Source organism: Sciurus vulgaris (genome assembly GCF_902686455.1).
Source record: "Sciurus vulgaris genome assembly, chromosome: 3".
NCBI lineage: Eukaryota > Metazoa > Chordata > Mammalia > Rodentia > Sciuridae > Sciurus > Sciurus vulgaris.
The window spans coordinates 136,920,403-136,992,491 of NC_136463.1; the positions used below are offsets into that span (position 1 = coordinate 136,920,403).

At 36.2% G+C, this 72,089-nt stretch overlaps 1 protein-coding gene and 1 pseudogene across 2 annotated transcripts; one reads left to right on the forward strand and one right to left on the reverse strand.

Annotated features, from left to right (window-relative positions):
* Window positions 1-15,447: 15,447 nt before the first annotated feature.
* On the forward strand, window positions 15,448-17,340 carry LOC306655962 (ras GTPase-activating protein-binding protein 1-like; annotated as a pseudogene). The gene has a single exon. The product of its transcript is annotated as a ras GTPase-activating protein-binding protein 1-like (transcript).
* Window positions 17,341-37,134: 19,794 nt separating this feature from the next.
* On the reverse strand, window positions 37,135-39,438 carry LOC306658484 (protein phosphatase 1G-like). Its single transcript, XM_079135518.1, has 2 exons — window positions 39,304-39,438; window positions 37,135-39,092 (listed from the first exon to the last, which is right to left on the reverse strand). The coding sequence occupies exons 1-2, from the start codon at window positions 39,421-39,423 to the stop codon at window positions 37,542-37,544; spliced, it is 1,671 nt and encodes a 556-aa protein (XP_078991644.1). The 5' UTR covers window positions 39,424-39,438; the 3' UTR covers window positions 37,135-37,541.
* Between the last annotated feature and the right edge of the window lie 32,651 nt (window positions 39,439-72,089).

The following is a 72,089-nucleotide window of genomic DNA, read 5'->3' on the forward strand; positions in this document are numbered from 1 at the left end:
ATAGCTGATTGAAACCTGTGAGGTCACAATAGCAGGAAAAAAATAACATAAGAGAACCTTACTCTTTATCCCTCTTGTCAGCCTTCTCATGCAAAGCCAGGATCATGGAACGAGATAAAAGAAGAATTTCTTAGCTCATATGCCAAACATTGCTAAATGTTCTTTTTTCACTTAATTTTATTAATGTTTTGAGGTGTCAAAAGAAAAAAGATGTGGTGGCACACATCTGTAATCCCTGCTACTGGGGAGGCTGAGATAGGAGGATTGTGTTTGAAGCCAGCCTAGGCAATTAGTGAAACTGTCTGAAATAAAGTGGACTGGGGATGTATTTCAGTGGTAGAGTGCTTGTCTAGTATGTGTGAGGCCCTGGGTTTGATCCCCCATTCCCTACACTCCCCAGCAAACCACACACAAAAGAAAGAGAAAAAAAAAAAAAAAGATTTTGCAGTAAGGTATGAATACTATCTGGCTTTAATGTAATGAGTGTTCCCAGTTATAATACCTGTTACATGTAAAGTACCCTAAGACTCCATCTCAGTTATTGTCTCTATATTCTCCCTTGGTGATATTTGTCCTTGAATTCAAATGTTACTTACTGTATGATTTTTAAACCCATATTTTTTAATTGTTATTTTTAGATATACATGACTAAAGTAGAGTGTAATTTGACATATTATACATACATGGAGTATAATTTCCCATTCTTGAAGTTGTACATGATGTGGAGTTAGGCTGGTCAGGTATCCATATATGGACACAGGAAAGTTAAGTTCGATTCATTCTACTGTCTTTCCCATTCTCATTCCCCTCCCTTCTATTCATTCCCCTTTGACTAATCCAATGAACTTCATTGTGTGTTAGCACATTGTGTGTTAGCATCCACGTATCAGAGAGAACATTTGCCTTTGGTTTTTTGGGATTGGCTTATTTCACTTAGCATGATATTCTCCAGTTTCATCCAGTTACCGGCAAATGCCATGATTTTGTTCTTCTTTACGGCTGAATAATATTCCATTGTGTATATATACCACAGTTTCTTTATCCATTCATCTATTGAAGGGCACCTAGGTTAGCTCCATAGCTTAGCTATTGTGAATTGAGTTGCTATAAACATTGACGTGGCTGTGTCACTATAGTATGCTGATTTTAAGTTCTTTGGGTATATAATGAGGATTGGGATAGCTGGGTCAAATGGTAGTTCCATTTCAAGTTTACTGAGGAATCTCCATACTGCTTTCCAGAGTGGTTGCACCAGTTTGCAGTCCCACCAGCAATGTATGAGTGAACCTTTTCCCCAACATTTATTGTTACTCGTATTCTTGATAATTGCCATTCTGACTGCAGTGAGATGGAATCTCAGTGTAGTTTTAATTTGCATTTCTATAATTGCTAGAGATGTTAAACATTTTTTCATACATTTGTTGACCATTTGTATCTCTTCTTCTGTGAAATGCCTGTTCAGTTCCTTTGCCCATTTATTGATTGGGTTATATTTGTTTTTTTGTTGTTAAATTTTTTCCAGTTCTTCATATATCCTGGAGATTAATGCTCTACCTGAGGTGCAGGTGGTAAAGATTTTCTCCCATTCTGTAGGCTCTCTAGTCACATTCTTGATTGTTTCCTTTCTGGGAAGAAGCTTTTTAGTTTGACACTACCCAATTTATTGATTCTTGATTTCACTTCTTGTGCTTTCAGGGTCTTGTTGAGGAAGTCAGTTTCTAAGTTGACATAATGGGAATTTGGGCCTACATTTTCTTCTAGTAGGTGCAGGGTCTCTGGTCTAATGCCTAGGTTGTTGATCCAAATTTGCAGGATGAGAGATAGGGATTCAGTCTCATTCTGGCACATATGGATTTCCTGTTTTCCCAGCACCATTTGTTGAAGAGGTTATCTTTTCTCCAATGCATGTTTATGACACCTTTGTCTAGTATGAGATAACTGTATTTATGTGTGTTTGTCTCTGTGTCTTCTGTTCTGTTCCATTGGTCTTCATGTCTGTTTTGGTGCTAATATCTGGTCAGTTTTGTAACTGTAGCTCTACTATAATTTAAGTTCTGGTACTGTGATGCCTCCTTTTTCACTTTTCTCATTAAGGATTGCTTTGGCTATTCTGGGCCTATTAATTTTCCAAATGAATTTCATGACTGCTTTTTCTATTTCTATGAAGAACGTCATTGAAATTTTAATAGGAATTGCATTAAATCTGCATAGTGCTTTTGTTAGTATGGACATTTTAACAATATTAATTCTGACTAAGAACGTGGAGTTCCTTCCACCTTCTGAGGTCTTTTTCAATTTCTTTCTTCAGTTAAAATCCATATTTTTAATCTTTCAATTCTAGACATACTTATTCAATTACTATCGTTTTCAAGCCTTGTTTTAATGCTTGTGTGTGTGTGTGTGTGTGTGTGTGTACTTCACAAACTTGACAAACAAGTATATGTATACTCACAAACTTAGCATTTGACATTGTGTGTATCCTATCCAACTAAATATACAATCAGAGAGGTAATTCAAGTTTATAGTCCAGAGAGATAGTAGAAACTATTTCTGCAAAAAAAAAAAAAAAAAAAAAAAAAGAAGAAAAAGGATCTGTTATTTCCCTCAGTGCATTTACTATTGATAATCTTAACTCCTACAGTCAATAGCTGTTTTGATATCAATTGATCCCCATCCTGTGTGTTTCCACTGCCTGATAGCTGGACGAACTCAGTTCATGACTCCCACCTCCATTGATAATCCAAAGAGCAAAGGCATCACCTGCTTGGACTGAATAAATGACCAGAGCTATTTTAGTAGCAACCTTTAAATTCTGCAGACCTGTGAGTTTGACCCAAACAAAGAAACTGTGGGAGACATTGGGGTCAGGGCCTATAGACTGTATGTCCACTGAATATCCAAGCACCAGCCTCTAAACTCTCTCTCATCTTTGAATTCTTGGTTTGAAGCAGAAAAAGACAAAAGGATGAATAATGTCTGAATCCACAATATACTGGAATACATTTCTGCCAAATCTGTAGTATTTATGCTATAATAGGTATCCTTTGGTATATAGCTATTTAAGAAAAACCCTTAGAATGGTCTAAATGGGTAAGGGGTTGATCATATAATTAATATTTGGACTTAACACTTTAGCTGCCTGACTGTGAACTAAAACAATATGACTTGGTAACTGAATAATGCAACATTGTGTATCATCTTAGATTCCTGTTCTACATACCCCTCAGTCTCCCATATCCTATCTAATAGATCGCTGACTTTAAATGATTTATTCTTAACATATTTGCAATGTTCCCCCAACATTTTCCATTTTAATCTTTCTAATTTTTGTTTTCCTTGACTTAATACCATTTTTTTCTTCTATTATTTCATTAATTTTCTATTTGGTCTTCCTGTCTCCAGTATGACCTTTTTTTCCAATGAGATTTGTCTGACAATTGACTATCTGACAAATTGGAGAATACTAGAATGTTCATGTACATTTTATTCATTTACTTCTAGATGTCAATTATTCTGTAAATAATTTCTCCTACTGTATATGCATATGTGTGGAACATTTGAAATATCCTGGTTTATATAATACATTAACTTCTATTAAATGTTGGCATATTTGATATTAAATTAAATAAACATTTTACTCTAGATTCTTAACAAAGGCATACATGGTTGAAACCAATATTTTAAAATAAAAAAGACTACTATTTAATTCTACATGCTACTTGGGCATACCTTTGTAAATCTAGTTTCTGTATACATTGTTCAAAATGTAACATTATATATATATTTGAAAATTATATACATTCTCTTATATTCATACCATTAGCTTACAATTCAAGAAGAATGAGATGTACAAGTTAAAATATACCTCAAAAAAATTTCATCTAATAGAACTTTAAAATCTTAAAATTTTCCTTGAATTGAGGATTTCTTTTTAAAATATTTTTTGGGTAAATTATGTAACCTTTAGGTAATCATTTGGTAAAGACACAATTTACATGTAGATTATTGACAGAATGATCTTTCCTACTTGCACACTAACTCTTATTTGAAAACATCAAATAGGGACTCTGTGTAAGGTGTCTTCTCTGTGCTCCTCCAGTTGTTCCATTCTTCACCCAACTCTCTCCTGTTCTCTGCCCTGGGAGGTGACCTGTGTAGACTCTGGGCTCCTGGTTCTGTTAGCTACTGGTTAGATTTGGCTCCAGGAAGCCCCATCATACGATGAGAGGCAGTGAGAGTGAGGTCAGGGTATTATCTCTTAGTTCCTCTTTGTGTATCTTCCCTTTGCATTATTGTTCCTCTCAGTGCTGTCTCTTCTACATCACCCTCTTCTATTGGGTTCTGGTAGATGCTTTTCCCCCTCATCTCTTTGGGCCTCAAAGTTGTAATAACTTTGTGTGAGTAACCCGGTTTCTGCACTATATCCCTTATGGTTTCCTTACATTTACCCACAAATGAATAAATTATCCTACGTTGAGTGTACTATCTCTTTTTGTTGATGGGTTGATGGATAAAGTTGCCCAGTATTCTGGAACCTTTATATTGAATGGACTATATTAACCAGTGAATAACTGTTCTAGCTTGTTAGTTCTTAGTGATTGGTGTGATAAGAAATCACTTTTGGTAATTAAGTAAAATATCAATAACTTGCATGATGTCAAAAGGAAAACAATAAACAAGAATGACTAATAAGCTTTAATAATAAACAAAAACAACAACAAAGCCCAGGCATGATTCTTCAATCTTTCTTTCTTTCTGGCAACCAGGGGAGCCTCGCCACATAATTGCTGTACTCAGGACCTGGTGGAGACTCTGTTATCCTGGGTTTCTAAGGGATTGTGTTCAATTACAGTGCTCTGCTGACCTGTGTTCAATAAGATGAGTAGGAAATAGTCTTCATTACCTTCAGTAACTGTGATTTTTGTGGTTATTATTACCCCTTTATCTATCCTATCTTAAAAAAAAAAAAAGGCTAGAAGAGAACTCTTGATATTTTTCCCCCAAGCCAGATTCTTTCCAGGCATTTCTACCTCCTTGTGTATCGTAAGCACCACCTCATGTTCATAAATTGAGAAGTGTTCTTGATTCTTCTCGTGAGGACCTCACTCCAACCACAGAATTCATTGGCAAGTCTTGTATGGTCTGCAACCAAAATATATCCAAAACATATTTCTGATGCTCTCTGTCCCAATCTTCCACTAGATCAGGGTACCATAATTGCTCTCCCGAAAGTGTTGTAAGTGGTTACTCTGCTTATCCTTTTGCTTCTTATTATCTAATTTTTGCACACAGTCCAAAAGATCTTGTTGAAATATGACTTGGAGTGTTTCCTGCTTAAAACAGTCCAGTAACTTCCCACTGCACTTAGAAATAAGTGCATCTAAAGCAATACTTCACTCACACCTGTCAGGCTCAGTGCCCTCTAGTTTCTTCATAGCACAAAGCTTGAAGTGTAATTATTTTTAATGTTCTTATTTTCTAGTTTATCTTTTGTCTTCCAGTATAAGTTTCATTAGAGCAGATAGTTTTACTATTTTGTTCACCCTGATATTCCAAGTAACTTGAACAGAATTGGAACTCAGTAAATATTTGTGGAAATAGTGAGAAATTATAGGGGAAAATGCTTTAGGGCATGTTTACTAATCATAATGCAGTACTTCTATTTTTCTTTTATTTTTGTTTCTACTTTTTCTTTCAAATTTATAACTCAAAATTGAAGTCTACCACAGTCAGACTCCAGGCCTTAGGAAAGATTTAATGCAACATCACATTAACCAGAAAGGGAGAATAAATGAGGTGAAAATATTTTGTTGTATCATTTTCCCAGTATTGCTTGTAAGAATAGAGTCACCCCATGAAGCTATTCTCATGTCAATTATTGCTGTAAAAATAAAGAGTTCGATTTTAGTCTGTAGATATCTTTAAAGTGGCCAGGAACTCCAAACTTATTGTTTTATTCTCCAAAGTCAGCTAAAAAATCCACACTATCTTTGAAAACCTTGCAGTGATACACAGATGATATTATATAGTTGTTTATTATCACCATGCTGGAGCTGAAAGCAAGGGTGTGAAAACCTTGCACTAGTGCTAGCTTTATAATTGGGGTCCCCTGGACACTGTTTTAGGTCCTGAAGCATAGTGTCTCATTTTTACTCAGGGCATACCTACATTCTTAGAATGCTGCTCCCTTGCTAAAGAAAACTTCATCTTTTTACTGAGTTAAGAATGTTTCAAGTAACTAACAGGATAGTTTACAAAACTATTTGCATCCTTGTGGATTATTTATGTAACATTTTCTTTCATTTACTTTCATATTTGGTCTATTGAAATAACATTCTTTGTGTTATCCACATAAGGTATAATTAAGAACGTTCCTCATCTTGACTGGTATGTTAAACTTTTTACAATATCTTTGGATTTCTCAAAATTCTCCATTGAGATGTGATCATTCTACTTTTCTATGCCATAATACAAGAGAATTTGACTTTCCTTATTAAATTTTGTACATGCCATATAGATTGGGTACATTTTAAGGATAGATGCCACTCACTGGGTTCAATTATGTCTGTTTCATTTCTGATAAAATATGAAATCAACCATTTATCTTGAGGAATGAACCAGTATGGAAACAGATGCCTTAGAAGGCAAAAATGCAGTTATTACCTAAAGAACCCACATTTTGAAACTCTCTTAAGACTTCAGTTTAAATGGACTGTTTTATGTTAAGTTTAAAACTGAGGAGGATTCTTCCAATATCCCTTATCAAACAGACAAATAGACCATTAGAAGTCAGTCATTCACAGTAATTAATTTAGTAACCACTAGTTATAGATGTCTATTAGTAGTGAAGGAATTAGGTTGAATGCAAAGGTTGTGGCCCTTACCATCAACTGCTAACAATTTAGAAATAAAGTAGACAAATTACACATACATACCCTGTTCTATACTTAAATATATACAAATGTCGAGGTGATGTCTGAGAGACAATAGAGTCACAAAAGTAATGTAGTATTTGTAATTATGTATGCATAAATTATTTCTTTACTCCTTAAATTTTATTTCACCCTCTAAAAATAAAGGCAGGCATGCCCAATATTAATTGTGAGTTTACTTTACAAATGGATCTGTCAGAAAAATTACTTTGAATGTTCTCCAACTGCCTTGTTTGGGTGGATTAGTGTATATAAACCCTTGATTTTCCTTAAATTTTATTAGAAATAAATTAATGGCAAATATTTTCTGAGAAAAATAGGACAAATTCAAAAAACTTCCTGAAGTTTTTCTTAAAGGTTTCCTTAAAATTTTTCCTAAAGCTTTCATTTTTTTGAAGTTATATCCCAAACTAGGCATCTTGTCATCTTACCACTTCTCTACCACTCAATGTTTTCTCTCCTAGAATAATCTCCTTAATTAAAATTCTCTCTTGTTAGAACCCTACTCATTTTTTAAGACCAATTCTACTGATCTTTCCTGATTCCTTCAAATAGAAATATTTTCTCTCTCCTTTAAACTCCCATAGAAATTTCTTTTCCTTCTCTTGTAGCTCTTATCAGTTTTGACCCTATGCTGTAGTTTGGGTGTTTATTTATTATCTCTCTGAGAACCTCATGCACACTGCTACATTATTCACAGCATTTAGCACATTATCTTGCGTCCAACAACCGAAGGGATGAAGGAGTGACCTGGCTATAATTGGCAAGTTGCATATGTTGTGTAGGGAGCCTCGATTCAATCTAAAATAATCAAATGATAATGATATCTTAACTATGAAATCTGATTGATTTATTTGAACTTTTATAAATGTATAAATGCATTGAATTTATTTTACAGAAACTTCTAAAACAAATAATTAAATGGTGCCTGGTCACTTGAGTTTTGTGTACTACCTTCTCAGGCATCCTTAAAGTCAACTGAACTAAAAAAAAAGCTTGTAACTTAATGTCAAATCATAGAATCAAATTGAAATATTTTCTTTCGATAGGACATTCCAAGAATTGACAAGAAAACTAGACTTTCTGCAAAATAACCTGCAAGAGTTAATGAATATACTTGGTTGAACCAGACCTTGTCAGTGTAACAAACTAAGTGATAACCAAATTCATTGGTTGGAAAACTGTTTAATGTGTTACACATAAAAAAAGCACGTTATATTTTTAAGATTAAATTGAATAAGATGGGAGTGGAAATGCACTGGATATGGAGAGATGTGTGAGGAGACCAGTACAATAGTACAGATGAGAAGAAATACAGGTCTAGGCTAGTAACCAAGATGACAGATATGAGACTGTAGGTTTCCCTACAAAAAGTCCAGTTCTGTGATGGCATGAACCATATGGTTCTTGTCTATTTATATACAAACACTTCCAAACTTATAGTTCAAATAATTTTTCAGACTGAAAGTATCTTTTGGCAGTTTGGTAATTCAAAAGACTCTCTCAATTTTTTCCTTCACAACTTTCCAGTTTTACTTAATTTGATAACCTCAAGCCAGTAAATAATTTTCATGCTTTGACAAAAAGCATCTAAGAGGATCCATACATATGGAGGGATCTTGAGTCAGAGAACCCGCAAACTTGTCCATGAATCATATGCTATTGAGAATGGGAATAGTATTATGTCTGTCTCTGGAAAAAAGATATGAAAAGAAAAAAGAGTGTAGCAGAAGGAAAATGCACTGTGAGACAGATCTGTCCCTGGAATTAGGCATAGTGCAGTCCACAAGACATATCTACCATTGTAACTGCTTTCCCATTAAACTTGATCAATTCCATCACTTAGTAGACTCCGATGAAAATGAAATATGATTTTTATAAAAGACCTTTACAGCATATCATCCATGCCTCCTTTTATAAACTGTTGGGTCTAACATAACTATTTTATAAAATGAGGACTACTACATCACTTGATGAGATATATTTCTTACTACGTTTCTTAAACTTAATAACAATTCATTTCATAGAATGACACCTTGATTCTCCTGGAAACATTACTTTAGCTAATTCTTATGTCATAGCTGGAATGCTCCCTTTCCCCTGGAGCCTGAGTAACTCTTTTCTGTGAATTTGCCTCCACAGAATGAAGGAGAGTTATGACTCAAACTAACTCCCCAAGCAGACTTCTGCCCAGATGTACTGTACATGATGCCAAAGCCACATGATCATCCTCTGGGTAAGTGCATTTGTATCAGAACAATAACATTGTTCTAATTATTAATTTATTCATTGCCATGCTACCTTATCAAGACAACTAAAGGGAGCATTGAAGCAGAAACAAATGGATTGCAATCTCAAAGAAAGCAGGTCTTTTCACTTATTTCAAAAGCATTAAGCCAACTTGGTTAAATAAATAGTTGTTAGAAAGATTTTTTTACATGGGGAACTGACCTGAAGACTTTTGTACTGAGGAAATCCTGGAGAATATGAAAATTTTTGGAGTTTACGTCTGAGTTTCTGCAAGGTAATGGACTCTTTTGAAACGTTTAGGTTCTTTAGAGACTCCCAGGAACTCACTCTGATAAAGAAGCTTCTGGGTATTCTAATAGCAGGAGGTAAGGCATGAATGCTTCTGAGTTCCATTCCTGTCTGCTTCAAATTACTGTTTAGATGGAATGGGGCAGGGTTTCATAGAACATTCTAATAACTCTGAAATCCAGGAAGCCAACATTACTTATGCCTAAAAATATAGATAGGAATAATTCCAAAGAAGTTAAAGTCAAAAGATCTTAGATTGGAAGAAAAATCCATGTAGGGCCATTTGCTAAAAGATAAGATTTTTCTTTTCAATTCTAGTTAGTTGGCCAAATAAAACATTCTTAATGACAAATTTGTTAATAATTTTATATTCAGTGCTCTCATTGTTTGATAGCAGCTGCCTACCGTGCCATTTTGATGAGTGTGAGGAGTGCAATCATCAGTTGGTGATGTCTGCCATGGACCAAGGACAGAAAAAGAGCAATGCTTTAAATTTAATTACTTGGTATAGATCTTTTACCTGTCTTATTATTCTAAGGCAGAAGTATGTTTCACAGTGGCTTTGTTCTTCAATTTAGTGCATACCTAAGTGAAACTCTGAGAAGTCATCTATAGTTCAATGGATGATATCCATAATAAACCAATAAGTTAATAACTGGTATGAGATAATGGATGTACTACTTTCTTTATCAATTATATAGCCAAACTGAGGAACTATGAAGAGTTTAGGTATATAAATATTTTTCAAAGTAATGATCTATTCCAGGGAAGCATTAAAATTTTTTTCTACAACATAGAAAATAGTAGCACATTAGGTAATTTCTAATTTTAAACTCCTAACATCTATAATCATGAATAAATTATATAGAACATGTAGAATATATTTCTCCCTTCATGCCTGTCTCAAACTTGAATTTATGATAAATGCATGTCTCTATCAAGTTGGAACCATCAAAAGAGACAGTTTAAATGCTAGTAGGAAGTTGGAGAGGAGGGAAAAGAATCACTGCATGGATGAGCACACTAGCTTATATGATAATTATATCTCAGTAATTTCAAATGTTGCTAAATTGAATTTCATATGTCCAGAGAAAAATATTGAACTATGAGCTCATGCAGGTGCTTCCTTATCAGGTCCAGAGATCCTATTTTTCTCTTACACAGAAATATTCAGATAAAAATGTTGATCACAGTTTTTTGGTTATTTTTATCTTGATTAAGCCCATTTCCTTTTCTCTTTGCTGTATCCTGACTTTGCTGAAGGGAATCACTTCACTTATACCCTTAGTTCACGTGGTCTAGGGCAGGGTACATAATCAAGAACCAAATAATCAGTCACAATTATTATCTCAGAGTTCAATATATGGCTTAAACTGGATCTGTGAAAAGGCCCAGCAGCCATGGAATTTTTGATATAACTTAGTAGGAAAAAGATCATCTCACTTTATTGTGGTTTTTAAGTGTACTTTGCTTTCAGCTGTCTTTTGGGTGAAAGCTTGTCTATTAAAAAAGGCAACACAGAAAACAGGGGGACTGAGAGATGGAGACAGAACATAATGGCATTCTTTGAGGAACTGAACTGCCAAATCCTTCAGTCACTCTGCCCAAGTACTTTCATCTCTGTTAACATATTCCTTTTTAATGTAAGACAGCTTGAGTTGACTTTCTGTCGCTTATAATCAAGAGACCTGGTAAATAGGTGTCCAAAGCTCTAAATTCTATCAAATATTGTTATGAACTCATTTGAAACTTTGATTATTAATGTACATGTATTTCTTAGTGTCATACTCCTATTTATAGTATATAGAATATTTCTGTACACACATATTTGTACATGTAAACTTAGAATTATATGAATTTATTTAGATTTATTTTATATATTAAAAGATTATGGTATGTATAATGACTTTTTGGTTATATGGAGAATAATGACATGATTAACTTTAAAGACTATTGTGATAGAAAATATGTTTTGGCACTATTTTGATAATACTATGGCTAGATTCTCATAGTGTCCTAAACCTGTTCTATGGGATTTATCCTCCCATGTAACTTTTAAAAAAATGATCAATATACATTAAAAACCCCAACAAAACTGACAATCAAAATGCAAACTCTATCAGGAAGTGCCAATGATCTCCAATTGTAGGACTTTGGGTAAACGGAATTAGAGCACATAGTCACATTTCATCCTTAAGTCTAACTCTGGGACATGAAAGTAAGTCTATCAGGAAAAAGACATTATTTGAAAAATCAGTTGGTTATGGGGTTTTCCTCCAAGAGTCACCATTTCCTGATGGCCACTCACTGTGCTAGATCTTCTGCTGGTACTGATTCCCAGGCAGATGTGTCTGGTATTCTTAAATATCAATTAACCTATGCTTGTATCTATAGCACTCACTTTGTTATTCAACAGTGACTTGCAAGTCATTTTACCATTTAGTTTTCAAATGTAGCTTATACAATAAAATTGCTGCCAAATTGACAAAATTTTATCACAAGGAAACTCTGGGGTACCATCAGTACTACATGGTGGTTTGTGATCTCAGTCTAGCAATTAACTGTTGAGACTTCCTATGAAACTTGTGGGTCTCCATTCCCTCACTATTGCCCCCCTGTGCCATACCCAACTCCACATTCTCTTGGGAGAGACAAACACAGTGAATCCTCTTAAGAATTTCCTTCTGAGTCATATTGGACTGAATAGATCATGAGAAAAAAATCCAGTGCATTACAAGACTTACAATTAGCATTCTGTGATATGGTTGATCACACCTCTGCAAACTTGAGTACCTATCCTAAGACTTGGAAATTATCCATAGAACTGTTTCTTTATTAGGTAGCATACACTGGTTAAAATTATTATGTATTTGATAATAAAAATGATCATTGATTAAATATTTATTTTGTGTGCAGGACTTGTAAATTCATTGTTTTATTTTTCTTTTGATAACTGGTTAGTTATATATTCTTTCACTTTCCTTTTAGTGGTTCTGACATGAGCTTATTATTATTATTATTTTTTGGCAGTATTGGGGATTGAACCCAGAGCTTTGAGCATGCTAAACAAGCACTCCTAACACCGAGCTACATACCCAGATCTTTTTATTTTTAATTTTGAGACAGGGTCTTGTTAAGTTGCCCAGGATGGCCTTGAACTTGCAATCCTCTTGCCTCATCCTCCTGGGTAGGCGAGGTTTACAGCTGTGTGCAATTGTGCCCAGTCTAACATGAGGAATAATAAATAATAAATCAGGCATTCTTGATTTATTATGGCCTATTGCCAATTAGTAATTTTATCACTTTTCTGATAATATTGGATATTACATTTATATTCAAAGTTCTTTTAGGTTATTACTGCTAAACATTTTAACTTTATGTATACTTTTAATACAAGAAGACACTACTATTATTGTCAAAATTAATATTTATTTGTACTTACCCAGATATTTACCCATTCATTTATACATTGTCTTTCATTTCTCATTTTTTCCAGCACTTGGTAATATTTGTCCTGCTTCCTGAAGATAGTGCTATGTCATTTCTTTTAGCAAAATTCTGACTGGATACAAATTCTTTTGGTTTTTAATTTGTCTGAGTACTGCCTTCATTTCATCTTTATTTTTGATGTATATTTTCATATACAATTAGAGATTGGCATTTATTTTCTTTTGGCATTTAAAGAAGTCTTTTCATTGTTTTGGTTTCTATCATTTCCAATGAATTTTCTTTCAGTTTTATTGTTATTCTTTTGCATTTATACCTATCATATACTTAATGACTTTAATTCTTCTTGAAAATTCTGACATAAAGTGAAGAAGTTTTATTTTAAAAATTCTATTAATTTTAATAAAAATGTTTTGATGTGATCCATCTCAACCTAAGATACCAAAGAATTTGATTGAATATTTTAGATGGAATAAACCAAATAATAAGGATAGATAAATATAATAAGTGCAGGTTTATTGTACTCAACAGAGGAGGAACAGAAGATTGGGCAGTAACAGTGGTTGGTCTAAAGGAGATGTGCAGTACAGTCATTTTTTCTGTAACATTTCATCACCAATTTTTAACTTTTTGGAGACTCTTGGTTGACTAGCATTCAAACTGCATTTTTATAACTACAGGAGGGTCAAATAAAGGTAAAGCACAAGAGCTTCAATACATATGTACAACATTGAAATATGATGAATAATATACTTGTGTTTCTTGCCCCATCCTTTTTGGCTGATGTACATTTGTAGAACAAGTATTTGGGGACCATCTAAACATGGTGTGCAATTTGTAGTTGTTCTATGATAATCTTTGACTAGAAACTATGATGTTGGATAAGTAGGTGAGTGTGCTTTTGCATGAAATTGTGTTGCAATATCACTTATCATAATGTAATTATTTAGTATGTGTTATGGTGTGCATTGTGACCTTCGAAAGATCTGCTGAGGTTCTAATTCTAAAACTTTTGAATGTTATCTTATTTGAAAATAGCACCTTTGCAGAGGTAATCAGTTAAATTAAGATGAGGTCATACTGGAGTAGGATGGACTCCTAATCCAGTAATTTTGTTGTCTTCATAAAAACAGGGGAGAGACACACAGGAAAAAGAAAGCCACATGATGATAATGGCAGGGACACTCTCTACAAGCCAAGAATACTAAAGATGGTAGGCAAACACTGGAAGTTAAATGAAGCAAGTAAGAATTCTCTTCCACAGGTTTCAATGGGAGAATGGCCCTGATTGTATCTTGATTTGTGCTTCTGGTCTCCAGAACTCTGATAATAAATTCTGTAGGTTTAAGGTAATTCATTTGTGGTGCACTACAGCATTCCCAGAAAATTAATACTGGCTATTTTTGAGGGAAAAAGTTGCTATACCAACATTTTTTCCACTAAAATGTGACATCTTTCCCAGAAACACTTTTTTTTTTATGAAAATTGACTAAAATGTGATTATAAGTTAAATGAGAGAAATATCTTAAAAGCATTTAGACACATTTGAGACTCTTTCTTTTTCAGTTGTTTTACGATTATATGCCTAAGTATAGTTTTACTTGGACTTATCCTATTTGTGGTTAAATGGATTTCTGAAATGTAAGTTGATGTCTTTCATTAGTGGAACATTCTTGGTCATTATCTTTTAAAATATTTCTCTTCCCCATTTTTTAATTCTCTTCTGGGCTCCAACTGCACACAGTGGAGCAATTTTCTTAAGTCTCATTTCTCCCTAAAAATCTCTCCTGGAATTTTTATTCCTTTTCTACTTTTCCATTAAAAAATTAGTCTGTCAGGCGATCGGTTGTCTTTTCTTTTCTTTTTAACTTGTTGTTAACCTATTTATTGAGTTCCTAACATTAGATGCCTTGTTAGTTCAAGAATTGCCCTTTAATTATATTATAGATTCCAAATTTGTGGTGAAATTCTTCATTTTAGGATAGATTGTCTTTCCTCTCTTTCTCTGGAGCTACTAATCATTTTTCTTTTAAAGGTCTTGTCTTCTAAAGCAATATTTGTATCATTTGTGATTCTGCTTTTATTTTCCTTTTTTCTTTCTATATAATGTTTTAGCAATGTCTTTTGCCATGCCCACAGATTTTTCACTTGCTATCAAACATTGTTTGTAATACTTGTGGCTTACCCAGATGATGTCTTCCACTAGAGAATGCTAGGTAGCCAGGGTGGAAGTTGAACACAATGATTTACTTAGGGTAGATGCACTTGTGGGAGGGATTCCTGCCACCTTCTGTGCTGTGGGGTAAAGCTTGTTCCTTTCCCACTCAGCTGCACAGGTTGAATTGACCAAAGCAATAGTTATAGAGAAGCCTAGTCCCCTGCTGGTCGAGTAGGAATTTGTGACAGTATTACACACTGCTGAACCAGGCCCCAGATATCTGCATAGATTTTATGGAAAGGACTCTTCCTATGCCATGGGGAATTGGATTCAAATGGAAAGCCAGCAGATGCAGTCTATGGACAGAAAGAAATTCACAGGAAAGTGATGTCACAAAATTTCACCAACTGCCACACAAGATTTGCCATGTTGATGCTCATGCTACTCTAAATGATGGTGTGGTGGTCTAGGTGATGGGGCTGTTATCAAACAACAACCAGGTTTTGAGAAGATTCATGAAAATATTTGTCCTTGCCCCTGAGGGCTCTGTTGTAAATAAATTCTATGTTCATAATGATATCTTCAGATACTAAGATGAGGTCTTTGGTGGTTTTGCCACTGAGCCTCAGGAGGAATCTGAGGAAGAAGTAGAGGAGCCTGAAGAAAGACAGCAGACACCTGAGGTGGTACCTGAAGATTCTGGAACTTTCTGTGATCAGACTGTCAGCAATGACTTGGAAGAACGTTTAGAGGAGCCTGTTGTTGAACCTGAGCCTGATCCTGAACCAGAACCAGAGCAAGAACCTGTATCTGAAATCCAAGAGGAAAAGTCTGAGGCAGTAACAGGAGAACCTGCTCCTGAGGATGCTCAGAAGAGTTCTTCTCCAGCACCTACAGACATAGCTCAGACAGTACAGGAAGACTTGAGGACATGTTCTTGGGCATCTGTGACCAGTAAGAACCTTCCTCCCAGTGGAGCTGGTCCTGTTACTGGGATACCACCTCACGTTGTTCAAGTACCAGCTTCACAGTCCCATCCAGATTCGAAGCCTGAATCTCAGATTCCACCCCAGAGGCCTAAGAGGGATCCAGAGGAGGAGAACAACAAATAAATATTCCTCCTCAGAGGGGACCCAGACCAATCTGTGAGGCTGGTGAGGAAGGTGATGTTGAGCACCGAAGAATTGTGAGACACCCTGATAGTCACCAACTCTTCATTGGCAACCTGCCTCATGAAGTGGACAAATCAGAACTTAAAGATTTCTTTCAAAATTATGGGAATGTGGTGGAGTTGCGTATAAATAGTGGTGGAAAATTACTCAATTTTGGTTTTGTTGTGTTTGATGATTCTGAGCCTGTTCAGAAGGTCCTTAGCAACAGGCCCATCATGTTCAGAGGTGAAGTCTGACTGAATGTGGAAGAAAAGTCTTGAGCTGCCCAGGAAGGGGATCGTCGAGATAACGGCCTTCGAGGATTGAAGGCCCTCGAGGTAGGCTGGGTGGTGGGATGAGAGGCCCTCTCCGTGGAGGCATGGTGCAGAAACCAGGATTTGGAGTGGGAAGAGAGACTGCTCCAAGGCAGTGAATTGCTCTTCACTGATCTTCATGAAGCATAAAACCCCAGCTACTGCAGAATGGTGAATTTCTTTAACCAGCTTTTGTTATCTTGGAGTTTGATGATCCTAGTCTTATAAACTGCTTAAGTTTGTGCAGTTTTACTTCTTTTTGTGTTAATGGTGTGTGCTCCCTCCCTTCTCCCTTCTCCTGGCCATTTAGTCCTTCACTTCCAGTTTTGTGGAACGCTATTTTAGGAGTAACGGATTTTTAAAGAAGAAAAAATGAAAAGACTGAATTTCCTTGCTTACTTTGCATACATAGACTGGAATTTTTTTTAAACAGTCATTTCCCCAAAGGAATGTATCTTGCTTATTACTGACATTTGGTATGTTTCATTCATGGGAATATTTCTTACTTATTTTCTATTTGTTTCAAAGCCTGTGAGAAAGGCAGGATTTGATAAGCATTTTGGAAGCAGGAAAAATTCATATTATTTATTCTTTGAGAGTTGACTACCTTCTGATGTGAAAAAATTGCCATTTGGAAAATTTGATAGTCGAGTCTCCCTGATGTGGTTAAAAACTGAATAAAAGGTGTTAATAGAACCTTTTTCTTTTGATATGTGATCACGAAATAATTCTAAAACCTACTGGTTTTACCATTGAAATTTAAATTGTGAGGTAGGTTTTAAATGTCTAGAATGCTTTTCTTGAACTGTTAGATTCTTTTAGAGTTTTTTCATGTTTCACTTGTATTTGCTAAAAAAAAGAAAAGAAAAAAAAAAAAAAAAGAAAAAGAAAAACCAGAAAACATACCAAAAAAATCCCCCAAATCCAAATAATAACCAGAGTAAAACTGTTGTATCTTCTATTTATCTTTGATTCCAATCTTGGCAGTTGTCTAAAGAAAAATAATAAAATTTATATTTGTTTTATTAGGTTCAGAGTATATGGGGAATTGTAGAGTTCCTCTTTTCATCACCTTGTATGTCTTTTGTTAATATTTGTTATGTCTTATTCTAAAACTGAGTCTCAAACTGGAGTGCCTTGGAAGACAGATACTTCTGTAGAGGTTCTTTGACCTAAACAGTTAAGCATTTGAATTAAGTTTTATTTTGGTATCTAATCAGATTTTTAATCGGACCCCATCAGAAGGAATGTGACTTTAATATTGCACTTTGCTGATGTGCTTTAGTGATCTGCAATTTTTTTTCTTTAAATCAGAGCCATATGGTGAATTTTCTATTTTGTTATGGTTCTCTTTTATTGATGGGCATGCAGTGGGTATTTCTTGGAAATGGCCAATTTTTAAAAAAATATTTTGGAAGAAAATTTAATCTGGCAAAAATAAATGTTTTACTTAGACTCTGAGTGGTGCTAAGGCTGAATTGCATTAATTTTTTTTAAAGTCTTTAGCTATTTTTTTGTTCCTGATTCTAGGGTGTAGGTCTATAGGACTTTGTAAAAAGAGCCTGATGTATTTGCAGCCCTACCCCCGGTAGGCTCTTAATGTTGCTCTACGGTGTTCAAAGCTTTGAAAGACTCTGAAAAACATTCTTTTCAGAGGTTTCTACCTCCGGTTCTCCATGCCTTTTCAGAATTTGGCAAATGTCTTGAGGCAGATACTGGACATGTTTTGCGACCTCCCATGTTCCCAATTTTGTCACCCTAACTCCATGGCACACTCTGCCAGCTTCTCAGCCTCTTGTCTGAGCCCTATTGCCTGAAAGTCAGCAAATGCCCACAGGAAAATTGTTGTTTCAGATCATCATGTCACTTTTCTGAGATTTCCCTTGTTTTTGCTTTTGTTCTTTTCTTGGTGGTAACTTTAGTTTGCCACAGACAACTCTATCCTACCCAGAATTGGAAGTCTTTCTTATTTAACTTTATATTGATTATTCAAAGAATAGTCAATCATTAGAATATCATTAGTCTTTTAAATATAAAAATGTTTGTTGTTGGCATATCAGTCAATAGGTGATTCAGAGTTAAATTCAATAGCAAATAGGTCAGTCATTTTACTCAAAGTTTGAACATTCAATTAAGTTGTAAATCTTTACATTATCTCTTTTTTATTATTTGTTTTACTATATTGATTGCTGTGTTCTCTTGTAACTTTGTTTTACTGTAACTGACTTTATATACATGACATTTCTAATACTACAATATTATCTTTAGGTAAAAAAAAAAAATCAAACACAAAGCAGTTTTGTTCTTTATAAGCAAAGCAGGCATTTAGAACTTGAATTGTAATTGTGACTTGGCTATGGTGACCAGACTGGAAAATATTGAAATCCAAAGAATAAATAAATCCACTAGCAGGAAGTCTTCATAAAAGTTACTAAAAATCTCTAAGGGAAGGATCCTAGACATGAGAACATCTCAGCATTTTGGTAGGGAAAAGAAGTCTAACACATGGTGGAAGTCATGCTGACTTGAAGGTAGATGGGGGCTCAGTTATGAGGCATAGGTCTAGAAATCCATGAATCTATCCCTTAGGACACTGGAGAGGGAAGTTAGGAACAGAAGCCTTAGAGAATAAAAGTATTGGAAAGTAAGGCAGGGATTTACACTCTGAAAAAAAGGAAAGGGCTTACTTAGCCAGAATGAAAAGTCAAAATTCCATCATTGATCCAACCATGGAATCACTGACTTGAATCAGTGATTTCCTTAAGCTCAGTCTCCAGATGTTTCTGTTCCCTCAGTACCTGATTGACTTCTGTCTGGCACAGGTCTGAAATTCTCTGAAAACTTTTCTCTTTTCCATCCCTGCTTAACTAACAAGGTTATATTTCAAGCTTTTCCTCTTCCTCAGGGATTCTATTGAACCACCTCTCATCAACTTTCCCTAATTAAATTGACCATTTCTCCTTTGTTTTTCACTGAATAGACTTTTGTACAGGTTTTTTTTTCACACTTTTCTTTTTCTTTGTACAAGTCATTGTGATTTATTAATATACAAAGAGTAATAAAAAGCAGAGAGTTAGTTGGTTCATCTTATTGACTAGAGACATAAAACTATGATAGCTTGATGGATTAACCTCCACATCTGGGATGGAATTGCCAATGAGACAGTTCTACCAGTGAATAAGAAGAGGAGAGAGATAAGAAAAGAGATGCCAAGAAGTGCAGAGGTTTTGGGTTAATGCTGGCCAAACTTGAAATCACCTATCACTGGGGGTTGATCCCGAGATACAAAATCAGTGCTTTAAAATCATTCACTATTCTGACATATCATTTCTCAATTTTTTGAAAAGAATTTATTATCAACCTTAAAGATTTTCAGTGTTAAACATGATGAAGAGCTGCTGGGTACTCTGGAAGGCACTGAGCATATTTAGACCAAAGAAGACTTCAGTAGCCCTGAGAGCTGTCTTAAAATATCACATCTTTCTCTCCTTTGACAGTGGAATTGACAAGAAGCAAGTTTAGGACTGCTTGGAAGGATTTATAGAATGAGAGATTTCATCTCATGAAAGATGTAGCAAGTGAGTTTTAAAAAATTCATTATGTAGAACCACCTGTGGAGATATTAACCATGTCTTGTTTTATGAATTCTATTCATCCTTAAGTACATGAAAATGACTTCCCTCTTCCTTCTTCCAAAAAAAGTAGCCAGAACTTTTTTGATATCCAATTTTTTCTCATTCTCAAGGAAAAATTGTAAAGACAAGGCTCTGGGAGACAGAGTTAGTTACTCAGGAGAGGAAGGGATATATAAGCTATATGCTGAGATTTAAAGTGTTGACCTAATGACATACTCAAAAAGAGAAGGTTGTATATTTTCTGGTAAACTTGGTTTTTAGAGTCTCTGTGAAAACTTCAGGTTTGGGAGGCAGGACCTCAGAGTTTGTAGCTGGTGAGAGGCAATAGAGGACTTGGTGTTAAGTGTCGGGATCTCAGAAAGAGTCCACTGGGTTAAACTGAGCTGACAACCCTCCTTGGAATTATAAGTACTCCTGACCCGCTGCACCTGGAGACACCACTCTGGACGGAGTGGAGGAGGAAAGACAGCATGACTGAGAGACCATGTTTGGTGGTTTTTCATCTTTTATTGTTGATTAAGCTTGTATTATGGGAATTTTAAAATATACAAAAGTGGAAAGAATAGTATATGTCCCCCATATATTCATCACCTAAGTTTGTTATCAATATTTATCAAGTTATTAATTTTGTTTAATTTGTCTTATACACATTTTTCCTCCCCTCTGAGATATTTTAAAGCCTGTACTTAGTACTGGGCAGTATATATCTGTATATCTACATCTATTCCCATATATATTTAGTACTGAGGATTGAACCCAAGGGCTCCTTACCACAAGCTATGTCCTTAACCCTTTTTGTTTTTTTATTTTGAGACAGAGTTTCACCAAGTTGCCCAAGCTGGCTCAAACTTGCAATCTTCCTGGCTCAACCTCCCAAGTAGCTGGGTTTACAGGTGTGCACACCATACCCACACCCAGCCCAGATGTATAAGTTTTGATGTAAAGGAGTTGAAGCAATTTCAGAGAATGTGTTCCTAGCTGGGCAATCTGACTGGGTTGAGTGGCAGGAGTAGGGGTTATCAGCATGAAGAAAGCACTGGTCAGGGATACTGGCAATTCAATTAATTTTAAAAAATCATGTTGTTTTCTCAGAAAGAACCAACTGATCTGATTGTAAGCCAAAGGAAAAAAAGAAGGGGAAAGATCTTGTTCTCTTAAGGTTTTGCTTCATCTTGAGTGAGGAATATTATGCTTATAGTCTTTTATTTCAGGGTATTTATTTTAGACTCAAAATTATATGGAAGTTAAACATCTTATAAGTAGGTTGGTAACTAACCCCTTGGTTCTCACTTCCCCAGTTTTATAGCCTACTCTTGAAGACCAAAGGCAATGATTTCATGGATTTTAGGAAATATATTGAAAAGTTTCATCATCTTTTGCATTCAGGAAGATTATTATCATCATCACTTCAGTTCTCTTTGATTATGCACTTCATTTCCAGTACTTTTCCTCTGGAAAATTGGACATGAGATTCTTTGAAGTGTCCTGTTCTTTGAATAAACCTCTCATAGTTTCCCAATATTCAGGTACAGTCTTTCAAATAATGAAATGCCAACTTTAAAATGGAACTATAACCCAAATGAATACTTTTTTATTCCTGCTGAGGGTCATCTTGCGCCAGCTTCTCTAAGAGGGGTCTTGTCACAGGATATTGTGTGAGTTAGTCCTCAATGAAGTTGTGTCCTCGCTTCTCATCTGTAGCTCATAGGCCTGCCCACTTTTCCATCATCCATGTCCCCTGGGTGGGATGCTCATGTTGACATGGTGGACAGGGCATCAAGGATGTTAATAGAAGGTCATTCTTTTCTATACTTCTGGGTCTTTTATGCCCCCTGTTGTTTATGTAAGCCTACCAGTGAAGATTTGGGACAACTGAGATTATGTTTGGGAGAAGCACAGAGCAGTGAAAACTTGCATACTAACATGATATGGTAAATTATTAAGGAAAAAAATCAATGGACTTTTTTCTTTACCTTTTTTTTCTGGAATTTTCTATCTATTATTTTTATTTCCCCCCCATAACTTTATTGAGGTAAAATTGAAGTACAATAAAATGTTCATATTTGAAGTATGCAATTTGATCAGTGTTGACATGTATGTAACCAATACAATCAGTATAAAAAGCATTTCCATTACTTTTTTAAAAATTTGAAATCATGCAGACTGTGTTTCCTGCATGATTTATTACATTCGAAATCAATCACTTTAAGATATATAGAACCCCACCCCCATGTGTCAATTATTTCAAAATTAAGTGGCATGCTTATAAATATCTCAGAGGTCAAGAAAAAAAGCACAAGAAAAGAAAAGTAAACAAAAAGTGTTTTGAACTAAGTGAAAATAAAGCTTAAGATTGCAATCTCTGGGATGAAACAGTACTCAGATGAACATTTATAACTTAAAGTACTTGTATCAGAAAGAAGCAAGAATAACAAATTATTTTCAAATTAAGTTATAGGAAGAAAAATAAGAGTAGAAGCAGAAATATATGACATAGAGAAGAAAGAATACAATTAAAATTTGATAAAAATCAAACAAGTCTAATCAGGAAAAAAAGCAAGAATACAAAAATTAATATGAGTGATAAGGAAGCTATCAAAATAACCCTACAGATGCTAAAAAAATTAAGGGTTTTTTTTTTCTGTATATTACCCTCTAGCAATGAAGATCTGAGGTAATAGATGAGGGGGAAAAGGCACACTTTTTCATTGCTGGTGGAATTGCAAATTGGTGCAGCCACTCTGGAAAGTAGAATGGAGATTCCTCAGAAAACTTGGAATGGGCCCACCTTTTGACCCAGTTATCTCACTCCTCAGTTCATATCCATAAGACTTAAAATTAGCATACTACAGTAACACAGCCACATCAATGTTTATAGCAGCTCAATTCACAATAGCTAGTTTGTGGAACCAACCTAGATGCCCTTCAACAGATGAATGGATAAAGAAACTGTGGTATATATACACAATGGAATATTATTGAGTCATAAAGAATAATATTATGGCATTTGGAGATAAATGGATGGAACTGGAGAATATCATGCTAATGAAATAAGCCAATCCCAAAAAACCAATGGCCAAATGTTTTCCCTGATAAATAGACGATGATACATAATGGGGGTAGGTGGGTGGGGGTGAAAGAAGAATGGAGGGACTTAGATTATGTAGAGGGAAATGAGGTAGGGAGGGGGCAGGGATATAAAAGATGGTGGAATGAGATAGACACCATTACCCTATGTACATGTATGATTTCACAAATGGTATGAATCTACATTGTATACAACCATAGAAATGAAAAGTTGTACCCCATTTGTGTACAATGAATCAAAATGCAGTCTGTAAAAATTTTTTAAAAATAAAGATAAAATTATCAGTAGAAAAAAAATAAAAATTTATTAAAGCATCAAAGCAAAAAAATATTAAGGTAATATTATAATTGTATGCCAACATACGTGAAAGCTTACATAATATGGTATATATTAGAAAAGGATCCATGTGCTGCTGAGAAGAAAGTGTATTCAATCATTGGTGGATGAAATATTCTATATATGTCTGTTAAGTCTGAGTCATCAACTGTAATTTTTACTTCTATAGCTTCTTTTATTTAGTTTTTGTTTGGAGGATCTATCCAGTGGTGACAAAGGCATGTTATAGGTACCCAGTGTTGTTGTTGTTGTTGTTGTTATTATTATTATTATTTGTGGTGCTAGGGATCAAACCCAGGGCCTTGTGCTTGCAAGACAAGCACTCTACCAACTGAGCGATCTCCCCAGCCCCGGTACCCATATTATTATGTTTTGGTCTATTTGATTCTTGAAATTGCGAAGGGGTTGTCTGATGTATGTAGATGCCCCATGGTTTGGGGCATAAATATTTATGATTGTTATGTGTTGTTGATGTATAATTCCCTTTAACAGTATGAAATGGCCTTCTTTGTCCCTTCTGATTAACTTTGACTTGAAGTCCACTTTATCTGATATGAGGATGGAAACCTTTGCTTGTTTATGCGATCCATGTGAATGATATGTTTTCTCCCATCCTTTCATCTTCAGTCTGTGGATGTCTTCGCCTATGAGGTGAGTCTCTTGGAGACAGCATATTGTAGGGTTTGTTTTTCTTAATACAATCTACCAGTCTATGTCTTTTGATTGATGAGTTCAAGCCACTTATGTTCAAGGTTATTATTGAGATATGATTCGTATTCCTAGTCATTTGGATTTATTTTTAGTTTTTAATTTGAATTAGTTTCTCCTTTGATTTACTATTCCTTTAGTGTAGTTCCTCCCTTTGCTGGCTTTCACTTTTTTTTTTTTTTTCCATTTCACCTTCATGGAATATTTTGTTCAGAATTTTCTCAATTTCAGGCTTTCTAGTTACAAATTCTTTTAACTTTTATTTATCATGGAAGGTTTTCATTTAATCTTCAAATCTGAAGCTTAATTTTGCTGGATATAGGATTCTCAGTTGGCATCCATTTTCTTTCAGAGCTTGGTATTTGTTATTCCTGAACCTGCTATCTTTGAGGGTCTGGGTTGAGAAATCAGTTGAGATCTGAATTGGTTTCCCCCATGTAATCTGATATTTTTCTCTCACAGCCTTCTAAATTCTATTTTTGTTCTCTGTATTAGGCATTTTTATTATAATGTGCCTTGGTGTGATATGTTGTAATTTTGTACGTTTGGTGTCCTGTAAGCCTCTTGTACTTGATTTTCAATTTCATTCTTTAGGTTGGGGAAATTTTCTGATTTTATTTCACTGAAAAGATTGTGATTCCTTTGGTTTGTGTCTCCATACCTTCATCTTTCTAGATAAATCTTAAATTGGGTCTTTTTATTATGGTATTTGCAGGCAAATGGATGGAATTGGAGAATATCATGCTAAGTGAGATAAGCCAATCCCAAAAAACCAAAGGATGAATGATCTCGCTGATAAGTGGATGATGACACATAATGGGGGGGGTGGAAGGGGGGCAAGAATGGAGGAAGCAGGAACTGTACAGAGGGAGAAGAGGGGTGGGATGGGTGGGGGGAAGAAAAAAATAATAGAATGAATCAAAAACTATTACCCTATGTAAATGTATGATTACACAAATGGTATGCCTCTACTTCATGTATAGAGAAGATGTATCCCATTTGTTTACAATAAAAATAAATTTAAAAAAAATTGGGTCTCTTTATTTTATCCCATAGTTCTTGGAAGTTCTATTCATGGTTTCTTAACATCTTCTTTCTGTGGTCAATTCTATTTTCAAGATTATATATTTTGTCTTCATTGCCTGAGGTTTTGTCTTCCAAGTGGTTTAGTCTGTTGGTAATACTTTCTACTGAATTTTTAATTTGGTTTATTGTTTCCTTCATTTTGAGGATTTCCACTTGTTTTTTTTTCCCCCCAGAATCTCTGCCTCTTTATTGATCTTTCACTTCTTGTATTTTCTCTCTGATTTCATTTCTTATAATGTCCTTTACTTTGCAGATTAGTTTAACTATTACATTCTAAACTCCTCTGACATTTCTTCCACTGTGGTGTTGATGGATTCTGTTATTGGAATATCTTGGTTTGTTTGGGGGTGATTTTTTTCCCTTGATTTTTCATGTTTTTTGTGTGTCTACCCATCTAACATTATGGGTTTGAGGCAGTAGAGTATCTACCCTATGAACTTGTAGTGTTCCTGAAGGTTTCCAGTACTTCACTGTTTAGAGGAAGACAAATAATAATGACAACCAGTGCAACCAAGATACTGTATTAAGCCAAATAGTCCCTACCATGATGTCTATAATGTTAATTATCACAGTAAACAGAAATGATATGATCAGTTATTACCTACAATAAAAATAGCAAGTTTGATAAAGGTTTTAAAATTTCAAATGATGGACAGGGAGAGGACAGAAATGATATATAATGCGATGATTATGAGGGAGGAGGAGAGAAAAAGTAAAAAATTAAAGGAAGAGTGAAAGAGAGAACAATAGAGATTGGCTGTTAGCAGAAGAAAAAGAGAATCAAGGGAAATAGGAGAAAAAATATATACATAAAGTAAATACTTAAAAAAATAAAAATAAAAGAATACAAAACAAAATTAAAATATACTAATCAAACATCCTAGTTAACAAAAAGTAATTCATGAAAAATAACTGGCTTCCAAAATGCTAGAAATGAGAAAAAAATATGAACATTTATAAATGTTCATGTACCATTAATGTCACAATTAAACAGGAAAAAAGAATGATAATGATGAAAGAAAGATCTTGATGAAAAGTTAAAGATTTCTTTCTGCTGGAGTTCAAAATTTTCTCAGCTTCTCTTCTCAGTTGTTTAAGACGGGGTCTTCTGGCGTGTGATGCTCCACCCTCTGGGTTGCTGGAGTGAGAGTGGTAATCCTGAGGGCAGAATTCCTGGAGGCAGAATTCAGGCTTAGGTGGTCTCCAGGTTCTTTGCTGAATGCCAGTTGGTCTGGAGATTTTAAATCAGTGCACCTCCAGTGCCCAGTACTTGCTGGTCCATGCTGGAAGTCTGTACCCCAGAGATCTCCCCTGGGTTCCATTCATGTGGTGGGGGTCCCAATTCTTAGTCCCTTATGTCACTGTGGACCCCACGTGTCCCGGTCTTGGGTTCAGTCTCCAATCTCTCCCAACCTTGCCCTTCTGAGTTCCTAGCCAGCTACATCTCTCCCAGCTGGGTCCTGCAAGCAGTAAGATTGGAAGGGAAAGGGTAGAGCCGGTGTGTTTCCACAAACAGTTGTCCCCTGTGTAAACCTCTCTCCATGTCTGATTTTCTCCTGGTCACTTAAGCACACTCTATGTCTCGCAGTGTGTGTTTAATTGTTCTGTATTTTGGGTCAAGCTTTGGTTTGTCAGGAATCAACCCCTCAGCTGCCAGCTTCCCCACAGCAACTGCAAAATGGTTCCTTCCTTTGTTCTCTGCATGCTCCCTGGAGAGATGGTGGCTTCTTTCCCTGCACACCAATATTGTTCTGTGCATCTTTCAGGTTTGCTAGGCGTTGTCCTTGCTCTCTCAATGCTCTATACCCAGACATGTTCAGGCCTCCCCCAAATGCTGGCTCCTTTAATTCCCTTACCCCTCCACTTTGCTCACAGAGGAGCTACTTTGGTTGCTGCTTTCCACCCGCTGCAGTAGTGACTATGCGGTGGGGATTATTTCCTCATTTTATTATATCCAACCTCCTGGCTCCCCTCCTTTGAATGTCCAGTTTCAAATTCCAGTAAATCCTCCTCCTTTTTTTTTGTTCACCCACCTTGCTGAGAAGCCTCCTTGTCTGTTTTCTTGGTTTCACTCCACAAAGCAGCCAGGAAAGCAACCTCCTCTCTTCTGCCACGTTGAAAAAAAAACCCATGTTTGATCTTTCACTTCAAAATAAATTGTGTGTGTGTGTGTGTGTGTGTGAATAAATTGTGTGTGTGTGTGTGTGTGTGTGTGTGTGTGTGTGTGATCTATTTACAGGTCTTGGGCAGGGACATATGTATGTGTATTTTCCCATGGAATGACTGACAGTGTCTTTCTTGGCAATGTTGGCGAATTTTTTTAATTTGGTTTTCCTGATTTCAGAAATATGACATTATTTGTGTTCTCTGGATTTCTAAACAGATTACACTACTCCAAATAAACTTTTTTTATTTTAAATAATTTTTAGAAATTTTAAATAATTATGTCAATCCAAAAATCTAATTGAATGCCTGGGCAAGTTTTAAGTTTCCTATTGCTGAATCTAGATAAGCAGAGTCTATCTTTCAGGGACCTTATAAGAAAGAATCCTGTATTGGTTGGGAGGTTAAAAGCTTTTATTTTTCATATTTGTATCTCTAGTGTCTAGGAAGGTACTAGGCACATAGCAAATACGGTGTAACTATATGCTGAATAACTGAATTAATGATAGATGCATTCAAGGGACCCCCCAGTGTGGGTATGAGATGGGTGAACTTTAGAGTAACTAGAATATAATTTATATGAATCCTGTGTCAAGCAAGTTGTATATTTCTAGGGAAGATTTAGAAAATTAATACTTAAACCTATTAATTTTCCTTGTAATAACAGTTCTTATTAATGCTATAAAACTTTATCTATTGCTAGTACACTCTCAGATTAGGAGCCTGCATGCCCAGAACTCACATGGAACTCATGGTTCTTCTAATTTTGCCCTTTTTTCAGCATTAAGCTGCTGACTACTTGTCTGTCAGTTTTTACTCCTGCCACTGTTTCATTGTTATTTAGAGTTTAGGTGATTCTTTTGTGTGTGTGTGTGTGTGTGTGTGTGTGCTCAGATAGTTACATGTGGGCTTTTCTCTTCCAATGATAACCCTTATTCCAGAGGAAAAAGTGGAAACATTTCTTCATTTTAACCCTTATGTGTCCTTTCAAAACTAAAATGTAAACCCAAATTAACTAAAAAGATGAACATTTTCCATCACGGTACCCTCCAGAGACATATTCAGGGATAACTGATCATGTTATTAGTGCATGTTCTTTGTCAGACTATGTATTTTTGGTTATTCCATAAACTGACAGAAGTATGATTCACCTTTCTCTATGTTCTTTGCAGCATAAGTCTTGTGAGGGGTACTGAATTTAGACTGAGCAAGTATTGTAGAAAAATCACTGGTCTGGAAATTCTAGCTGGAGTTAGGTAACCTGCCTTTTCGTTAAACTAGATGAACTTGATGGTCCGTTTTGCCTTAAATATTCTGTGTTGCTGCTATAGACTTGACACTTTGACACTTTGTACCTGCAATTTTTAACAAACAATTTTAAAACAAACTTGGGCATAATGTATTTTGAGGTATAAAATGTTTTTTTCAACACCTTGGGTAGTTTTTTTTTTTTTTTTTTAAAGTTTATATTTATATTTTCAAGTCTGGTTCAAATTTGCACATGTTAGCTGTTGTACGTTGCAGCCCTACAATATTATTTCTTTTGTTAAATTTCATCATACTTCCTGTTTTAAGTGAACAGCTCTATTTTAGAAAATGTTTTGCCAGATGTTTTCCATTCACTTTAACATAGTGTGTTACCCTTTGAAAATTCTCTGGATAATGAAGGAAAATGACAATTAGTCCATTTATAGTTATTTGATTTAAAAAACCCCTGAATCTGGTCTGATAGACATAAGGTAGATAGAGTCTGTATAAACTAATGCTTATAGCCAGAGAATAAGATGACTATGGAGATATTTTTTGGCACAATAATTTATATTCTATTGACATTATTCCAAGTGTTTTTGAAAATTAGTCCTTCAAGTTTGATTGAACATAGAAAAATAAGTTTCCTATGTTTTAAGGCACCATGTTCATCAGAAAATTTTAATTATGAGAAAACCTTCCCTTACATTGAACTGAAATATGTCTCTCTTGAACTTCTACAATTTGTTTTTAGTCTTCAAGTTTTGATCTCTCCAGAATAAATGTAATCTCACTTCTAAATGACAGTCTTTCAACAATTCTAAGGTCTCTATTGCCTCCTATTTCTGCTTTCTTTTCAAGATTAAATGTCTCAGTTTCTTACTATTTTTGTCACCCTCTGGAGGCACCTCAATTTATTTACATCTTTTTTCTTAATTTTACATTTTGATAAATTCAGAGGAATTTGCAAAGAAATGTACAGGGAAGTCTTGTGTATCCTTCACCTCTCTTCCCCAATGCTAACATCTTACATAACTATACTACAGTGTTAAATCCAGGAAAGTCTCTTTGGGAGAGAAGGTGCTTAACTTACATAAGTGCCAATCAGCAAGTACAGATGACCTAGTCACGTTAACCCATTTCTCTGCTCATATCACCTAATACCATTCTACTAGTTCATCTCAAAATCTAAAAGTCTCCTGCCTTGCATTCTAGCAGGGTCGAGTCCAATTTCTCCTATTGCAATCATCTTGAATAAAGTCTTATTTGATATTTAATTTTGTCCAGTACAATTTTTCTTTGAAATTCCAAGAAAGTACATACTTCCTTCAGAGAACATACATCTTTAGATGAGATTAACTTGAATAGAACAGTTGACAGCCATAATCTGTTATTTTTTTTTTTTTCTGGCAAAGAAGAAAATTATTAAATGTATAGTGAAGTTGGGGGCTTTAGGCTCATAAAAAAGAAATTAAACCAGGGTCTTCCAGAACACACATCCAAGGAGAAGAGATGTAGAACATCATTTTCTCATATCCAGTCAATATTAGCACATTCATTCATTGGTAGCAAGAACCTCTTGGTGCTTTTCACCAAGCTGATGTATGCTGCTGGCATGCCCTGTTGGAACCTTTTTTTTTTTTTTTTTCTTTTTGTAGAAATAGTTTCCAATTTTAGCTGGGTGGGTCTAAGCTTAAATCAAAATGGGGAATCAATCAGACTTGCTAGAAGTTTCTTCTTTTGAGGACCGAAGATGACAGAGAATACCATGGTGAATGGGGAAGCAGCCTGATTTGATTAATTTTCCTTATGCTCTTTGATATGACCTCCTTCATTCATCTGATCACTTCTTAACACATCCTGCACTCCCTCCTCCAGTCCAAACCTCCATAATCTCCACATGGACTATGGAAATCATCTTCTAATCACCTCTAACTTCTAATGCTTCCTTGCTTGTGCCTTTGCAGTTTGTTTTCCCTGAACATCCATGGTGGCCTTTTAGGAATGTTCTTTAAGTATGTCCCTTTTTCACTTTCAAATCTCCCAAGACTTCTCAACCTGTTCAAAATAAAATCCAAAGTAAATCTATGGGGCTTACATGACCTTAGTGGGCAGACCTTTTGTGGACCTTGTTCCCCAGGTGTGGCCTTTTAGGACGCTTTAACAACTGAACTGTTTTGCATTTCCTTGAGCTATGAAACCCAGTGCAGGTAAGGGCCTTGTATCACCATGCTCTCAGACTGAAATGCCTCTCTCCCAGGAATTCCTTTTGTTCATAACCTCTGTTATGGTTTAGATATGAGGTGCCCACCTCCCCCAATTCATGTGTGAGAAAGTACAAGAATGTTCAGAGGTGAAATGATTAGGTTGTGACAGCTGTGATGTAATCAGTGAATTAATCCACTGGCATGCATTAATTAGGTGGTAACTATAGACTGGTAGGGTGTGTCTGGAAGAGATATGTCACTGGGGATGTGCCTATGGGGTATATATTTTGTCTCTGGTGAACAGAAATCTCCCTCTGCTTCCTCATTGCCATTTTCTGAGCTGCTTTGCTCCTCCATACCTTTCCACCATGATGTTTGCCTCATCTTAGACCCAAAGTTATGAAGTTGGGTGACCGTGGACAGAACCTCTGAACCATGAGCCGAAATAAATTTTTCCTCCTCTAAGTTGTTCTTGTTAGGTCTTTTGGTCACAGCAACACAAAGTTGATGAAAAAACCCCTACTTTATTTAGGTCTCTGCTTAAATGTCACCTTCTCAAAAAGACCTCAAAAATTGCACCTTATTTTTCTTTTCTTTAATTGCGTTCATGTCTAAGATTATAAAATGCGAATCTGTTCATTGTTTCTTTACTTACTAGTCTGTAAATGTGAGGCCAAGAACTTTTCTTTTGTTACTGTATCTGAAGTACTTTATTTCAGTGTATGTGCAATGCATACGTGTTGAACAAATGAATTAATTTAGACTTGCAGACTGATGGGACCTATGAAAACCTGAGTTATGTAAAAAAAGCTCATCATGCAGACTAATGCATTTGGTACTATATCTCAGGTACCTCATGGATTACAGGGTCTTAGGTGTGGTAAAGTATCATATCCATATAGAACATTTTATGGGAAATTGTCCTTTGAGTTCCAAATAACTGCCTTACATATGACTTTTTAGAACATAACACCTTTAAGCTGGGCATAGTTGGATTTCCATGAATTTCATTAGTGTATGTTCATAAAATTATTAAGATTTCAACAGTGTATTTTGTTAAATGTTTTTGCTTAGATTATGCTTTCTGGAGAAACAGTATCTTTCCTAGTAAACACAGAACCCAACTGGTGATCAAGATAAGATATTCTCAAGAGCAACATTACTCAAAGTTCAGTTAATTTGTTCATTTGGAGGAGGGCAGTAGCTATCTTTTAAGGATGTAGAGAAGAAGGCAACATTTTTCTGCCACCTTTGGGAAATAATGGATGAGACATAGGATAAGGTTCAGTGCTAGAAAAAAAAAAGTGCTCCATTTTCATCTGCAAAAGACTGCTCAGTAGGAACAGCAGTAGAAAGCCCAAAGGTGACAGCTGGAACTGGTGACAACTGTAGGTGAAAATATAATGTGGTAGATATGCTAGGGCTCAGGGTGCTAGCACATCTGATACTATCATACAGCAATATTTACAAATCCCATCTACACGAGAGGTTGTGTTTCCTAAAACATAGTGTCGCCCTTGTTAGTAATAGTTCAGGTATTGTAAAAGGGGTATGGAGGATAGAAATAATAAACTATTCCAAATACTGTTGCTATACGTGCATAAATCATTAAATTTCCAGCAACCCTACAAAGAAAGTACTTTTATTATCTCCATTACAAAGATGTGGTGGCTGAGGCTTAAAGTGGTTATGGAGCTCAGGAAGAATTATATGCTGGAACACTAATGCAGAGCTCTCAGACTCAGAAGCCAGTCTTGGTTTCTATGGCATTCTGTGATTCTAACTGCATAGAACTATGTAATAAATGATCGGTGGCATGGCCTTTTGAGGGCAGCTTTTCAGATAGTTGCCAATATTCTTGCATTTTTCTTAAAAGCTTTAAAAGTCATTGTTAGGGATTTAATGCTATATTGGAAGGAACCACAAGACAAGAATGAAATACATGTTAACTCCTAGGTCTTACAGTACCCATGTGGCATCTTTAGTCCTCATTTATCCCTCCAAAGAGTATACACACTAGAGGATGAATGAAACCACCAGTTCCTATAAATACTCGGATACATGAATTTATAGCCAGACGCTAAAGCACAATCTCTCTTCTTCTGGAGTTTTAAATTTATTACCCTTTTGAAATCTACTTATTTATGTTATTATGTAATGGATAGTGATTGCCCTAATCCAACACAGAAAAATAGGAACAAAACAATGGTACAATGACTGCTATATGGAAATAACCATAATAATTAAAAAAAGTTACCCATAAACTACAATCTAATTCAGAGTAACTACTTTTGAGGCCAGAGAGGTCTGTCTGAGTCCGTCAGGAAATGGGAGTGAGGGAATTCTGCTTGGGGCATAAAGGCATGTGGAGAATAGCTTCTGTTTTCTTGTTCTTTCTATAAGATCCTTTGTTTGAGGTTTTCCTCTAAGGCATGGAAGTTTCAGACTCTGAACTTTCCCTGTTCCTGGAGTCTTGCATTAGTTGCTTTGTTCAAACTTAAACTTAAGTTTAAAAATAATCTGTTTAAAGAGAGCTTTGCTCTTCAGTCTTTCCAAAAGACTTTACATAGGTGTGATTTGCTCACACCCAGACTTTTAGTACCTTGCTGCAATAGCCTCCTCACCAACTTCCACCAACTTTTTATACGTGAAGTTACACTGAACATTCTGGTGATGTGAAATGAAGGTGGGAAAGTCTACCAGGTTTGAAATGCCCACAACAGCATATGTGCTGAAACGAATGTTTCATAAATTGATAGACAGCAGTAAGTTTCTGAGGTCTTGTAATTTTACCCATTGTATGCCAATTTATATTAAGGGAAGCTGTCATATAAAAAGACATATTTGAAAATACATAGATGTCATTAAATAAAAATTATTTCTACATGTGTTTTCAAAAAACAGATTTTAAAGTATTTATAGTTGATTTTGTATTTATAATGGTTGTTTACTTCCAAATTATTATAAGAGAAAATATTCATGGATTTTGATTTGAAAGTGATTTATACAACTATATAGCAATATATCATTTACCATGTACACTACAAACAGAGGAGTGAAAGGTCAGAAAGTCTGCCCAGAAGCTCTGGAGTCAACCTGTTTAAGTCTTCATCATGTGGATAACTTAGGTTGAAATAGCCATCACTGACCCCTGTGTGCACACCTCTTAGCTGGTGTGGAATAAATAATAGGCAAATTTATAATATTTCCATTTTGCTGTCTAACTCTTCTCCCAAAATTGCTTTCATGGTATTAAGAGAACTGAAATTTTGAGTGATCCTCTCAAGGATCTTAAAAGAGAGAAACATAATATGTGATGAAGAAAGAGCTCTAATGCTGGGAGTTTGTACTCTCAGTGGGGCAAGGAGGTCTTTTACTTTTTCCTTCTTCAGCGTGCTGTAAAATCAATTCAGTCATTCTGTGACTTGTAAGCCATTAAATGTGTCAAAAAAGCATCAAAATATTTTCTCCACTAGTTTTTTTTTTAATGAAATCATAATTACTACCCCTTATTCACATAATCTAAAAAGCATTTTCCACCTGAGTGATTGACAATCTGTCTTTCTTTTTAAGGTTAGGCCTGTATGGATGCACAATTTGTATTTATGTAATCAAGGAGAGATGAAACCAAGTAGGGCTAACTGTTTTTCCATCAGACTTAAATTCATATATATATGAATATACATATATATATTATATTCATATACATTTAATATATATGTATGTCTATATACTGTGATGCCCAAGTCAACGAGTCCCCCAAAGACCACCAGGGAGCCAGAGTCTGATGCAAGCACAAAAGGACCAGTTTATTCAATCAGCTGCTTGGGCACTCAACACAGACCAGCTTAGCAGTCCATGCCGAGTACCCCGAGCATAAATTTACAAGCTGTTTTATACACTTCAGACAAAGGGACTCGGTTTCTCTTTTACAATCGGAGGGTTTGTGTCCTTGTTTGCGTATCAGGATACGTTTTGGCTGCCAAGTTTTAGTCATCATAGTAACCGTTGGTCTATATGAGGTCAGCGGTGAGGTCAGCTTGACCGAAGTCGGGGGGGAACCCCCATTACCCCTAGCAACAGCCTAAATTAGTTGCCAAGGTCATCCTGTTATCTAGCTAGGCTGACTTCAGCTCATCTGCAGCTTTTCATTTTTAACCCCTTTTTAGCATCAGCAGCTCTGGCAACTTTTTAAGTTAACTCATTGGGGCCTTACAATACATGCATACATATACATATATTTAATTTGAGTTTGTAGTACTGTCATCAAATATTTAACATGTATTTTCAGGTGTGAAATGCACTGTGCTATGGATTCTTATAAAAATCAAATGCCTATCAAAATGGTGAAAGTGTATACTAGGTAATATGCATTTATTCCACAAATTCAATTCTAGAAAAAATATCTTTTTGCCAGTTTTCAAATAATTTTAAGTCAAATTTAATGCAACGAGGGTGACATTTTTAGTTAAAATTAATTAGATTAGTGAAATGGAATGGCCTGAATCAGAAAAAATAAAATGAGCTGCATAGCATGAAGCAGTTTCTAGTAATTTGTAGGCTATCAATTTTGTTATTTTGTAATTTGAATTCTATTTAGGTCATTAAAAATCCTATAAAACCAATTCCTGCTTCTTCTGGTTGATTATATAAAAATATAACAATGACTTCCACTTAGTTGGAAAATGAACAGAAGATCACTTTCTGCAATAAAAAGTTTCCACTTTTTAAAGTACCTTTGATCATTTCTTCAATTTTCCTTGCTTGTGATTGTACTGTGGTCCCTCTGAGATAGTTTTACTTGATTTGCATAAATTTATTTATTTATTTTTGCCTTATTAGTTAATTCATTCCTCAATTATCTGTGGTGGTTGACAATAACAATTGGGAAGAAAAGGTTGGTATACATGTATATAAATAAACATTATCAGAAAAAGTAGAAACATGAGAATATTGGAACTTGTTTAAATAAGCCTGAAAAGGCAGACCTCAGAGGCTTACATAATTTCTGTGGTTGAATATCAAAAGTGACTGTAAATTCCTGGCAGTGGAAACAAAAAGTATAACATGATTAGTTATATAATTGTGTTCATTATGAGAGAGAACTCTATTAATCTGTATGTCATAGTATTTTAAGTAAAAAATAATAGGAAAGCCAATTCCAACTAGCCCACAAGAGACTGAAAATACTTGTAAGTGGGGTGGTAGTGAGGCCTGATGTAACCACAGCCTGGTGTGATTGCCTCAGCTATTCTCAGCATTTTTATCATTTTTGTGTTGAGTTCACATCAGTCTTGTCACAAGATGGGCAAAGCCGGAACAGGTCTGACATCCCTGAACAACTACTTCCATAGGCTGTCTTTCTGACTTTGTCTTAAACTAGGGAAACTTTTTCCATTTTGTTCAATAAATTAACCCTCACATCTCCCTGGTTAACCATTTAATCAATAACCTTCCATCAAAGAAATGGGTGAAAAGGTTTAGGCTGAGTTTCCTAAAGCAGTCACTCCGAGGCACCTGGATTACCTTAGGCTGAAGGCTGCCATCCTTCAGTGTCGTTAGTTTCTGTGTGTGTTCACCAGGCGCGTGGCCTAAAGTTAGATACCTGAGTGGGTGCCAGAAATTAGGAAATGGGAAATGAGTACAGCTAAGATCTTTTATGCAGATTATCCCAGGGAAATGAACCCTTTTTATTATTTACTTATTTAACATTCTGGATTCATTTATGATTACAAAAGTCTGTTGGGGATTTGCGTTTAGAAATAGTCAAGATATTTAGCAGATTTCAATGTTAAGTTAAAAAACAAAGTAAGCAAATGATCTCATAATAACCGTATCTCTGTGGAGGTCTTCTGAAATATACTGACTTCATAAAATTTTTATAGGGTGTATAGGTCAGTGGGGTTGAAACATTTCAAATTTAGGCTGAACAGTTTTGCCAATGTCTTTCCCTACTTTCCACTGTGTTCTTACTCCTGATCTTTGCATGAAAACAGGAAAAATCATTCAGTGTCAATTAAAATGTGTGCATTTGGAAAACTTTCTAAATATAGAAGAAAGCTTATTTTTTTGGTGAATAAATTTATTTATTTTATTTTATTTTTTTTATTTTATATTTTTTTTAGGTTTTGGCCTTTAGTCTGAAGAAGTGTTGATTGAAAGTGTACAACAGAGAGCGGGTGCAAGCGGCTAGGGGCCATGGCGCCGCCAATAAAAAAGAATGTCCTTAAATAAAGTGTTCACAGAGTAAAAACCAGAACCGCCAGTCCTTCCCTCCAACACAACAGAGCACAGGCACAGAACTGGTGATGAGCCCGAAGGAGCGAGGAGGCTGGGGAGGATAGCAGAGGCTCCCAGGCTGCTGTGCGGAGGGAGAGCCCTTTTTGGAACAGGCTGGCTGAGGAAAGCCACCCAGCTCCCCCTGCACACCTCATACCCACTGCTAAGGCTAAAGGAAAAAGACAAAACTCAGTCTCAGGTCCGGAGGGCTCAGAAAACAGTCTAGAGATGGGCAGGGATCTAGATGACTGCTAGTCCCACTTGGCCTTCTTCTTGTCGCTGTTGCCATTCTCTTCTGCCCCCTCAACAGAGAGCACCTCCTCAAGTTTCCGCTTGCCGCTCTCTGGCTGAAGCTCTGCTGTGTTTCGGGGCTTGAAGCAAATGATGATGCAGGTCATGTTGTCACACCCTGTACCATCCCCAGAAGTGTCTGGTGCCAGGCACTGATCCAGCAACTCTTCCACGATAGATGACAATAACCGAAGCTCCCCATTTTCATCACGCTGGCTGATCTTTGATTGAATAAAGTCTACAACTTCCTGGCTGCTCATCACATTCCAGATGCCATCACAGGCAATGACCATGAATTCATGGTCATCCGTGAGAGTCAACACCTTGATGTCAGGAAGGACTGAAATCATCTGTTCCTCAGGTGGCAGGTTCTTGTTTCTCTTATAGAAGTGGTCGCCAATAGCTCTGGAGAGGTTAAGGCCCCCGTTGACTCGTCCATCCATGGTAACCTTGCCACCAGCATTCTTGATGCGTGCTAGTTCCACTTCATCCTCTGGTTTGTGATCATAGGACATGTCTAAAGCTTTGCCAGCCTCAGACACCACACAGCGAGAGTCTCCTGCATTGGCTACAATCAACTGCTTCCCTCGTATGAGAGCCACCACTGCTGTTGTGCCACTGTCAGAACCAGGCTCCTCTTTGCCTTCCATCCCAGGCACCATCATTTCTTCTTCTTCTTCTTCCTCCTCCTCCTCCTCCTCCTCCTCTTCATCATCATCATCTTCTTCAGCCTCCTCAGTGTCATCCTCTTCTTCCTCATTCTCTGCCTCCTCACTGCTGTAGCCATCCTCTTCTTCACTACATTCCTCACTGTCTTCCTCTTCCTCCTCCGCCTCATCTGACTCATCCTCACTGTCCTCAAAGAACTTGGACTTAGCAACTCGAGGCAGCTTGTCAGAGGCTGAAGAGCAGGAAGGCCCAGCCTCACCAGTGGGAGTGCCAGGCTCACCAACTTGGCCAGCCTCAGTCCCACGTTCGGAGTTGGAGGAAAGGCCTGTGTGGGCCTTGGCTGTGGGGCCATTTTCCTGTGATGGAGTTTCCCTAGATGGGTCCTCAGGTCCTGCCTCCCCATTGAGGCCCTGGGACCCTGGTTCCTCGCCTGTCCCAGCTCCAGATTTGCTGTGGGGAGGGCCCTTGTGGCAGTTCTGCCCGTAGCGTGTCAGCAGTTCTTCAATAGTCATGGTAGCCTCTTCATGCAGCAATGCAGCCTCCTCATTGTCCACATCATCTTCATCAGCTACTTTTTCTTTTTCATCTCCATCCTCAGTGGGTCTCCCTGCAATCTGTGCCAACTCCTTAATTACTTCCTCAGTGGTCAATTTGGCATCAATAGCCAAGAAGGCATCTTCTAAAGCCTTCTGTAGCTTGCCTTCCTTGTAGGCCTTCTGATCTTTGATGATATCAGGAAGATATTTGGCACAGTACAAGGCAACTTCCTCCCCTCCATGTCCATCGTAGACAGAGAACATGGCTGTCTCACTATCCAATTCAGGTATACAGTTGTGAGCATCCTGGAGGGTGGAGGAGTAGGCTGAAATCCCAACCATACGTTGATCTTTCTTATGTCCAGTTCACGTTCTGAAGTTACCTATGGACTGCCAGTCACCAGTCAATTCATTAGCATACAAAGTCACTTTGGTGCTAAAGATTTTAATGGTTGACTGAGGTTGTGGCTCAGTGGTAGAACGCTTGGCTAGCATGTGTGAGGTATTGGGTTTGATTCTCCATGGAGACGCGCCAGCCTTGCATGGCGGAGAAGCCGTAGGGCAGCGGAAGGCGCGGGGCGCCGACCCCGTCCCCGGAACACTTAACCGTGTTGGGCTGGGAGAGGTAGGCACCCATGGCGGCGGCTGGCCGGCTGCCTCGGGAGCAGGAGAACGGGGCGCGACCCGAGCCGGCGCTGGAGCCGGAGCCCCGGGGGCGCGCGTGGCAGAAGCAGCCCGACTGCGCTGCCGACGCAAGGTGCCAGTGAAAGGCGCGAGGCCGGCCAGGAGGCGGTAACGGGACGGGAGCAGAGAGCTGAGGAAATTTAAATAAGAGAATAACCACTGCAGTGCCAGGGTTGAAAGTTCTGGATTTAGAGGGATACTCCAATGTCAAAGGCACTGTAATTTTGGTAGTTCATCTTTTAGATAATGATGTGTCTGACTCTTGTAGTCACACACACACACACACACCACACCACACCACACGCACTTCAGTAACATCAACTGTGAGTTTGAGGAGACTTATTTTTAATGTTATCTTTCTCTCCAAAAAAACTCCGTGGGCGTTTTAAAGGTGTGAAGACTAGTGCCAAGGCAAAGTCAACAATGAAAAAAAATTTAAAATAAAAACGAAATTTAAGGATGAATTGAAGATAATAATTATTATTTCCTACTTCTCTGATTTTGATGATGCTACCTTGTTCTTCTAACTCCAAATCTTTGAGGATGGTGTCTATAGACAATGACTTCTAATTTTCTGGCTCTTGTTTACTTCAAGATGATTTATCTCTTTATAGTTGGTGATCTTGGCAGGTAAATCAATTCCCAGAGGTGCAGTCTTCTGAAATTGAAGCAGGTTCAGTATCCTCTCTGGGGGCAGCACCAGCCAGTGTTTTATTATCTCTTCCAAATCATGGCACTCAATGAAGTGTGGAACTGATAAGAGATGAATTTACTTTTAAGGTTCAAGAGAGGAAACATAACAGAAAATGAGAAGTTTCATCATAAATGCATCAATGAAGTTGCCCAGGGAGACTTGGTGATGGTGAAAACTATCTCATAGCCATATCAGTAGCATCTCCCTTTATTCACGACTGACACTGATGGAATCCTATACTGTCTCAGCATACTGTCTGTATCAACTTCATTTTCTCTTGCAGGTGCAAAGCAATGTTTCTGGTTTGACCCATTGTCCCAAGTTAGGTAGAGTGTTTCTTTGGCAATGACCCAAAGACAGTAGGGAAGCAATCTAGCTAAAATTACATATTGATCTCCCCTTCAACCAGCATCCTTTATAGTTAAATCACTCTCCTCCTTCCTAAAGGGATGACTCTGAGTTTTTGAAACCCACTCACTCAACTTCTGAGGTATTCTTTTTCCTCTTCGAGTCTTCTAATTTAGATTGTGATATATTTAAATAACTATTATTACCAAAAGAACACCAATATTAAGGTATTAGCAGTACAGTCACTCAATAAAAATTCTGGAAGAAGGACAAATTAAATAATTGCTGATGTAGATATTTAGGAAAAAAATTTACCTCTATGGAAAGCTGCAATATTCTTCCTTCTTATTCTTATCTTGCATAGTTTCCCAATGATATACTTTCTGTATTACTGAAAGAGTCTCCTTCTTCACTAATTTTAAAATATTGTTAAGCCTCTTGAAGAAGCAAGAAATGTTGTGGCCCATTTTCTTCTTTTTTTTCAAACTTCAGATGCACATGCCTGAGTTAACCATGTGCATTGGTTTTTGGTGCACTTTCATTGGCCCATGAAAGGTCCTTCCCTTGAAAGATGCAGTAGGTGTTCAATATGAGTATTTACCCATTGATTAAATATAGAAGAAAGCTTATTTTTTTGGTGAATAAACTTCTCCAACACATAAAGTAGGACACACATAAAGTTGAAAATTAAGCAGAACTATTTTATTTGCCACACACATTACACAGTTATCCACAGTTTCTTAGTGGGTCATAACTACAGTTTGTCATAAGAACTGTTACATAGTCTTTTTATTGTACATTAATATGAATGTTAAAGGTAATAGCATTGACTATGATTCAACTTTGCCGTTTTGTAATAACTAACTAACTAACCATTTTTGCAGATAGGCATCTCAGTTGTGAACCTATCTGCCTATTCTAATCAAAACCAGATGTTTAACTTATGTGCAGTCAAGGAATTGTACCTCTATAGAATTCTGTCTTATCAAGGCTTAGTTCTGTGCATATTCTATAAGATGCATAGGTATTTCCAAACCTTATTTGATATTGTGCTTGATAAGAATGATGAAATTGTTTCTACTGCAAATAGAATTAGTCATACATAACTTTGGAAAAAATACTCCCTTGATAGTGTTCTTTATTTTTTTAGCATAGAAGTTTCTAAGATAGTATTACTCATGCATTTTTGTCTATGACAAATAATGAGAAATTAATTTTCTCTATTGGCCCATGGTGTGTGTGTATGTGTAGCTAAAACAAAAGCTTCAGAAAACACACTTTCCTTTACTAGGTACAATATGGTCTGCCATATTTTAGTTGATTTATTCTATTCTACTTTAAAAATTGATTAATTTAATTGATTTCATTAATAAGTCCAAAGTACTATTGAAAAAAATGCTATTACTGGATATAGACCACACAAAAACAAAGTTTATAAGAGCAGTTGGTATTCTGAAAACAAAAGAGAGGGGTAAAAAGAATATTAAGAAATGCACAGCGGAAAGTAATTTCACTAGTGTGAACATTACATAAATCACATTTGTCTTTCCAGTTACAATAAACATGTGACTAGAAAACTTTTTCATGGAGCAATGTAAATCTTATTTATGAAAGAATACATAGATCTTATAGTTTTCTTATGCAATTATGCTGATAGAGAAAGTATTTACTATTTTAGGGAAATTGGTAAAATTAATTTAATATTGTCTGGTTTGATGTATATTATATAGGAATTAATAACAAAAGCTATTTTTATAACATTCTTTAAAAGTCATATATATATATATGAACTATATATTTACTTATATATGTGTGTGTATATGTGTGTGTATATGAGCGTGTGGGCACATATATACAGTTAGGCATATAATATATATTTTAATCACACATATATACACATACTTTATTTATCAGACACCAAATAATTTGCATTTTCTTCTCCATTTTGGGATCCCATCATCCATTTTTCTTTCTATTTGTCTAATGGGAAATCCCAAGGGTGTTAGCCATGTTGTTGTTTTCTCGCTCAGGATGCTACCTTCCATTCTATCTTTTGCCTCTCTCTCTCTCTGTACATAGGTTAATTTTCATTTCATTTGAATGTCATCACAACTGTCATATTCTCAAGTATCTCTTGACTCTCAAGGCTAATAATGTCTACTTCTGTTATTCTTTTTTTCTTTTTATATTACAGACTGCATTTGATTCATTGCACACAAATGGGGTATATCTTTTTGTTTCTGTTTGTGCATGATGTAGATTCATACCATTCATGTAATCATACATGTACATGTATATGTTACATTCTTATAGTGTATTTTTCCTTATAGTTTTTATAGTACCATGTTATTTTTGGCTGACCAGTTTTTCTCCAGTGCCCTATGTAGTGCCTAAAACATAGAAATACTTAAGTATTTGGTGTCTCCCTCAATGAACCTTAGTACTTAACATGCCAATTAGTTTTTAAAAAGTGAGTCATCATTTACAACTTACTGATTATTGTCCTGATCTTTTTGTAACTTTCTTCCTGAATCACCATTATTTTTGTGCAAGCACATATATATTACTCTTTCATATCTTTATCCACTTTAACTTATAAAATAAATATTCATTTAATTGATTCTTATAGAAAAAATCTACATATCTGTATCTACATATCTTAATATGTTACTCAGAGTCACATATTGGGACCTGTGGAGAGGGGAGTATGTTTCTAGCATAATATTAGAGCAAATTTACATGGTAATTATGGTTTTATTTATTGATTTTTGCCTTCTAGAACCAATCTAATGAGAAGCAGAAAGAATGTTTGAGTGTTAAAGTGCTTATATCACAAAGTATGTTCCAGAACTCATGTGAAAGTCAACATAATATGTATGTGTTTAGTATATTACTTAGAGTTAATGGTTAGCTGAGTTATAATATGAATATCCAAAATACAAAAGCTAAGAGTTAAAATACAAATATCCGACACTGGGGAGAGAAGAGGGAGCAAGGAAAATGAACTTACTTCTCACATTTCATAGCAAATGCAGTCTGAAGATATTCCCTAAAGTTATTAAGTCAGGACAACAAAAAGAAACATTGTTCAGCCTTATGGGGGTAGCCACCAAAACTCCTCAAAATGAAAGTTAAGAGACAGTATCCCTGGAGAGTTTATCTATACAAGGGACAAAATTGGATGAGACTGCTGCTTTTTATCCTAGATCTTTGGTACTAAAAAGGCAAAATCTAGAGGAGAAAGATATATGGAGTTGTGTTTTATTATTCAACTTCCTTAAGCCTATTTTTGAGACCCATCTACTTTTCTTTCCCCAAAGCTGGCTGTTCTTCTGTAGCTTACTATGAACGGATTGTAAAGATTTACTTAAAAGCAAGTATTGAGGTGCCACAATAAAAAGTATTTACACTAGAAGACCATTGTGGGTGAAATTCTGAGTCCCTAGAAAATTGGCTTCTACACCTCTACTAGGGTTTAAGATTTCCGTACAAACAGGAAAGCCGTAATGTTTCCCAAGCTTTCTCACGAGCAGCAGAAGTATTATCAAACCTATTTGGAAGTTCATTATAGTTTCATCCAAGGAACTACAGTATTCTTCATCATCGCTGCTCTGCTTACACACGGAAACATAGGAAGCTCATGTTAAAATGCTTACTTTGGTGAATAGATATGAGAATGCTGAAAATTATGAAAAGTTAAGAGTTCTGAAGGCCTAATTAGGAGTCTGGTTAAGTAGAAGGCAGTTTGTTTTCAGTTTTCAGAAACTTCAGAGAAAAGGAGATGTGTGTGTGTGTGTGTGTGTGTGTGTGTGTGTGTGTGTTACTAATAGACTTTATTTTTTTGAGTAGTGTGAGGTTACATCAGAGTAAAGTACAGAGATATCCTACATTCCTTTGTATCCATATGTGCATAGCTTCCTCTACTGTCAGTGCCCTCTACCAGAGTGGTACATTGGATATGATTGCAGTGCCTATTTTGACACATCACCCAGAATCCATAATTTATAACAGGGTTTTCTCTTACAGGTGTGTATTCTGTGGATTTGCACTAATGTCAAATTATGATATCATACAGAATAGTTTCACTGCCCTGAAAATCTTTTGTGTTCTGCCTGTTTGTTCCTCTCTCCCCACGAACCACTGACATTAATGATATTTTTACTGCCTTCATAGTATTACCATTTCCAAAAGTCATGGAGTTGGAATTATACAGTATGCAACTTTTCAGACTAGCCTCTTTCACTTGTGGATTCTTTCATGTATTGTGTCTTTGGTGTTATCTGTAAAAAGTGATCACCAAACTCTAAGTTATCTAGATCTTCTGCTTCTTCTATGGGTTTTATAGTTTGGTATTTTACATTTAGGTCTGTATCTGTCTTGAGTTTATTATTGGAAATGTTCTAAGTTCTGTGTCTAGATTCATTCTTTTGTTTATGGATGTCCAGTGGTTCCAGCACCATTTAGTGGACTCTTTTCAGTGTTAAGCTCTGACTGACTTTAAAGAAACTTCTTAGAAAGGAAAATCAGGTCAAGTATCAGGAGTTGTTTTTGGATGACTTACCAAGTTGAACATTTGATTTTTCCTGTTTTAATTAGGTTTTCATCACTGTGACCAAAAGACAAGAATAATTTAGGGGAGGAAAGTTTATTTTAACTTATGGTTTCAGAGATTCAGTCCATGGCCAGTTGACTCCATAGCTGTTGGCCTGAGGTAAGGCAGAACATCATGGCAGAAGGCCGTGGTAGAGGAAATCTGCTCAGTTCATGACAGCCAGGAAGCCAAGAGAGAGCTCTGTTCACCAGGCACAATATATAAACACCAAAGGCACAGCCAGTGACTCACTTTCTCCAGCCATATCATACCTGCCTACAATTACCACCCACTTAATCCATTCAAGTGGACTAATTAGGTCACACTTCTCATAACCTAATCATTTTACCTCTGACTGTTTTTGCATTGTGTCACACATGAGCTTTGGGGGGAGCCACCTCATATCCAAACTGTAATATGCCTCATGTAAATAATGCCACAGGGAGGCAGTCCAGTGTCCATGCAGTACTATGTCATTCTGAGCACCTTCAGTGTTTCTGTTCCCACTTTCTTAATGCATGGTTTCTATCCTTGGGTTCTCTGTTGATTTCTAATTCTGTTCTCCATCTTCATTGATTTCTTGATGTCATAAAATTGCAACTTCATTCAGGCAGGAAGAAAGAGAAACAGAATGAGATTTTGTCAGATAAAAAAATCTCGATATACTTTCCTAGTAGCTCTACTTTATGACTTTAGTTTGCATCTCATTAGGTACTTGTGATGTTTAATCTTGGTTGTCATTTTGACTGGATTGAGAGATGCCTAGAAAATTGGTAAGGCATACTTGTAGTTGTGTCTATGAAGGTGTTCCCAGAGATGATTGGCACATGGATCATCAAATTGAAGGGGGAGGAGCCACCCTAAATGTGGGCAGAACCATTCAATAGACTGGGAGCCCAAATAGAATAAAAAAGCAGAAGGGGAAGCTTGCACACTTCTGCAAGCTTGATTCCTTTTTAGCAGGTGGGTTTTTGGCTGCTGCCATTGCCTTTGGACATCAGACTACAGAACAACAGCCTTTGGACGTGGACTTGTACCAGTGACTCGATAGAGCCTTCCAGACTTTCAGTCTCAGACTGGGCCTGCATCATGGATCCCTATTGTTCCGGGGCTTCCAGCTTCTTAGAGTGAGCAACCAATGGTTTCCCCACAATCCAGGCTGCAGATGACCATTGTGGAACTGTCCAGTCTCTGATCATGTGAGCCAATCTAATACATTCCTTCTCATAATTATGTATGTATTGGTTCTGTTCCTTTAGAGTATCCTAACTAGTACAGTACCCTTATCTGCAAGGGCAACTTGGAAATTTAGACTTTTAGTTGGAAAAGTTTTTACCCCAATAGTACAGGAGTAGGAAAGAAGGGGGGACAGAATTTCTACAGGCAACTTGCCATTTTTGTTAAAGACTTTACATATGCCAAAGTTTCTGCTTTTAAGCTACTTACTCTGTGTTGAAGGTGAACAAGATGTGGGTCTGTAAAATGCCACTTTTTTAAAAAACAAACTATCCTTGTTCTGTAGACCATAGAAATAGAACTTTTAAAGGCAATACTCATAATTTTATATGCAGATTAATCATCCCTTTTCTGAAATGCTTGGGATTAGAGGTATTTGAGATTTTGGATTGTTTGTTTATTTTGGAATATTTGTATATATATAATGAGATAGCTTGGGGTGATACTCAAGTCTAAATATGAAATTCTTTTATGTTTCACATGAGCCTTCTTCACATAGCTTGTGGTAATACTATATATCATTTTTAGTGTGCTGGCATTTTGAATGCTAGTCACCTGAGGTCAGGCATGGATTCTTCCACTTGTAGTATCATGCTGGTGTTCGAACATTTCAGATTTGGGAGTATTTTGGATTCTCAACTTGTTTTATAGTAAGTTATCTCAGAGCATGAAGTGGGTCTTGTGGAAAAGGAAGCATTTCCCAGTCTTACTCATCCCATTATCTCTAGCACCTGGCAGTGTTCTTGCCCTGTGGTCATTTTCTATCACAGCTATAACAAATTATCACAAACTTAGTGACTAAAAATAACCCCAAATTTACTATCTTGTGACTCTGTAGGTTAGAAGTTTGACATTGGTCTTGGTGGGCTAAAGTCAGGATGTTGGCAGGGTTGTGTTCCTTTCTGTAGTCCACACAAGAGCATCTGCTTCCTAGACTTTGTCAGCTTCTAGCTGCTGCCCACATTCCTTGGCTCATAGCCTCTGCTTCATTTTCTGAACCAGCAGCACTGAATTTCTATGACATCCTTCCATAGTCACATTTCCTTCTGATTTTGACTCTCTGGCCTCTTTATTCCTCTTTTAAAGACCTTGTGATTACATTGAGGCCAGTTAGAAAATCTGGAATAATCTCCATATTTTATGGTCAGTTGATTACCAACCATAGTTGGAAATTAAATTTGCATCTGCATTCTTTGCCATGTAAGGTAAAAAATAATAATAATTACAGGTTTTGTGGATTAGGAAATGAACATTTTGGGGCTCTTATTCTGCTTTCCACAATGATGCTGGATAAAATTCTGTTCATAGTAATAATAAGAAATATTTAAAGTAAGGTTTCATTTCATTTTATCCTTCAACAATTCTTTGAAGGAAGGAAATAGGTTTAGAAACTTGAACTGATTTGCAAAAAGTCAACAGATCAGAATCTTACCCGTGTCAGAATGATGTTAATGTCCGTGTCTGTGAACATTGTGCTGCACCTCCTGTTGAAGAGCTAAATATGTGGAAAAGCTGATTCTAAGATAGAGTTCCATGGTTTTGCATGAAGGCTAGTGCCAACTCTGGCTAAACATATATTACAATCTTAATCCAGGCTAGTCACCTTTTTAATGTATGTTATGAAGTAAAATAAAAATCTTAATTTTTTATGATTCGGAATTTTTTTCTCATCAATTGCAGTCTGTGAAATCCCAACTTGTATAGAACCTGCTAACAAGAATCATTAGTATTTTCATTTGTGTTTGAAAGATCTGGCTTGGCAGTGATATTTTATTTAATAAAATTTTCCTTTCTTTTTTCTTTTAAAAGCATTGCCATTATTATAAACCAAAGAAAACTCAAATATTTTCAGCATTGGGCTATATTTGAATGCCCTGTTTTACAATAAGGAAGTCATACTAACCAGGACTGGTATGAGAGTTTCTGGATATATTTTCACTCAGCTTATCCTCATTTAATTTGGCATTCACATAATACAGACCATTAAGCTCCATGTACGTTGGAAATATCTAAAGCTGTGAAAACCTGTGCCAGTTTATAATTGTAATTGAATACTAGAGTGCAGTATTGGAGAAGTTCATTTTTTTTCAATCTTTTTCATGTTACTTTACATTTTGATCTGATAACACATACATAAAAAGTCATTTACTCTTTTGAGTATTTGAGGAGAAACCTTATATGAATATGGAAGTTAATAAAACTTAATTAAAATTTGACTAAAACCCCTCAAATTTAGCAAAATTGAGAAATAAAATTAGAAAAATCTTAACAGTAAATTATCACATGGAAGTTACAGTCCTAGCAAGAAAACTATTTGTAGTGTTGGGTCTGATGCTGTTTTGATATGGTATATCATTTTATAGTATGCAAACCATATTTGTGGGTTTAATCACTGTTTTGTTTGGATTATACTGAAATCATTCTTCTGAATAGTGGTTTCATTTAGGTCCCAAATTCTCTTTTCTTACAAAACATTTAGAATCTTTTATGATTGTCATAATAAATTTTATAGAGGATGAATGAATTAGATCTTCTAATTAGAGTAATTTCACATAATGATCATCTTTCCACTTGGTGATATTCTATGAATAAAGATTCATTATCATGGGTTTAGAGGCCCCTTTGTTCTACAGACAGAGGAGAAAGATCTTAGTGGAATTAAGTTGAATTTTTATTCTTCAGGATTCTAGGAAATTTGGAAATTTATATTTTAAACTTCAATATTTATAGTATTTATATACAAGAAAATCATGAGATTCAGTTTGAGTTCCATAAGTTTGAAAATACTGATGTATAAAGGTGAGTTAAGAAGGAACTGAAAAAAAAAGACAATAGGCGAGTTTATAATCACTTCTTGGCCTTTGGTGTAAGATCAAGTGTAGTAGGGTTTATTAGAGAGCATTTTTTAACTGTAAGAATTCTCAGCAAAGTTACCATATAATAATAGTGTTTATTCACATTCTCCCTATTAAGAATCCTTTCCCTTTGCCATTTGGCTATAATTCTCAAATGGTATTAACACAAAAATCTCATCATATATTCTACAACCAGTTTTTAAATATTATTAGTAGTACATTTAAACTATAAATATACCAATCCTGATGAGAAGGATCATATCTTATTTATCTTTTAATCCCCCAGTGACTATCCTAGTATCTGACTCATTGGAGATATTCGACGAATTTATTGAATGAAGGAGAGGGTGAATTATAGCATACACTTTTCTCTCGTAGTAATAAACTATTGACCTTGTTAAGATGTGTTACCTCATAAATAAATATGGAACCTGGATTATCTTGTCTCTCGCCCCTTCCAGTGTCAACATTTTGTATCTCTATGATTCTTGTCTTCATGTGGTAGTGGTAGGTCATGAGGCCTTATTCCTTCCTTGTTTGTTGCCTGCACCAAGATGGCAGAAGAAGATAGGCTTGTGGGGACTAGGTCTCTCCAGTCTGGCGTGTTATTTGCCAATCCTCTTGTTTGATGACAGCTGTGGGAGGTGGACGTTGATGGATAGAAAAGTCATCTAGCAGCTTCCACTCTTCTAATTCCACGGTGATTGAATTGTTCAACAGAACATTTTCAGCACTTTCTCTTTTCCTGCTGAGTGTTCCAGAAATGGTAGAATGCTAAATGGCTCTTTTGAAATGCAGCTTTGTCAGGGAATTTATTCTAAGCTACCCAGAACTGCTTTAGAACTACTGTACAATGGTCTTTTTCCTGCTGTGTCCTGAGGCTTCAGGTTCACTGGCTTGTTTGTGGGATTGGCATACGTTCCAGTTTGCCTGCAGCAGCTCTAGTTAACACCTGCTGTATGGTATTGTTAATGGTGTCTCTTTCACTTTCATAGCAATCTGGTTTGGGCAATAAATTGTAAGGTGTCTGCTAACCCAGTTCTTTTACTCCTGAAGACCTTCTTCCCTTTGTCTTGAGGTGTGCTCATCCCTGGCAGTGCTGAGTCTTAGATATTGACCACTGCCCTACATTCCTTCTCCTATGCCTCTTCTACATCCAGCATAGAAGTAAACCAAGTCTACTCTTTTGAATTAGTTGAATACTTCTTGGTTAAAACAAAATAATAATAATGATATAAATACATTTTTATTTTTTAATTTCTGAAAAATATATTAGATTCAAATGTGAAATTATATGGGTACAGTATGAATGAGGGCATTATGAAATTATGATTACAGAATCCTTTTGATTATCAGAGCCTTTTTGTCTTTTTGCAACCATCTTTTTCATCCATTTCCTTTATGATGTGGGCACTACAGCCATCCAGTTTATTATGGCCCATTATGTATGAACGTCTTCAGTGATACGTAGATAAGGAAAAGACTCAAATCTGTTATGGGACTTATGTCAAGGTGCACATAATGCATTTCAAAAGGAAAGATGACAAGGAATATATACCAGAAGAAGGTAGCAAACCAAGCTCTCCATCTTCCCTACGGATTTGGAATTAAAGCCAAGCAGTGAAGAAGAGATGGAATTTTGGACGTAGACAGATGGAATAAAATGCTTAGGAGGAGGTTGTGACCTTTTATCTAGTAGTGGGCCTGCTGATATCAGCAAGAATAGAGAAAGGCCGAAGGTAAGTTGAATGGGTCAGAAAGGGAATTTGAGATTCTAGAGTTGAAGCAGTTTGATCTTGCAGGCATTCAGCTTTCTATGACATATGCTATTATTGGATTTTGAATGTTATTTCAAAATTTTTATTTTCTTAGAGGAGTTTTGCCCTTAAGACAGGAAAGGATCAAATTGAAGGTAAAAAGAAGTTTAATGGCTTTCCAAGTCATTTTACTACTGTCTCTTCTCCTTTCTCCCCTTTGGCAGCACAGAGAATATAAGGGAGTTAGAAGGAAGAGTCCAGAGCATATATGTGATCTGGTTGTTACTAGCTTCTTGCACTGACTGTGTCCACGAGAAGACTGGGCTTTATTTTGACAGCATGGGAGGTGTTAGCTTTGGGTATACAGCTCTGGGTTCTATTTTGAAAGATAAGCATTCTGCAGGACATTTCCTTATAATCCATGGTGGGGGAGAGATGGGGGATATGAAATGTCCCTGGAGATACTCATTTTGGAGGTGTTTTTGCAAGATTTTATCCAAATGGGTGTGGCCTGGAGGTGTTAATGTCAGAAGCTTGAACCATCCATCTCAGCAGACCTGCTATTCACCTAAGGTAGAATCTTTCCTTTCTCCTCTCCCATATGTTCTTCCTCAAATGTCAGTAACATAGGTTCTGCAGGTAATTTTCCTCTGGGCACTCTTTCAAGACATAATTTACTTTTTTTTTATGCTTCTTTTTTTAAATTGTAAACAAATGGGATACATGTTGTTTCTCTGTTTGTACATGGCGTAAAGGCATACCATTTGTGTAATCATAAATTTACATAGGGTAATGTTGTTTGATTCATTCTGTTATTTTTTCCCTTCCCCCCACCCCTCCCACCCCTCTTTTCCCTCTATACAGTCCTTCCTTCCTCCATTCTTGCCCCCCTCCCTAACCCTAACTCTAACCCTAACACTAAACCCTCCCTCCCCCCATTATGTGTCATCATCCACTTATTAGCGATATCATTCGTCCTTTGGTTTTTTGAGATTGGCTTATCTCACTTAGCATGATATTCTCCAATTTCATCCATTTGCCGCAAATGCCATAATTTTATCATTCTTTATGGCTGAGTAATATTCCATTGTATATATATACCACAGTTTCTTTATCCATTCATCAATTGAAGGACATCTAGGTCAGTTCCACAGTCTGGCTATTGTGAATTGAGCAGCTATGAACATTGATGTGGCTGTATCTCTGTAGTATGCTGATTTTAAGTCCTTTGGGTATAGGCCAAGGAGTGGGATAGCTGGGTCAAATGGTGGTTCCATTCCAAGTTTTCTAAGGAATCTCCACACTGCTTTCCAGAGTGGCTGCACTAATTTGCAGCCCCACCAGCAATGTATGAGTATACCTTTTTCCCCACATCCTCTCCAACACCTGTTGTTGCTTGTATTCTTGATAATTGCCATTCTAATTGGGGTGAGATGGAATCTTAGGGTGGTTTTGATTTGCATTTCTCTTATTACTAGAGATAAGTGAAGCAGGGGGTATCGCAATACCAGGACTTCAACTATACTACAAAGCAATAGTAACAAAAATGGCATGGTATTGGTACCAAAATAGGAAGGTAGATCAATGGTACAGAATAGAGGACATGGACACAAACCCAAATAAATACAATTTTCTCATACTAGACAAAGGGGCCAAAAATATGCAATGGAGAAAAGATAGCCTCTTCAACAAATGGTGCTGAGAGAATTGGAAATCCATATGCAACAGAATGAAACTAAACCCATATCTCTCACCATGCATGAAACTAAACTCAAAATGGATTAAGGACCTCAGAATCAGACCAGAGACCCTGAAGATTATAGAAGAAAAAGTAGGTCCAGATCTTCAACATATCGGCTTAGGACCAGACTTCCTTAACAGGACTCCCATAGCACAAGAAATAAAAGCAAGAATCAATAACTGGGATAGATTCAAACTAAAAAGCTTTATCTCAGCAAAGGAAACTATCAGCAATGCAAAGAAAGAGCCTACAGAATGGGAGAAAATCTTTGCCAATCATACTTCAGATAGAGCACTAATCTCCAGAATCTATGAAGAACTCAAAAAACTCTACACCAAGAATGCAAATAATCCAATCGACAAATGGGCTAAGGAAATGAATAGACACTTCACAGAAGAAGATCTATAAGCAATCTACAAACATATGGAAAAATGTTCAACATAATTTACTTTTGACTTCAGAGTATTTTTAGGTGATGTCCTCTTTGTTCATCCTAAGTGGTCTTATGGATATGGGTTTATGTTCATATACATATTTGATTAGTAAAAATGAACCATTCATTCTTTCAGCAAATGTTTATGGAGTTTTATTTGCACACCTATCACTGTCCTAGGTGCTGGACTACAGAAATGAACAAAAAGATAGCCTTGCAGAACTTAACTTCAGATGCAGGGAGAGGGAAGGAACGGGGGAGTCAGGCGATGAACAACAAGCAGCAAATAAGTTAGGTAGTATGATAGAAGAATATAAATGCTAGAGTGAAAAGAGAAATTAAATCAGGGCAAGGAGGATTTGAAATGGAGGGGGAAAGGGGACAGTGGCATTAACAAATGGAGTGATTTGGGAGAAGCCTCATTAACAAGGTGAAATTGAAGCAAAGACTAAGAAGAGGCAAGGGATTGGCCAAGCAATCATCTCACCAAAAAACATTCATCAGAAGGAAAAAGAAAAACAAAGGCTGGAAGGAAGAGCACACCTGGTGTATTCAAGGAATCGCAAGGGCCCAGGAGGTTGCAATGAAGTAAGTGAAGGCAGGGTGATAATACCTATCAGAGAGGTGCCCTGGGGCCAAATATTCAGGGTCTTGAAGATCTTTGCAGCGACTTTGGTTGTTATTTGTGTGAAATGGAAGGCCCATCAGGACTTGTGGCACAAGAGTAACATCATCTCAATAATGCTCAAAAGGGTCACTTAGGCTTTCTTTTGAGGCCAGACCACAGGTGGGAGGTGGATAAGGACAGAAGCAAGGAGAGGTGTCAGGAGGCTTCTGCAGTATTCTAGGAAAGGGTGGTAGACTGGACTAAGGTGGTAGCAGAGTACTCAGATTCTGTGAATGTGTTTTGAAACTAAAGATCAGCAAAATTTTCTGTTGATTTGGATGTGGAGCATGAGAGATAGATGGGAGTCAAGGATAGCCCTCAGATTTTTGGCTCATGTATCTGGAATACTGGAATTCCAAGGCACTTAATTAAACACTTTATCATTAATAAATCTATTAGTTTATAATCTGAAAACATTCTCATAAATGTTTTCCCCACAGTACTTCTGTAATGGAGATTAGGCCTACATATAAAGGGTATGAGATAGGAGAGACAAAGTCTCTGAGTTAGGGTTTTTCCTGTCATACTCCATTTGATAATGTGCACCTCAAGTAGAAGGACCATGAATTATCTTTGGTTGCAATTTTTCTACCTACTGCAGTGGCTCTCATATATCTCATTTCATCAAATCCATCATTACTGATTTTAAGATGAAGAATTATTTTATGTATTACTAATATATGCTACTACTTTTTTAAGTGATTTATTATTACTTAAAAAGTATAATAAATGTAAAAATTAATGTAAATAAATGTAAAATGTAAACATTAAATATTTTAATGAATGCATTATTACATTAATAAATGTATTTGTATCTGATTTGATTTTGTGGTGCTGAGTTTGGACCGGGCCTCATGCATGTTCTACCATGGAGCTACACCTCCATCCCCTTGGTATTTACTGAAAGAGTTATTTTGGACTATTTAGACACAGTTTTTTTTTTTTTTTTAAATCTTTTAACATTACTATCTTTAGGGGCATTTTCTTTTGCATGTGAAGGCAATACTTTTCACAGACATTGGTAAAAAAATGTAATTACAACTCCATTTACATGTGGATATCATCCTTTCTTAGATCAAAAAGCATTTGGTATAACTTTGCAAAAAAAAAAAAAAAGAGTTGCAGTTATTCTCCCAACCATAAACATGTGCTTCATTAATATTAAATGTTTGCCCTATCCCACAGATTCCTTTTTGGCACATATAATAACATTTCATTTCAATGATGCATCGTAGTTTCATCTTTTTGAGTTATTATATTTTAAATATCAAATATCTAGAAGGTATTTTAAACAACAGTTAACGTTACAAATATAGTGTTAACAGTGTACATGACTCAGCAGAGGAGATGAACACATGAAGAACTCTGACCGAGTTCTGTGCAGACTTTTAGTATCAAGCTGCCTGCTGGCTGACAGAGATTGTAGGATATCATTCATTGTAGGAAACATTCTGAGAGGTGAGTCATTAAAATGTGAAAGATGATTCTTAGGTTCAATGAAATATGGTAGTAGATATTCAGCAAATGTTTAGCCACTTGAAGTATGGCTTCAAGTCACCCCATACATGTACCCGTGACTCTAGGCTATTATTGCAAAGCAAGTCCTGTTGCAGTCTTTGATGCACTATTTCTATTTTCATTTCTTTCCACTTAGCATCTGTTATAGGAAACTATTTCTCCCATCTACTCTCTGTCCCTGTGGCTAGGTGGGCTTGATTGCAAACTCATTCCTTTTACAACAGGGCCAGAGGAGGATGTGCAATGGAGGCAGGGCCAGTTCATTCCATCAGGTCACAGGGATAGGTTCAGTTATGATGGTCACATAATCTAAACTAGTCCAGACTATGACTTTTGTCAGAACAATCAGGATATGAACTCTTCTTCTTTGTTTGATCCTCTAGGACCTTGAAAGCCTACAGCTTCTGGTGGCCTTGTCTCTGATACAGGAATAGTCTATGCATGCAGAACTGAGACAGGGAGGAAGTTCACTGGCAACCTCTGATCCCCTCGATCTAGCTATAATCGAAGCTAGATTTATTCAGGGAGTTATATTCAGTTATATTGTTAATTAAAAAAAATCCTAACAGGCTGATCAGTCACGTTGGTTTAAAACTGAAAATGTCCTTACTTATACAGGTGCAGAAACATTTTCCTATCTGCCACTCCCCACACACTTCACAGTAAATACCCAGGGCAGCGTAGCGGCTGACGTTTGGTTGCCATCTACGCTCTTCATGGCTCCAAGACTGGAATGTCTCACTCTCACCCTTGACCATTTCTCTCTGAATTACTCTGTTAACCTAAATTGATTTTATAGCTAATTCCAGAACCAAAGTTAGGATCTTCATTGCTTTGAGGCTGGTTTCTAAGATTAGTCTTCTTCTCTGAGTGGTAGATGGATTCTTGCCCTCAGATGTTTTTGACAGATTCAGACTCATACTTTTGACCCAAACTGTCTACTCTTTCATGCAAAGCTTAAATATTTCTTCAAACTACTGGCCTTTTTTTTTTTTTTGGTGATGTACACTTCAAATTTAGGTCATTTGCAAAGCATAGAGGCCCGTGGTACCATAAACTTATTTGAAGGTTAAAAACCTTTTTCAAGGTCAGGTTAGCAACTCTATCTACTTTCTAATTTTTCTGTGGTAATTCAGACCTTCACAATGTAGAAAATCAAATCTTCCCAACTTTTCATAATCAGACTCATATTACAGAAGATAGTATTATATTGTGGGGATTAGAACAAGTATTGAAATCACAGAGAGACCTAGGTTTCTAGCTCAGATAATTGTTGTGAGTTTTAAATGTGTCTATACATTGATTTATATCCTATTCTATTTTTCTCCTATCATCTATCTATCTATTATCTCTATCATATCTGGCATTAAATTCTCATAAATGGTAGTTATCACAGAAAGTTGCATGTCACATTATTCTTGTTTTAGTGTCTTTATATTAATTGTGCTTTGCTTTAAATTTTCTGGCATGCATATTCAATTGTTCTTATTAATTTTCTCATTCTTTCACATATGCACAATGCCAGAACTCAAGAATGTTTATGTTTAATCTAAGACAGCAAACTTTGGATCCTTGTAAAACAAAAATCATCCTAATATTACAAACAGATTCATGTAACTTGCCCTAAGATAAAAATAAAGAAAACTCAGTATAGTCAGAATGGTAGTAAAATTTATTACCTAAAAGATCTTGGCCGGGTTCTGCCTTCTCTTATAGGTTCAATATGTCTCTACAGAATTCTTAACTGCAGATAAAGTAATCCTATTTGATTTATTTGGTCCCAGTTAAAGAAATCTACTAAGAGGAGGTCTATACCAATTCTTTATCTTAGACACTTTGTTGGCAGTGGCTTTGTGTTCAAGAAGATATGAGATAAAAATATAAAGGAATATTCTCATTATGCGATTTTCATTTGCTCAATTCCTTCCTCAAAATTAGTGATATTTGCTGAGCTATACTAATTAGGAATTAAAAAATAGTTTTATTAGTACTTGAGAAAAGTGCCAGATTGATTGCCAGGAAGTTGGTGTCCTCTTAATGTAGCATAATTAACTAAATTCAGTCTCTTCTGAGCCTGCTCCTTATACCTATCAGAATTGCATAGCCTTAGGAAGAACCGCTATCAAACTTGAGAAGTCAATCCTTGAATTCCTTAATATTACAAAATAGAAAAAGAAGGTGATTAAAGACTTAGACCTAGGGTAAAATTATTAAAATATATTTCTTACAGAGTTTGGTTCTTGAGCTTTTTGAGTCACAAACCCCTTATATCTATGAATTTTGTAGACACATCACAAATATGCAAAAATTGACTTAGGCAAAAAAATTTTGCACTCAGTTTCCAAGACATTATGAATCCCTTGAAGCTCATCCAGATTAAAAGCCTCAGTGTGCTTTCTTAAAGTCATAGAGTCCTAGGGTAGGATAGGACATCAGAGGCCATTTACATCACTTTATCTAACTCAGGGATTTCAAACCCAGAACTATGGGTAGTTGGGTGGGACAATTCTTTGTTCTGTGGGTTGTGGGTTGTTAAGCAGCATTCAGTTTCTCTCCTCACTAGAAGCTGGGGTAAGGGTGGGGCAGTCCTGATAACCACAAATGTTTCCAGACCAAATGTCCCCTAGGAGACAAAATCTGTTGAGAAGCAGTGTTTCTAATTTGAACATTCCTTCCTTGGTTTTGATAGCCAATGATCATCTGGTTCCTAAGGGCATATTCTATTAAGTCCAAACTGCACATCTGTTTAAATCTGAGTCCACAGCCTATAGAACAGACGATAAGGCCTTGAGGGCTGATAGTTTATTTGAGAGGAGATCCTTGGAAGTATAGGAAATGAAAGAAGAGAGGGAAAGCTAACATGGTTTGCATTAACAAGAGGCGTTTCATTATGCACAACTGGAGCTTACAGTGAGTATTCCCTGATGAATGGCATAAACCCTACCTTAGAGTTGTTCTACCAAGAGAAGGAAGCTGAGGTATTTATTTCTCATCTCCTACTCCTCATTGACTGAGACTATTCAGGTGGAATTTAACCCCTAGCACTCTCAGACTTGCCCTGTAGGTGGACTGTGCTAACTCCATTGATGCTGGAGAAAGCCCTGGGGCAGAGTGTATGGTACTTCAAGTAGGTGGCTGCTATTGGTTTTCAGAGGAATTGACCATTGAACTCAGTGGTGGTTCCAAGGGGATATGGGGCAGGTTATCAATAGCATCTACATGGCATTTCATTTTATGTTCCGATTTTTATTATATTTTTTGAGTTGATATTTGCTGTCTTATAACTAGGATCCAATGTTTTAGTTGTCACGTATAGCAGAGATTTGCTCACTCGGTGTGTGTGATAATTTGGCTGCCTTTAAGCTAAGAATTCTTTTAATATTTATAAACTATTGAAAAAATGAAAAAAAAGTTGTGAGGTAGAAATTATATAAAATTCAAATTTCTAGCTTCATATATAAGGTTTTAATGAACACATGCATTTTAACATGTTATCTATGCCTCTTTTCCTGTCCCAAGAGTAAAGAAAGTGTATGCAACAGAGATCATACAGTCTGCAAAGACTAAAGTATCTACTTCCTAGGTGACCTATTACAGAACAAGTTGGCCAACCCTTGATCTACAGCAATGGTGAAAAAATCAATTTCCTCTTCACACTGGTGGCATGAAAACATTTTAGGATATTTCTTGTGTTTCCTTCCTCTTTCCTGCTTTTTTCCTTTCTAAGATGGATTTTCCAAGTTTCTGTAAATGTTTAGCATCTAGTATCCTTTCGAGACTCTTCATTCTCTTGGTTACCCTCCTAGAAATGCCTTCCATTTTATCAACATTCTTCTGAAAATGTTGCTCTCAGAATGGAGCACATTTTATAATATGTAGTTTGAATACTCAAAAGAATAGTGACTGTATTTCCTGAATTGGATATTCTATCTTTTAAATCTGACCTGACTCCATTAAATTTTTGAAAGTCTTATTACAATGTCAGCTCATAATGAACACTGACTCAACTAAAATCCACTTTTACATAAATTGGTTTACATATATATATATTTTTTTCTTGATATTAAGTGTCCTCCCTTTTCATTATTACGTTTATTGTTTTTCAATGAAGTTGAACTATTAGCAATCATTTTGAGAATCTTATTTATTGATTTTAAGTATTCATTAAATTTAAAAATTCATTGTAAATGAAAATATTTGTGTTTACATCCAGTGGACCCTGATTTGGGATCAAATTGCTGTATGAATATGCCTTGATGTATAGTTAGTAGAGGACAAAACTAGTTTTGTATACATTATAATGTACAGTGTGGGCCTTTGGCAGATTAAATGATGGACTCCAGTGCTTCACTCCTTGGTAGTGCTGAGCACCTGCCCGCTTGTGGCCTCCAGGCAAGGACACAGTAACATACTTCTCTGGTATTTTACTTTGGATTTGACCATTTGATTTAACAAATGGGATAGTAGCAATAATGAAATATGTTTATGTAGCTAAACTTGCCACCTGGATTATTCTGGTGGCTACCATGAAACAAAACAACAAAACAAAAACAAAAACAAAACAAAACCAAAATCCTTTCTCAGGAAAGCACTGACCCAATTTCACTGAACAGAACCAGCATCTTAACATTTTCCCAGTATAATATCAAAATTTCTAGGGACCAGTGATTTTTACACTGGTCCTATCACTCTTCCCCTTTTAAATTGGAGGGTGTTTGTTGTAGTTATCCTGTCCCGCTTTGACACCTTTGCAGAACATGTCTGTTTACTTCCAAGATCTAAAGATCAAAAGTCACCACATTTGGATATGATATAGATCAGGATTTTAGTTTGATAATGTGTTTCGGTGAACCTGAGTGTCTTGAGATAGGGACAAGTGTATTTTTGCTTATAATAGGAGTCTTAATCTATTTTTGCTGCCACAATAGAATACTATAGACTAGGTCATTTATAAAGAGCAGGAATTTATTTTCTCATAGTTCCGTAATCTGGGAAGTCCAAGATCAAGGTGCCAGTATCTGGTGAGACACTTCTTGCTGCCTCCTCACATGGCAGAGGAGCAGAAGGGCAAGCAGGATGAACATTGTGTCCTCACATGGTGGGAGAGTGAGACCAAACCCACTCCCACGTGCCCTTTTTATAATATTGTTAATCCATTCCCAGGCAGAGCCCTCAGGACCTAAACACCTCCCCTTAGGCTCCACCTCCCAACACTTGCATTGACTATTCAATGTCCAACATGTGAATTGTGGGAAACACATTCAGATCATAGCAGTAGGGATATTAAATATTATAAAAAGGGAGAATTGTGGCAGATTAAATTATTTGTTCTGCTTTTAAAATTTTTCCCTATAGTAATTTCATGGCCTAATGCAATATTTGGCAAACTGTGGCCTGTGGACCAAATCCAAACCCAACTAAAGCCTTTTCCTTTTTTCATTTTTTGTAAAGTTCTCTGCTAATAATAGTCTTTACAGTTTTAAACCCTTAAAAAATTGCCCAGAATAATATGCAGAAGTGTATGTGGCTTGCAAAACTTCAAAACATTTTTTGTTTTCTTTTGTTTTTTAAACATGGCCCTTCACAGAAGAAGCTTGCTAATCCCTGGCCCAATGGAAGGGAAGTGTAGTTACCAGTCCTGGTCTTTGGGCTGTGCCATGTGACCTGTTTTGGCCCCTGTGATGTGAGCAAATGCCTTAAAAATGTTTGCGAGTTTGAGTTTGACACTGGGGATTTTTCTCAGATTTAAAAAAAAAAAAAGGTGTAAAATTAAAAAGATACACAGAAAAATACCCCAAACAGAAATGTATAGCTCAATAATTCATGACAAAGAAATAGCTATATGACTATCACCCAGGTCAAGAAATGAAGATTGCCTCAACTTTTGGAGTCCCATTATCTTTCTTTTCTACCTCTAAAGATAGCTACTATCAAATGTGCATCTTTAATTTTCCAAAGTCAAATATTAACCAGTATTTTCCTCTTTTTCCTGGACAATGCAAGGTATTTAGTACTCTTTTCAGCTTATTCACTCCTGATCACATGTCATTTTTCTCTTTGTTCTGTGTTTTATTTCAATAAGACATTGTTTTTACATTTAATATTCATTTGAACTTCCTACATGTTTATAATTTCCATTGATCTTTATTTCTTTCCATGATTCTAAGATTCTTTCTGAGTTCATTTTCCATCTGATATTGAGTTCCTATTAATCCAAGTCTTTTGGTGATGAGTTCTTAGCTTTTGCCTGAAAATGTTTTTATTTCTCCTAAATTTCTGGTATTTTTCATAAAATATAGAATTCTAGTTTAGCAGGTATTTGTTCATTTGTGTGTGTGTGTGTGTGTGTGTGTGTGTGTGTGTGTTCCCTGTTTTTTTTGAGAAGTAGGCAATGGGAATGACAATTAAGACTTCATGCTCAGAATGTGTGATTTATCCATGGAATCATTAAGATAACAAACACTCCCAAGAGCCCCCAAAGTTTCTTGGTGCCTATTTATAATCTTTCTTCTCCTGATCCTGTTTGCTCTCCTCTGTACCCAGGCAAAACAGTTTTCTTTCACTATAAATTAGTTTGCAATTTTTGAATTTGATATAGAGTCGTAAACTATATGCTCTCTTTTGTCTTTTTTTTCTGTTCAGCATAATTATTTTGGAGTCTGTTTATATTGTGGTGTATGCCAAAAGTTTATTTCTACTGGGTACAGATGTAGCACATTTTTTAAAAAATCCATTCACTCATTGATGGACATTTGAGTTGCTGATTTTTGGGTTTATGATAACACATGTGTAAGGTCTGTATGAACATATGTTTTCTTTTCTCTTAGATTCTAAGAATGGAATATCTGAATCTTATGATAGGTGTATGTTTAATTTGTAAAGAAACTGTCAAATTGTTTTCTAAGTAGTTATAATATTAAACATTTCCATCATTATTGTAAGACAGTGCCACTTTCTCCACATCCTTGACAATACCTAGTATTATCAATCTTTTCTATTTTAACTATTCCAACAGGCTTAGTAGTAGCTCAACAATTTTGAATTTTCATTTCCCAAACTACAAGTGGTTTTGAAAATCTTTTCCTGGGTTTATTTGTCATATGTACTTTTCTTTTGGTGAAATGACTATTCAAATCCTTTCCCTATTTTTATTGTTTTCTTCTTATTATTGAGTTGTGAGAGTTTTTATATTTTTTGGCTATAAGTGCTTTATTAGGTTTATGATCTGAAATTTTCTTCTGTACCTTGTCTTTGCATTTTTAAGTGTCTTTCAAAAATAGAAGCTATTATGTTTGATAAAGTTTTTTTAATGAATTGTGATGCTATTGTAGTTAAGATATTATTATCAAGTGCATAAATGGGATATTATGTTCATAAATTATTTCATAAGGTAAAGGGATTTGTAGTTGTAATGGAAGTCCCCAATCAGTTGAATTTTAGTTAATAAGAATGGAAGTTCATAGATAGTCTGACTTAGTTCAGATGGGTTGTTAAAAGAGATAAGAAGAAGCCTACTTAGAGAAGTAAACTGCCAGATTGTGAGAGGAAAGGATTGAGGGTGGTCTCCTAGAACTGAGAGTAGTCTCTTGCTGAGAGCTAGCAAGGAAATAGGGTATCAGTCATAAATCTGAGAATCAGTGATTCTTGCAAGAAGATCTTGGTTTTCCAAGAGATGGCAACCCCAGCTAATACTTTGAATCAGTAAATAATTCAACAAATATGCATTTGAAATCCTGACCCCCAGAAACCGAGATAATCAGCGAATATTTTTTAAGTTTATGGCCATGTGTTATGCAGCAATAGGAAAGCTTATGCACTAGGAAAGAGCCAAATGGAGTGGGAGAGCAGTGACTTCCAGAAGCAGATGAAAAGCAACCACGGATGAGGAGTGCTTCTCAAGGGAGAAGCAGCAACTGGATCAGGTTTGTGGAATGTTTCCTGAGAGGCTCATGAAAATACTTAGGGAGAAAATCCAAATGTATATTGGATTTAGTTATGAGAGATAGAAAAATCAGACTCATTTGTTCACTGAAGAAAAGTTTGATATCTGAATTTTGGAGAACTTTGTGATTTCCACATTGCATTTATGTGCCTGGCATTATGCTAGGAATTGGGTATTCACTGCTGAGCAAGATAGACATTATTCCTGCCCTGATAGACTTATAATGTAGTGGAAAACACAGTCCAAAAATACACAATTACAACAGAGTGTAAGTACTGAGATAGAGAAAGAGCCGGATGCTATGGGAACACATAGCAATGGCACCAACTTCTAATTCAGGGAGGTCCAAGAAGTCTTTGTAAAAGAAGCTGACCCAAAGAGAGGAGGTGGAGATGCCCACATTAACTAGGGATATTGGCACCATCTCCTTGACAGCAGAAATAACCTGTCCAAGGCCCAGAAATAAGAGAAAGCATAGCCTTTGAGAAACTGAAGGTGGTGTAGTATTGCAGGATCTGGGAGCAAGGGGAATTTGGAGGGACAAGAGGCTAGATAGGCTCCACATCACAGAAAAGCTCTGATCATGGATGGTGTGGTAAGCCTCATGGAAGAGTTCAACTTTTATTCTGGCAGCAAAGAGAGCCACTCAAAAATTTTAAATGGAGATGGGTATAAAACATTTTGTGATGTTAAAAACCATTTTGTTGTGTAGAGAATGATTTGGAGTAAGGCATGGCTTCAGGTAGGAGGGTGAAAAATGATTTCTCAAGTCCTTTCAAGGCAAAGGTAAGATAAAACAAAATAAAGTATTATTGCCATGCTAGTGAATCAGTTCTGATTTTTAGCTTAAAGTAACATTTCAAGTGGACACATCTTGTCCCAGGTGGTTCAAGCAGTTTAGTACTACCTCCCTCATCAATTTAGGACTGAGGTTCTCCTCAAAATCTTTGAGGCTCACGCATGTTCTTCTAGTGTGGTTAGATAGGTCATCCCACATTTGCAGCAGGTTGTGCTTGACTTCTCATGAGTCTGATCCTCTCTTGACCTAACAGGGAGGCAGAAAATCCAGCTGCAGCATATTCTAAAATGACTGTCTTTGTTTAGAGCTAGCTCTTTAGAAGAAGAGATAAGAGAGCAAAGGGCCACCTTGCTATTACTCTTTGAGCAAAATCCATCCTCTTTCTCATCTACATTGAAATGTACTTCAATGCTTATTCTCAAGTCTCTGGGACTCTTGAATCATTTTTTGTTCTTCATTGATCCAAATGGACAACTGTTCACTTCCTGTGAATTGTGGTAGGGATGATGAATCAGGGGTTGTTAGGGAGAATACAATATAATTTTATTTGGACAGAATGTATTATAACAAGAAAAATTTGTGATGATTACATAGTTCAACTTTAAGATAGAAGAACTAGATTTAAAAAATGACAAAACAGATCTGAATTCCAAAAAGCTCTGGTTGATTAAGGGAAGTTGATTGGAGTGTTGAGCAAGGAAGGATGATGAGTTGGCATCATCTGGAAGGATGGGTTGTGATCAATTGATGATGTCTGCCTGGGCTACATCCTCTTTTACAGTTTTCAAGATCTGAATTTTCTGGTGTACATATGGATTAGAATAGATCTATGCAACAAAGTTGAGGGTCACTTGATTTGTGTTAAGACAAAATTAAAAAAATTTTTTTCACATTCATAAGGCTTACATATTTGCAACTGGATAATAATTTCTTATAAAATTGGATCAGGAAGATTCTGATCAAGAATTACTTGCATGTTTCATTTACATCAAGAGGTTGATGATTCCTGAGTTCAGTGTTAAGTATATGGACTTGTCCTCTATGTATGTTGATTACAACATGGTGAATTCCTTACTCTGTCAGTTAACTGAATTTAGATTACTCTAGGAACCCATATTAAACCAGAATATATACATTTTCACTTTACCAGAGTATCTGTGTAGCAAGAAACATTTTTCAGCAAATATGCCAGCATGTAGATTAGAACTGACCTGCTTAACCTGTATTTCCTTCTGATCCAGGGATTTTAACTGCACTCTTTTCTCTGTTTGGTGTGACCTTGAACTTAATGAGATTTCTCCCTCTCTCACTTTCTCCTTTCTTTACTTTGTCCCTCTCATCTTTGTTTTTTCCCTTCTTTCCTTCCTTCCTCCAGTTCATAATTGTTCCATTATGATTTCCTCAGAGAGGCCTCTCATCCTGAAGACTAAATCAGTACCAGGCGTGGTGGGTCACACCAGTAATCCCAGCTACTTGGGAGGCAGAGGCTAGCCTTGGAAACTTAGTAAGACCCTGTCTCAAGATAAAATTAGAAAAGAGCTAAGTGGCAGAGCATTTTTCTAACACATATGAAGCCCTGGGTTCAATTACCACTACCACAAAACACAAAAACAAAAAAACAAACAGAAGCTTAGATCAGGCCTCCTGCTCATGTTCATGTAGCTCTCCTTACTGTCCTTTCATAATGCCGTATTTTTTAATAATATTATTTTGGATTATTTGAGTACCATCTATCTTTCCCTCTAAACTGCAAGCCCAATGAAATCAGGGTCTATGTCTGTTTTGTTTGTATCCTGTGCTCAGAGATCAGATCCATCTATGTGCCTGGAACACAGAAGCAGCTCAACAAAAATCAGTTAATAAAATTCATAAATGATTTTAACACAGTGAAAAGAGTACGAATAAAGATTGTACCCATGACAGGAAAGTTTTCACCGGGCATTTAAACTGAACAGTCTTTGAGGATGCGTAACAACAGTTCCCTCAGAGGGAGTGCGGGAGAGAAATGGAAGGACATTCTCCAAGGCGGGAGCTGCCTGTTGTCAGAGACATGGACGTGCGACAGAGGAAAGGGGAGTGATCTCGTGGTTGATGTGTTGAGGGCACCGTGAGATGGCCAGAGTGGCCTGCAGGTCAGGCTGCTTAATGAAGGCCTTGTGATGCCATTGTAAGTAGCTTTGGCACAATCCTGCAGAAGGTTATAGGGAATATTGAAATAATTTTAAGCAGAGGCATTCAGATCACATTTTTACTTTTGAAAAATTGTAGATTTGAAGGGATGAGACTGGAGTCAGGGATCTTTGGTGGAAAAATATTGCTATCTTCCAGGCCAGAGTGAAAATTGCATTAACTAAGGACAAAAAGGTGGCAATAGAGAAAGGGAGAAAATTGAAGAATATTTCATAGACACAATTTACATGTATGGTGGCTGGTGAGATGAAGTGGGGAGGTGTGTGTGGACACAAACCACATGGACTCTAGCTGTGGCAGTCTGGCCTTGTTGAGCTCTGCAGAGGATGGTGGGTCAATGCTAGGAAAAGCTGGGTAGGGGAGGAATGGGGCACTGCAATGGGAGCCTTTTACATGCTATAAATACTTATCATAACTTTTTCTTTATTTTCATGTGGTTTTGAGGCATGTAGGAAAAGTATAAAAAATTCAGCAAAGAAGGTTTTTAATTGGGAAGAGAGCATCAAAAACACTGTAGGGCTTTTAATTTTGACCAGGGCTTCTCCTTTATCAAGGAGGGAATTTTGATCAGAGATAGAGCCAGGGTCTCTACCTGTGGTCTCTCTGACCATTTAGTCTCTGCAGAGAAAGAATAAGTTATGAAAAATAATTTATATGTGAGGTTACATATGCTAAGTTACAAAAAATGTTGAGGTGTCATGGTAGGATGGGTTGGAATGATGTACTTTTTAACTTCAGCACATGATGTTAGAACAGCTCATTCTAAGTATCAAGAGCTTGGCAGATGATTTATTGGATTTTAAAGATCATATAAGACCTAAAATACTGCTGATTCTGTGAATGATTGACTTTTATTGTATCCCTATGCATGGAAGACTTAAATATCATGACTCCAAATTGAAATAACAGATACAACAAATTGACTTAATTTGTCAATTCCAAAGTCTGTGGAGGGCTCTGGTTCCAGAGTGTAAAAGTTAAGCAAATTTTAGATCTGACATGGTTACTGCAATCATTCCTCATGCCACAGACACAGCATGTGTTTTCCAATAGCCGTTCTTCATTTCTGATTCAAATTCTTTGAATCGATATAAAAGCATTTAATGAGCTTTAAGGAAGTACCCCCTTAAAACAAGCTCGTTGATATCAGCAAAACTAGCTCACTGTCTACTAAAAAGCAAATTTTCCTGAGACTCAAAAGACCTGAGTTATTTTCCTAGCTCTCCAGGGACTAGGAATATAACCTTGCTCTCTCTTTTTCTCTCTGGTGGCTTTGTTTGCCATTACCAATGTATCAAATCTGGATAATCGTCGTCCCACTGGCATCCCTTGTGGGAAGGTTGTGCAGACAGATGTTATCATATCTGCAAAATGCTGTAAAAGAAGATTTCTTCATGAATATAAAGGAGCATTGCTACTGCCTTGGCCCCGAATCCTGTACTTTACTCTGTGATGCAATATGATTGCAGCACATTCTTTCCCCAATGCTTAAAAACATCTATCTGAAGATCTTAACTAAGAAGGGTTTGTTCTGAAATGGCTTTCTGAGTGTAGGTGTCATGGCAGCTTCTGAGAAGAAATGAAGGCTTGTTGATGTGAAAAGCGGCCATGGAATTTCAAAATGAGAAGGCTGTGCTGGTGCCTACCCAAGTATCTGACACAGACAAGCAGGACTTACCTGTGTCCTAACAGAGCAGGTTCTAAGTGATCGTGCATATTGATACACCCACATCCACAGCTTAAGCTGTGCTCAGCGTAAGCTAAGTCATCTGACCGTATTCAACATTCCTGTCTTGAATTTATATCTAAGGAATATCTAACCTTTAGGACAATGACAAATCGAAGCGAACCTTCTAAGGATTAACTGATGTTGGCCTGTCAGGTGGCTGTGCGCACCGTTGCAAAGGCTGGCAATAATCAGTCCTTCTAATGGTAAGTGAAAGCACTTAATTGGATGCTGAGATGTGATTGGGATGAAATGTCAAGGGGGAAGTGAGAAATTCAAGGTTGTTGATCTGCCTAGTCTTATTTTAAAAGAGTTATATGCTGGCAAGATCTGTGGTTTAGCATTCTGGGTTTGGCATTTAAAAGGAGTCTTAGGGCTTAATAGTTTTAGCCATGGACCCAAAACTTTATCAAATGTAATTACTTCCTTTTCTTGGCTGGGCTAAGGGAAAATCTTTAACAAATAAAATCTTATCTGTGGGAGCATTAAAGTTATAGCTATTTATATATTTTATGTATTACAATATGAATCATCCAATAAAATTGAGAAAGAGGTTTTAGAATGATATTCTTTACATTAGAAAGGGAATACAAGTGATTGTTATCACTTGAATATTTAACTAGATGTATAAAACCCTTAAAAATAGTCCTTCTATTCTTTAAAATGGATGGATGTAGTGTTCTAGCATTTTGGATAGGCTGTTTATGGAATTGATATTGATATTTAATCTCATAACACTTCAAGTCACATACATGTCCATAAAGATCATCTTCAAACTATTGTGATTATTTCTAATAGTACATTCAGAGGTCTTTCATTACAAGGAAGTTATTGCAATGTGAAAATAGAGTTTTTTCTCTCTTTAGCAGTAAATACTGAGAGAGTTTTCATTCTTATGCTTGTAGTATACTTAAGTTGGTTATAAGAGAGAATGCCTTTCAATGGGTACTTGATTTTATAGCACCATTAGTACTAAGTAACATTTGGATGCAAAGCAGTGATTCTTGTAGGAAGTCTCCATTTAAAAGTCTTCAATAACAACAAAAATGATTATTAAGTAACCTAAAGGAAAACTATTAATTTTTTCTTTCTAGAAATTCAAGGCTCAGAGGAACCACCAAATAAGTAAAGAGCTCATGAAAGCCTTTGAGTGGGTGTTAGAGATACACTTTTGGCACAAAACTGTATTTTCCCTGTCCAGAAAATTTATCCAACATAGATTGTAAAGAGGTGGAGATCTCCGGGATTAATAGAGCCAAATTTCTGCTTCAGCTCTGTCCTTCATAGCTGTTCCCCTGGGTAAGTGGTTTGGTTTTCTCATCTCATCTCGTCAACACTAAAGCCAGTCTTATCTTTCTCACAAGGTCATTGCAAACATTGATTAAGACGGCTTTTTACAGATTAAGACAGCCTTAGTATAGACCCGACACACGGTGTTCGTTAAAAAATGAGACTTCCTTTCTCCTTCATTTCCCCTTCCAGCTTTGTATATGAGAACTTTTTAAAATCCAACTCCTTCCTGTGGTTCCCTACTGTGGCAGTCAATTTCTTGGTCATGAGCTCTCTTGCAGTTATTTTTGAGCCCAGGCATAGTAAAATGGAGGAGGGCTCTGAGGTTGGCCATTTTGTTTTTCTATAACTTGATGTGATTCTAGACTTAAAATGTACTGTTTATATGATTAATTGTTACATGTTAAACAGTTGGCACTCTTCTTTAATTTCTGTACTCAAAGTTTCAGATGGACTCTGTTTTAGGTTTGGGAGATCTAAATTGTCAACTGATGAGCTGCATGCAACATGAGGACATCAGTCTTTCTCAAAACTATCTTTTTCCTAGGAGGATGATCAGAATGGTTCATTCACCTTCATAGATTGTGTTCATTGGTCTAGAATAGTACTGACTGTCACATTAATTGACAGTTCATTGAGGGCCCTTTTCTATAATAGGGCAGGATTACCATGAGTTTCCCCTGTGAAATTCTGATTGGTGGCATTATAGCATAAACTGGTCTCAACTGTTTTGCTGCACTAACATTTGTAATGAAATAGTTTCAGAATGATTTTTCTTTTTTGAGAATATGTCTAAATATGAGGTAGTTTATGGTATTCTTTCAATGTAGTGTATGTACAAGTGGTTGCAGCTCATAGCTAGTCTAAGTAGTATTGGGAGGAATCCTTTTTATAAAGAAATCTGAATGCTGAATTCCGTTGCATTTCTATTGAACACTGTGGCTGCACATGACTTTAGGAAAGTTTCTAGAGAGTTCAAGTTACTTGCTAAGTGAATGTTCAGAGGACGATATATGGAATCAATATCCTTAAAGTTCCCTAGAAAGAACTTTATATCAGTGATATAATGTTTCCATTTTGTTTGCATGATGAAAGTTAACAATATTAAAATAGCACATTTTAGCATATGTTAGCAATACTTATCTTTGCTTTGGAAAAAAAATACCTTTGGAAATATCTTTATCTTATTTGTTGGAAACTCAGCGAATGATATTCTAGAAGGAACACTTTTCAGCATATTATTGTGGGTCACAGTGTGAATCTTATGTGATCATAAATATCATGTAAAAACTTTCTCTTCTGAAGGAAGGAGCAATAATTACTTCATTAGTTACATAAGAGAGTCATAGGTCTTAAGCATAAATTGATTCTGATTCATCAGGGATATTATTAAGCTGTCAAAATCTGTCAATATGGAGTGTGACAACAACATGTAAAATTCCATTAAAGGGTCATTAACGAGGTCTTCAAGCTCATGCTTAGCATTTTATCTGAGTTCCTAATGGAACTTTTCTCAAAATGGGATTTAAGTCAGATGTCTCATAAACTTTAATGCTGTTAGAAGTTTGCTATTGGAAGAACGTGTTAGTCTTTTTGAGTTTTTCAGGTTCCTATGTCAGACAAAATGAAGCAGCAGTTAAGTAGAACCAGAGTCATTCTCAAATCTTGACATTTATACACATTATTTTTAAAATCTGGTAAGCTCTGAATATTGGCTGCAGTTGATGACACATTAGTTTGCATATGAGACTTAAACACTCCTCTGGCACCAAGAGAGTCATTGTTAAATTTTGCAATTACTTTGATAGGTTTATTTTTTGTAGATGAAAGGAAGTACAATTTGTGATGAAAACTTATTTTTTTCTTTTATTACACTGTCTATTGCTAAGATTGGTGGTATTTGCCAATGACAGTGTCCAACAAGAAAGGTAGTGGAATGTGTATATATATATATATAATTTGCTTTCTTTAGAAATATCTGACAACCACACAAAAAGAAGTGAGTTATTACCATTTTCTGATAGCCATAAATATAAATCAAAATGCCAAATTGATTAAGTCTCAGCATTGTGGGTGACGGCAGTTATCATCCATGTAACTTAGTTCTTCATTTAAATGACCGACAGGCAGAGATTAGAGCTATTCTATCATCTTAATGAACACTAAGGAAAAGTTGTCTATGATGCATGGAATAAGAAGTTGTTTTCATTGAAAGCAATGATAAAGTTGCAAATGTAAAAAAAGTTGATACTTTGAATAAGTAAACACAATTTCCTATTTTCATTCCTAGTATTTTTTTTAATTTGTTATTTTTAAATTTTCCTAGTATTTTTAAAGGTAACTAAGATACAGACTTGAAAATGATAAACATCACATAAGCATATATTTTGGAAATTTCAGATGGGATGATCCTGATGAAAGAGAGCCAGATATGATTTATTTGATAGGATCCTGAGAGTTGAGACCATATTCACCTGATGGAAGGAGAAATTGGCAGGATATGTGCAGTTGCCAAGAAAGGATTAATTGTAAGTGTGAGTACTGAGCCAAAAGAAAGAGTAGAAGTTGCACAATAACCTTGAAAATCAGCATGAGCAGAGGTGGAAAGGTGACAGAGCCCTGCACGGGAGTTACAATGGGAGGAGATTTTAAGCAACTAATAAGATACAGTGATATAGAAAAACTTAGGTGTTATTAAAAAACTCAACTCAAAGACTGTTACTTTGGACTTAAAAATGGAGTATGATTCCTTTCCTGAATTATATCTAATAAGAAATTAATGTATTTAACAAGATTTTGTGCTGGTACCTCTACCACTGATTAATTAGAATC

Excerpts from the sequence above, each read along its gene's own strand:
- LOC306658484 (XM_079135518.1), bottom strand. The coding sequence starts at position 39,423 with ATGGGTGCCTACCTCTCCCAGCCCAACACGGTTAAGTGTTCCGGGGAC. Across the intron at positions 39,093-39,303 it reads GCTGGCGCGTCTCCATGGAG|GATGCTCACAACTGTATACC; the intron begins AATCAAACCCAA and ends TCCACCCTCCAG.